At 42.5% G+C, this 72,089-nt stretch overlaps 1 protein-coding gene across 1 annotated transcript; it reads right to left on the bottom strand.

Annotated features, from left to right (window-relative positions):
- Nucleotides 1-28,765: 28,765 nt before the first annotated feature.
- Nucleotides 28,766-53,610, bottom strand: LOC106602991 (prostaglandin E2 receptor EP2 subtype). The gene is made up of 2 exons (XM_014196099.2): nucleotides 52,285-53,610; nucleotides 28,766-30,773 (listed from the first exon to the last, which is right to left on the bottom strand). The coding sequence occupies exons 1-2, from the start codon at nucleotides 53,095-53,097 to the stop codon at nucleotides 30,516-30,518; spliced, it is 1,071 nt and encodes a 356-aa protein (XP_014051574.1). The 5' UTR covers nucleotides 53,098-53,610; the 3' UTR covers nucleotides 28,766-30,515.
- Nucleotides 53,611-72,089: the final 18,479 nt, after the last annotated feature.

The following is a 72,089-nucleotide window of genomic DNA, read 5'->3' as shown; positions in this document are numbered from 1 at the left end:
GAGAAATGTTTTGTCTTGGGATGTATAAGATTCTAAATTGGTACCGTCTCTTGAGGGGAGGTTGAACTGTCCTACCGGATACAGTTGAGAGGTCTATCCGGACAGACAAACAAACTGTCTCACATCCCAAGAAAACACTGGAGCACTGGGTAAAGAATTATAACCTTCTGAGAAAGAGGAAGCGGTACTGTCACTCTTATTACTGTCCGTAATAAGGAATCAATTGTGTAAATGAACATGAGTAGGAATTAATTAATTAATCGTCATGCATTTACTCATTCATCATGACTATATCCTTATGTATCATAATGCATGAACAACATGTTAAACATATCTGTTTACTTTAGCCATTAATAAAGGCAACTGGACCACTGGGTGAAGAGGTGACATCCTCTCAGGAGGAAAGGAGGAGAGGGAAAGGGGACAAGAGGGGAGGAGAGGTTACAATTCAGACTATTCCCACATTAATACATAGCATCTCCTCCCCTCTAACCCACATTAGTTCCCTTGCCACTTCCTCTGTTGTCTATTGAGATGCTTTAAAGCCACCAGTCGGCCATATTGGCACTCCCCAGTAGGAGCAGTCCTCCATTGGAATGAATGGAATTCTACAGTATTTCAATGAAATGTTTCAAGGACAAAATAACATGTATTTAAGTATGTTTTTGTTGAACTGGGGACAGTAACATTAGTAATCGGTTTAATATATTTTAAATGTGTATGTTTAGCTCACATAATATAATTTAAAAGTAGACATTAAGGTGTCTATAATAGAATACATATGGCAAACACTAATGTAGACATTAATAAATGCATTTCTATAGTTCCAAAATATTTTTTACTCTGGGGAGTACCAAGATGGAGGCGTGTTAGCTTCAGCACAGCACCCCCTAATAGTCATCTAGTGTATATATAAATTATTGCATAGGTCTGACGCTATCAAAAGGAGAGAGAAGTATGGGAGCTAGGGGAGTTCTGTCCTGACATGAGCCTGATCTTATCTCAGACTCAAGAGTCCTCCCTAAAGCTTGTACCCTGTTTAATTAGGAGTCAAAAGCATTCCATTGAGGAGGTACTGGGGTGTAAGCAATGAAATTCACCTCCATGTTAGATGCATCTATATTCAACATGTAAATTCCATTGCACATGTTAAATTCCGTCATCATGACTGGACATGTGACATGCCCTCTAAGCATGTACTTGCTTAGTTGTTGGAATTGTGAACTCCATGTGAACTCCATGAGTGGACAAGCAATTCATTTCTCTCTTGTCTTACTGGTGTTCAAAAATGGATTTCAGATTTAAACATGATGGTCATTGACTTCAACTACCACACTGTCTAGAGAGTCAGTGACTGTGAAGCTCGTGGACTTGTTAAATGTCCCTCTAAATGTATTCACTTGTTGGCTGATAGCTTAGTAGAACTAATACAGCAAACATATGGAATTGTTTTAAGATGATCATACCATGGATCATTTAGCTATTTAATTTAGAATTTTAGGACCCCTAAAATGTAGTTATTAGCCCATAGAAACACATTCATACATAGCAAAATGGAGAGTCAAAAAAAGTATAAAAAGGTATGTTTTGAAGTGTCTGTTCTATATGCAATATAAAAAAATATTTAAAAAAAATCAGTGGAAGGACCCATATACCTTTGGAAATGCACAATTCAGTTCCATAAAATGTTTCCTCCCAGTTCCGGGTTAACTTGAGATGAGTCGTGTAAAGCTTGTGGGCATTGTAGAGCAACGCTGAATGTCTGACAAGCCTGTCTACTGCGTAGGCGAATGGCTATACCAGTGGAATCAGGGGAGTGCACCTCAGCCAATGCAAAAAACAGGAAGTCTCTAGTGTAAACGCACAGTTTTAGTCAATAAAACGTGATTACGTCATCACTCCCCACGGGTGGAACAACGCTCACAAACAACAATCACAAGGTCAACTCTCAATACTTCTTTAGCAAGTAAGCATCCATTAAACTGATCAATTTACCCCTTATGGGCCCTGGTTAAAAGTAGTGCACTACATAGGGAATAGGGTGCCATTTGAGACACAGTCCCAATCTTTGGGACATAGACATGTTTGAATTCCAGACTTTGAAACCTAGTCATAACCATGTGCTAGCAGTTTCCTAACCCTTGGTCCAGTTTCACCCCACTGTAGAAATGTCAAGGTCTGTTAGAAATAACACCAGGGGACTGATATCAAAAGCAGACATGTGGCTGTTTCATGCTTGCTTGTTGTTCCCGTCAAAGTCTAGCCTTCATTCGTTGAAATCTCACCAAAGGTTCTGCTAAAGTCCTTCAAAAACAGTGAATCATTTGTTTTCACCTTCTGACTTAGCGTGTCGCTGATCACAGCCTCATTAGCAGGTTGGAGTTAATGTTCCCCATTACATCTGTGGCAGGAATGCTGTTTTCCATGTCAGGAAATGTGTGTATGTGTGTGCTTGTGCTGAATGTTTGGGGGGCTGCTCTACAGATGGCTAAATAGGTCCTGTAATACAGGACTAGTAAAGGTCCAGTGCACTACTTTTGTGAGAGAAAAAAATGAATATATATTTCTATTTATACATTTGTATAATTTTTTATTCCGATTTTTCAGCCCCCCTACTTCTATGCCACCGTTACCCATGATGAAACTATGATTAAGGTCTAGCGAACCTACCGGTTCTAAGTGGAAAAAGCATCTACTTAATTTTTTTCCCATAGAAAAAACAGCATTCTCCATGCACTGTAATTTATAAATTGATAAGAGCTAGGTAAATGAGTAATCAGTTTGGAGAAGGGGATTGTAAATACACATAGCAATTGTTTTAGATGATTTTTCCTTATGATCCCTGGAGACAAATGTAAAAAGCAGCCATATGGAAGCAGACTGAAAATCATATCAACATGACATATATTGCATCCTCTTTTCCACAGTGAAATAGGTACGATATAAATAGCTGTGCAGTTATTCCGAATTTGCAATGTGTGCCCTCAATTAGCTTGGATGAAATTTGGAGACCCAAGCTATAGGCTTCTGTAAACTGAACCTGCCGAGTTGATGTGTGCGCTTTAGAATTTTTTTAATTATATGCCTGGGCTTTTCATGTTAAATATTAGCCTCTATCGGGAGCCACCGCCAGTAATACCCACTTTTTTTCAATCATTACATTCACCTTTCCTCTGTCATGTCCTTGTAATTTGTTCCTGAGGGTCGTTAGCATTGGTGGATCATAAAAGGCTAACGTTGTGCAATAATTTGGGACATGTAGCCTATTTGAATCATTATGGAACTCAGACCACACGAAGCAGTTTAAACCTGGAGCCTGGCGCACGGTTCACGACGACTGGACCGTTGTCATACAGTTCCATGATTAGTTACAATTAGGGTATATTTATAGGATTATTGTTCATTCCCTATTTACACTTTTTCCCACCTTCCAATCTTTTATGTGTTGAACTTCAACATGGCAACTTTCAGGAGGAATCAAACCACTGTATTTTTTATTAGTCAATATATTTTGTACATAAAGGCTCTCCTAACCATTTTTCTTATATTCTTTCCTAACCCTAAAATGTGTCTAAATAATGTACAAGTTTGTGCTAAAACTGAGACGAATGTGCATAAATGGCTTTCTTTCATTGATCCTATATTCTGACCCCGTTCACTCGGATGTATTCTATTGAATCTGTCAACAAAATTCAAATTAAAGGTACATGCTGCTCACTGCATCAAGCTACCTTTGAACTGCACATAGTTACTGCCCTATACTGGAACCACACTCGATTCATCTGTACAAAACACTGCATACACAGTACATAGGCACCTATCATTATACGTTACGGAGCATCCCTACCTCTGCATATAGATGTATTCATACTGTAAATTTGTATATCCCATCTATGTTCACTTTATCTATTTTGTATATAATGTACTGTATGTAAACTTTGTGTAAATTCCTCTGTCTGTATGTGTCTAAATGTTATCTATCACTAGCAGTACCATATCCCCATATACAATTCTGAGTATGTTTAAATGCACTTGGCGAATAAAGGTGATTCTGAATCTTATAGAATATTGGTTTAAAAATATGATGAGTACAGACACCTAAAGATGAAGAGTACCGGTGTTGTGCCGAAAATCTCTCCTCTGCCAGAATACTCCCCCCTCTTTAGCGTTCTTCATTGCTGGGACTTGCTTGCTAGTTGAGATTTCTGCTCTTCACTCCGTTGCCAGTTAAGCCTACATTTCACTGCTCTTAGTAGCAGAAAGCACTTTTGTCTGCAGTTTTAGGTTTGGATATTTGTTTCAAGTGTATGTGGCAGTTCCAGCTAGTATGGCACCCTTGGCGAACCCCCCTTCATCGCCCGCGCCCGCTCCCGCCACACCCTGGGCCACCCGGAGCCGCCCCCGGCAAGATGCCGCCCTGGGCGGCTGCCCATGTCGCCCGTACCTAAATCCGCTACTGATTTTGTATTAGTCTATAAATAAATCTCTTTGCCAATATTCGTCATCTCTCCCATGTCTTATTCGACTAGTATTTTTGAATGTGTAAGGATAATAATTGAGCCATAGTTGTTCTGAAATGTTTATTGCTTGCCAACATTTTACTCCCTCCTCTATGTTTAATGTAACACATACACATTAATTATTAATTTATGTTGCCTATCCTGACGTGAAGTTTGTTCTATAGAAAGTATTTGACTCTGATGTGTGTTACAGAAAGTATTTGACTCTAGCCACAAAACTAAGGAAATTAGAAGGGGGGATCCGTCGCCGAGAGGCAGGGGGAAGGCAGGGGGAAGATTTTCGGCACAACAGCGGAACCCAAAATGTGTACGGCACCGATTTCAGTCCACTTCAAACACTGGGTACAACACGTCAATTCAGGCAACAGTAAAACTTTATAATAAAGTTCAGTAATAAACCATTTATAATGTATTTACAAACAGTTTGCTCACCATTTAATAATTATTATTCACACATTTATAAACAACTTTTTAATTATGTATTAATTATTCATAATTTCATTCATAAGATGTTTAGGTCCTTATAACCCATTTACTAATCATTAATATAGTATTTTTGCAGTCCCTAATCTAATGTGAGGGCTATTTATACTTTATAAATGTCTTGAGTGACCAGTGTTATTTCTCACAAAAAGATAGACATGCCATTGGTAGACATTCTAGACATACCCGATGCTCCTTAAGGTTTCAAAATGGCCCCTAGAACATATCAATGGTTAAACATGCACACGATATAGAGGCTGTTCAAGAAAATATTTTGAACAATATATTCCAAAACAGTAATAGTGCGATGTGTAACTTCAGACAGACTCTAGCTGAGTAAAAATGCTAACATACATTTGCGGACAAATATATAGGCACCCTTGCCCATTCCTCCTGACAGAGCTGGTGTAACTGAGTCAGGTTTGTAGGCCTCCTTGCTCACACACGCTTTTTCAGTTCTGCCCACAAATCATCTATGGGATTGAGGTCAGGGCTTTGTGATGACCAATCCAATACCTTGACTTTGTTGTCCTTAAGCCATTTTGTCACAACTTTGCTTTTTTATGGCGGTTTTGGAGCAGTGGCTTCTTCCTTGTTGAGCAACCTTTCAGTTTATGTCAATATAGGACTCGTTTTACTGTGGATATAGATACTTTTGTACCTGTTTCCTCCAGCATCTTCACAAGGTCCTTTGCTGTTGTTCTGGGATTGACTTGCACTTTTCGCAACAAAGTACGTTCATCTCTAGGAGACAGAATGCGTCTCCTTCCTGAGCGGTATGACGGCGGCGTGGTCCCATGGTGTTTATACTTGCGTACTATTGTTTGTACAGATGAACGTGGTACCTTCAGGCATTTGGAAATTGCTCCCAAGGATAAACCCGACTTGTGGAGGTCTACAATTTTTTTCTGTGGTCTTTTTATTTTCCCATGATGTCAAGCAAAGAGGCACTGAGTTTGAAAGTAGGCCTTGAAATACATCCACAGGTACACCTCCAATTAACTCAAATGATGCCAATTAGCCTATCAGATGCTTCTAAAGCCATGACATCGTTTTCTGGAATTTTCCAAGCTGTTTAAAGGTACAGTCAACTTAGTGTATGTAAACTTCTGACCCACTGGATTTGTGATACGGTGAATTATAAGTGAAATTATCTCTCTGTAAACAATTGTTGGAAAAATTACTTGTGTCATGCCCAAAGTAGATGTCCTAAACGACTTGCCAAAACTATAGTTTGTTAACAAGACATTTATGGAGTGGTTGAAAAACGAGTTTTAATGACTCCAGCCTAAGTGTATGTAAACTTCCCACTTCAACTGTAGGTAGAGGTAAAGTGACTATGCATGGATAATAAACAGAGAGTAGCAGCAGTGAAAAAAATGGGTCTGGGTAGCCTTTTGATTAGCAGGGAAACTGAAATCCGTTCTACCAAATCTCTACCAGCATGTTAAATGTGCAACCAGAGGGAACAACACGTCCGCCACGCTGATCCTCAGCATGGTTGCCCCTCAGGGGTGCGTGCTCAGTCCTCTCCTGTACTCCCTGTTCACTCATGACTGCACTGCCAGGCACGACTCCAACACCAGAGTAGTGCTTACGGCCCAGTACATCACCGGGGCCAAACTTCCTGCCATCCAGGTCCTTTATACCAGGCAGTGTCAGAGGAAGGCCCTAAAAATTGTCAAAGACTTCAGCCACCCTAGTCATAGACACAGCAAGCGGTACCGGAATGCCAAGTCTAGGTCCAAGAGTTACTTTCTTTAGGTATTTTCTTAAAACTGTATTGTAGGTTAAGGGCTTGTAAGTAAGCATTTCAATGTAAGGTACTTGTTGTATTCGGCGCATGTGACAAATATGATTTGATTTGAACTTGACAGTGCTTGACAGTGCTTGAATCTCTTAGAGACTAACCCAGAAAGACTCACATCTGTGATTCAAACATGTATTGACTCAGGGATGTGACGACTTATGTAAATGAGATATTTCTATATTTCATTTTCAATAAAAAAAATTCTACAAACATGTTTTCACTATGTCATTATGGGGTATTGTGTGTAGATGGGTGAGAAAACATACAAAATAATAAATTTTGAATTCAGGCTGTAACTCAACAAAATGTGGAATAAGTCAAGGAGTATGAATACTTTCTGAAGGTACTGTATCCATTTTTAAGCTGGAATGGAATGTTTGTATCTTTTATATTTTACTGTGATATGTGGTTGTCTTACCTAGCTATCTTAATTAAGATTATGCACTTACTGTAAGTCGCTCTGGATAAGAGCATCTGCTAAATTACTAAAATGTCAAATGTAAATGTTTTACATACAGATCTCATATAACTGAATACTTCTTCATATTAATGTCACAAATGTATAATTTGTATAGTTTTCTATTAAAATGTAGTTCTCAGAGTGAGGCGGATATAATAATGGCGCCGAAGGAGATGGCTGCCATTTTACGATCCCGTAACCAAATGTGCTATGCTTTTTCACGTTATTTGTAACTTCTTCTGTACATAATGTTTCTGCCACCGTGTCTTATGACCGAAAATAGCTTTTTGATATCAGGGCAGCGATTACTCACCCCGTACTGGAGGAATTCTTCTTCTTCAACAAGGTAGGATTTACTTTGGACACCAGACAAGGCCCTCATCCCCATCATTCGCAGGAGGAAAATATGGAGATATTGTGGACGACGGTCCGGGTGCCTTGTAAGGATCCGTCGCCGAGAGGGTAATCTACCTTTACCATCGGTCCTATTAGCCAACGTACAAACATTGGCTAATAAAATAGACAAGCTATGAGCACGTATATCCTACCAACGGGACATTAAAAACTGTAATATCTTATGTTTCACTGAGTCATGGCTGAACAACGACATGATTAACATACTGCTGGCGGGCTTGAAGCTTTTTCGGCAGGATAGAACAGTGGCCTCTGGTAAGACAAGGGGTGGCGGCCTACGTATATTTGTAAACAACAGCTGGTGCACGAAATCTAAGGAAGTCTCTAGGTTTTGCTCACCTGAGGTAGAGTATCTCATGATAAGGTGTAGACCACACTATTTACCAAGAGAGTTTACACCCCTGAGGGGCCCCCGTGTTGAGGATCAGCATGGCGGATGTGTTGTTACCTATCCTTACCACCTGGAGGTGGCCTGTCAGGAAGTCCAGGAACCAGTTGCAGAGGGAGGTGTTTAGTCCCAGGGTCCTTAGCTTAGTGATGAGCTTTGAGGGCACTATGGTGTTGAACGCTGAGCTGTAGTCAATGAATAGCATTCTCACATAGGTGTTCCTTTTGTCCAGGTGGGAAAGGGTAGTGTGGAGTGCAATAGTGTGGAGTGCAATAGTGTGGAGTGCATCATCTGTGGATCTGTTGGGGTGGTATGCAAATTGGAGTGGGTCTAGGGTTTCTGGGATAATGGTGTTGATGTGAGCCATCACCAGCCTTTCAAAGCACTTCATGGCTACAGACATGAGTGCTACGGGTCGGTAGTCATTTAGGCAGGTTACCTTAGTGTTCTTGGGCACAGGAACTATGGTGGTCTGCTTGAAACATGTTGGTATTACGGACTCAGACAGGGAGAGGTTGAAAATGTCATTGAAGACACTTGCCAGTTGGTCAGCGCATGCTCGGTGTACACGTCCTGGTAATCCGTCTGGCCCTGCGGCCTTGTGAATGTTGACCTGTTTAACTTCTTGGGGCTATGTGGGACGCTAGCGTGCCACCCGTGGTGCACCCTATCAACAGCAGGTGCATTTCAAGAGCGGCAAATTTGAAACCAAATAAATGTCAAAATTCAAATTTTTCAAACATACAACTATCTTACACCCTTTGAAAGATAAACATCTCCTTAATCTAACCACGTTGTCCGATTTCAAAAAGGTTTTACGGCGAAAGCATAAAGTTAGATTATGTTAGGAGAGTACATTGACAATAGCTGTGTGTAATGTTTTGTCAATTCAAAGACAGGCGTCACCAAAACCATAAAACCAGCTAAAATGATGCACTAACCTTTTACAATCTCCATCAGATGACACTCCTAGGACATTATGTTAGACAATGCATGCATTTTTAGTTCTATCAAGTTCATATTTATATCCAAAAACAGCGTTTTACTATGGCATTGATGTTGAGGAAATCGTTTCCCTCCAATAACCGGCAGTCAAGTCAGCACCACAAATTAAATAATTAAAATTAGAAAACATTGGTAAAATATTATATTGTCATTTAAAGAATTATAGATTTACATCTCTTGAACGCAATCAACTTGCCAGATTTAAAAATAACCTTACTGGGAAATCACACTTTGCAATAATCTGAGCACTGCGCCCAGAAAAATATGCTTTGCTATACAGACAAACGGCCATGTTGGAGAGATCTAAAATCGAAAATACTATGTAAATAATCCATTACCTTTGATTCTCTTCATCAGATGTCACTTCCAGGAATCCCAGGTCCATAACGAATGTAGTTTTGTTCAAAAAAGCTCATCATTTATATCCAAAAAGCTCCGTGTTGTTAGCACATGATCTAAGCCAGCCGGACTTCTCGTCATGAACGAGGGGAAAAAATATATTTACGTTCGTTCAAACATGTCAAACGTTGTATAGCATAAATCATTAGTGCCTTTTTTAACCAGAACATGAATAATATTCAAGGTGGATGAATGCATTCTCTTTTATAACGTATTGGAACGAGGGTACCCAACATGAACTCGCGCGCCAGAGTCTAATCGGTCATCACCGTTCCATGGCTCTTGTTCGGTCAGATCTCACAGTAAAAGACTCAAAACACTTTGTAAAGGCTGGTGACATCTAGTGGAAGCAATAGGAAGTGCCAAAACATTAATCAACCCCTGTGTGTTTCAATGGCATAGGCTTAAAGGTAATTCAACACATCAGGTATCCACTTCCTGTCAGAAAATGTCTCAGGGTTTTGCCTGCCAAATGAGTTCTGTTATACTCACAGACACCATTCAAACAGTTTTAGAAACTTTAGGGTGTTTTCTATCCATATATAATAAGTATATGCATATTCTAGTTACTGGGTAGGATTAGTAACCACATTAAATCGGGTACGTTTTTTTATCCAGCCGTGAAAATACTGCCCCCTAGCCCCAACAGGTTAAAGGTCTTACATCAGCTGCGGAGAGCATGATCACACAGTCGTCTGGAACAGGTGATGCTTTCATGCATGTTTCAGTGTTACTTGCTTTGAAACGAGCATAGAAGTTATTTAGCTCGTCTGGTAGGCTCGTGACACTGGGCACCTCTCAGCTGTGCTTCCCTTTGTTGTCTGTAATAGTTTGCAAGCCCTGCTACATCTGACGAGCATCGGAGCCGGTGTAGTACGATTCGATCTTAGTCCTGTATTGATACTTTGCCTGTTTGATGGTTCATTGGAGGGCATAGCTGGATTTCTTATAAGCTTCCGTGTTAGAGTCCCGCTCCTTGAAAGCGGCAGCTCTACCCTTTAGCTCAGTGCGAATGTTGCCTGTAATCCATGGCTTCTGGTTGGGGTATGTACGTACAGTCACTGTGGGGACAATGTCATAGATGCACTTATTGATGAAGTCGGTGACTGACGTGTGTGTGGTGTCCTCAATGCCATGCGGAAGAGTCCCGGAACATATTCCAGTCTGTGCTAGCAAAACAGTCCTGTAGATTAGCATCTGCTTCAGTTTACCACTTTTTTTATAGACCGAGTCACTGGTGCATCCTGCTTTAATTTTTGCCGGTAAGCAGGAATCAGGAGGATAGAATTATGGTCAGATTTGCCAAATGGAGGGCGAGGGAGAGCTTTGTTTGCTTCTCTGTGTGTGGAGTAATGGAGGTCCAGAGTTTTTTCCCCCTCTGGTTGCACATTTAACATGCTGATAGAAATGAGGAAAAACTGATTTAAGTTTCCTAGCATTAAAGTCCCCGAACCCCTAGGAGCGCTGCCTCTGGATGAGCATTTTCCTGTTTGCTTATGGCGGTCTTAGTGCCAGCATCGGTCTGTGGTGGTATGTAGACAGCTACGAAAAATACAGATGAAAACTCTCTAGATAGATAGTGTGGTCTACAGCTTATCACGAGATACTCTACCTCAGGCGAGCAAACCCTCGAGCCTTCCTTAGATATCGTTCACCAGCTGTTGTTTACAAATTTACATAGGCTGCCACCCCGTGTCTTACCAGAGGCTGCTGTTCTATCCTGCCGATAGAGTGTATAACCCGCCAGCTGTATGTTCTTAATGTCGTCGTTTAACCACGACTCGGTGAAACATAAGATATTACCGTTTTTAATGTCCCGTTGGTAGGATATACGTGCTTTTAGTTTGTCACATTTATTTTCTAGCGATTGAACTTTGGCTAACAGTACGAATGGCAAAGGCAGATTTGCCACTCGTCGCCTGATCCTCACAAAGCACCCCGATCTCCTTCCGCAAAATCTCTGTTCTTTCTCCTGCGAATGACGGGATGAGGGCCTGTTTGGGTGTTTGGAGTATATCCTTCCCATCTGACTCATTAAATAAATATTCTTCGTCCAATTCGAGGTGAGTAATCGCTGTCCAGAAGCTCTTTTTGGTCATAAGAGACTAGCAGCAATATTATGTACAGAATAAGTTAAAAACAATGCAGCCATCCTCTCCGGCGCCATCATTCAAGTTGGTTGTTGATCATTGCAAGACAGCCATTTTCAAGTCTTGCCATAGATTTTCAAGCGATTAAAGTCAAATCTGTAGCTAGGTCACTCAGGAACATTCAATGTCATCTTGGTAAGCAACTCCAGTGTATATTTAGCCTTGTGTTTTAGGTTATTGTCCTGCTGAATGGTGAATTTGTCTTCCATTGTCTGTTGGAAAGCTTTTCCTCTAGGATTTTGTCTGTGCTTAACTATTTTGTTTATTTTTATCCTAAAAAAACTCCCTAGTCCTTGCCGATGACAAGCATACCCATTGCATGAGCCACCACCATGATTGAAAATATGAATACTGGTACTCAGTGACGTGTTGTGTTGAATTTGCCCCAAACATAAAGTTCATTTCTTTGCCACATTTTTAGCAGTTTTACTTTAGTGACTTACTGCAAACAGGATGCATGTTTTGGAATACTTGTATTCTGTACAGGCTTCCTTCTTTTCACTCTGTCATTTAGATTAGTATTGTGGAGTAACTACAACGTATTTGCTTCATCCTCAGTTTTCTCCTATCAAAGCCATTAAACTCTGTAAATGTTTTAAAGTCACTATTGGCCTCATGGTGAAATCCCTGAGGGGTTTCCTTCCTCTCTGGCAACTGAGTTAGGAAGGACGTCATATCTTTATAAGGACTGGGTGTATTGATTCACCTTCCAAAGTGTAATTAATAACTTCACAATGCTCAAAGGGATATTCAATGTCTGCTTTTAAAAATGTTAACCATCTACAGGGCACCTACAGCAATAGGTGCACTTCTTTGCGAGGCATTGGAAAACCTCCCTGGTCTTTCTGGTTGAATCTGTGTTTGAAATTCAATGCTCGACTGAGGGACCTAACTGTCACGCCCTGACCTGAGAGAGCCTTTTTATGTCTCTATTTAGGTTTGGTCAGGGTGTGATTTGGGTGGGCATTCTATGTCCTTTTTTCTATGTTTTTGTATTTCTTTGTTTTGGCCTGGTATGGCTCTCAATCAGGGACAGCTGTACATCGTTGTCGCTGATTGGGAGTCATACTTAGGTAGCCTGTTTTCCTTTGGGTTTTGTGGGTGGTTAATTTCTGTTTAGTGTTGTTACCTGACAGAACTGTTTTGGCTGTCGTTCGTTTCTTGTCTTGTTTAAAGTGTTACATTAAAACATTATGATGAGCACTAACCACGCTGCGCCTTGGTCCTCTTCTTCCAAAGACAGCCGTTACACTAACAGATAATTGGATGTGTGGGGTACAGAGATGAGGTAGTTATTCAAAAATCATGGTAAACACTATTATTGCCCACAGAGTCCATTCAACTTATTATGTGACTTGTTTATCAAATCTTTACTCCTGAACTTTAGGCTTGCCATAACAAAGGGGTTGAATATTTAAAGACTCAAGACATTCAAGCATTTCATTTTTAATTAATTTGCAAACTTCTAAAAACATAATTCCACTTTGACATTATGGGGTATTGTGTGTAGGCCAGGGACACAACATCTCAAATTAATACATTTTAAATTCAGGCTGTAACACAACAAAATGTGGAAAAAGTTTGATACCCGGCCAGCTTCTCTCTGAACTGCACCCGTGGGTGTCACATCAATATCGGTCCCCTGATACCTAGGGTGTCGAAAGACAAACGCCTGATTCACTGTCCATAACTGTGGATACGCACTTGCACTTCCTGTTTGATGAGACAACCAAAAATGCTCATGACAAGTTCTGACACGTTCCCTTCCATGACACACTCCTCCACTAAAGATTGAGTGGTTGCGGTTGATTAACACCCACCTAACGTACCTTTACTCCACTGTCAGAACCATTTATGTCGGAGAAGGGAGGGAGAGGTATGCCTAGGCAAGGATCTAAGAAGGTGAGAGATACCAACTATGAATAGTGTGAAGCTCAGAACGTGTTGAGACAAGGCTCTAGTGATACTCTAATAAAAGGGCTTGGTGAGTAAGGAGTCACATCTGTTCAAATAATAAATTTTTTAACTGCTCTGCTACTGAGCTGACCTCACGTTCCATTACTCAATATCTAAGCTATTCTGTAAAAGGATTTAACATTTTAAGTATTTCTTATAAATAATTTCCCGAAAACGCTGAAAAAGATCATAAGACTGTAGACTGGTACTGTCAACATCTATGAATTTAACATTACGCATGGCATTCATATGTCTTTCTAATCATTTGCTGCCCAACATTTCTAGAAATGTTTCATTAACCGAATCAGTCTTAGCCATTCCTCGTGAGACACAGAAACAGAAAAATATGATATAGAAACGATACCAAATCTCATATTTCTGTAACATACCTTCCATTTCTGTTCCCATAGTTTCGTCATCAGGAATGCCCAGCCTTCTGTGTATAACACTGCAAACTATCAGCTGACTCAATGGCCTGTATTGATTTGTAATGGTCCCAGTGGTCTTTGGAGAGGGGTTGTTCCCAGACCCATTTTGTGGTTCAGTAGAGGGAGCTTGGAACATTTTTTGAAAGTTACGACACTGGGCACTGACTCAACGAAATATAGTTTCAGTCACGTAATAATACATAACTAGGAGTAATACAGAGAGTGACTTTCTTTCTTTTTTGTAGTTTAGGGTCTAGTCTGCCCCACGTGAATTTTATTTGTGTGTCTCCAGCTCCTAGTTCAGTAAAAGAAGCAGCCATATTGTCTGTCTGAATAAATTAACAAATTTGCTACACTGGTGTCAGAATTGGGACGGGATCTCCCTGCTCGTATGGTTCCCATGGAGATCAACACAAAGCTAGTCTCAGCCTCATGGGGTCACAGTGCTGTAATGTTGGGTATTTGTGAAATGGACAACTGTATGTTCTTTTTTTTGTTTTACCTGAGGGGAACTTCGTTTCTCTGTGAACGAAATAAGGAGGAGTGGGTTGGTTTTGAGCGGTTTGTTAAACAGGGGTGGTTTGGTCAAAGGAATTGGTTTGGTGAATAATAAATGGTGAAAGGAGTGGGTTGGTTTAAGTATCTTTCGAAGGTTTTGGTGGTTGTAGCATGGTGTTGGCAACACCATGGTTGTGGGTTCAACTCCCCCATTTGTCACTTACAGTATGTACAGTAACTTTAACTAACCTGCTATAGACACGGTCTAATACATTACCATGTTACTGTTTTAGATGAGTGCCAAGCACTCCTTTCTCTGCCTCATCTGAATCCAATTGCAGCCTGAGGTTTTCACTTTCTGTAAATCGCCTTCAGCTCCTTTTGGCGGTGGAATGTTGTTTTAGCTTCGATTAGTAGTACTCAGATCCAGCTAATTGAAAACAGATGCCACACACATCTGGTATTTAATTCACCCCTCTGTTCACATGAGCTGGGCCCGTATTCATAGTGTCTCAGAGTAGGAATGCAGATCTCCCCTGCCCATGTAATCTTATTCATTAAGATCTAAAAGTCAAAACTGATCCTGGATCAGCACTCCTACTCTGAGACGCTTTATGAATACGAGCCCCAAAGTGGTTGACCTTTCATCAGCCTTGATTGACAAAAGGCAGTCAAACCATCTCTCTCCCATGTTTTCTCTGGTATGATACGATGTTAAAGTGTTGGAGCAAAAGGGAGAATGTTTGTACGTGAGGGGTTGTGCGTGGGAGGAGTGAAGATATGGGAGGACCTCTCAGATCTTTTAATTTTTACATTTTAATTTAACCTTTATTTAACAACTTCTTAGGGATCCAGGGCAGTGTTCGGAAGTTCGGACGGCGCTAGGCTGACTTGCGCTATGGGACTCCCAATCACGTCCGGATGTGATTTAGCCTGGATTCGAACCAGGGGCTGTAGTGACGCCTCTTGCACTGAGATCTTGTGGTCATCTCGTGAGATAAAATAACATTGAGCCTCGCCCAAATAATTTGGATTTCATATTTTGGGGGATTTCATTTTTTTTTTATGACATAGCCCATAAGCTTACACGCTGACTAGACTGGGCAAGCACGTGCGTCCGCATGCTCCATCGTGCGCATGTTGATTTTGTCCATTCACACCAGACGCGATCAGGACATACAGGTTGAAATATCAAAGCGAACTCTGAACCAACTATATTAATTTGAGTACACGTCGAAACGCATGAAACATTCATGGCCATTTTGCTAGCTTTCTGTTACTCACTAATTTGTTCTGGGATATAAACATTGAGTTGTTATTTTACCTGATATGCACAAGGTCCTCTACTCCGACAATTAATCCACAGATAAAATGGTAAACTGAGTTTGTTTCTAGTAATCTCTCCTCCTTCAGTCTTCTTCTTCTTCTTCTTCTTCTTATTTGGACTTCATATGGCGGTTGGCAACCAACTTTAAGGTGCATTATCACCACCGACTGTAGTGTGGACCTCAGTTCAGCTTTCAGTCACCCACATGGGTATATGCTTCTAAAAACCAATGACGAGATCGGAGAGGAGGGACTTGCAGTGTGTTAAGCGTCAAAATATTACAAAGTTTAACACTTGGCTAGGAGATGCACGTTGACATGAGCACAGTTTGGATGAAATTATTGAATAACATGAATGTGTACATTTATTTTGCAATGCTCTTGCACCTAACTCGACCACTCGTGTGGTCAGCATGTTATTCTCATACATATGACCTCACTACCATGCTCTGAGAAACCTAATTGTTTGTAATGTTGGAAAATAAAAACATTTTAACTTCAAAAAGCAAAAAACAGTTTTTATAAATTTGTGCAAATTTATAAAAAACCCCCCGGAAATATCACATTTACATAAGTATTTAGACCCTTTACTTAGTACTTTTTTGAAGCACCTTTGGCAGCGATTACAGCCTCGAGTCTTCCTGGGTATGACGCTCCAAGCTTGGCACACCTGTATTTGGGAAGTTTCTCCCATTCCTCTCTGCAGATCCTCTGAAGCTCTGTCAGGTTGGATGGGGAGCGTCACTGGATAGCTATTTTCAGGTATTTCCAGAGATGATAGATCGGGATCTGGCTGGGCCACTCAAGGACATTCAGAGACTTGTCGCGAAGCCACACGTGCTTTGTCTCGGCTGTGTGCTTAGGGTTGTTGTCCTGTTGGAAGGTAATTCTTTGACCCTGTCTGTGGTCCTGAGTGCTCTGGAGCAGGTTTTCATCAAGGATCTCTCTGTACTTTGCTTCGTTCATCTTTCTCTCAATCCTGACTAGTCTCCCAGTCCCTGCCGCTGAAAAATATCCCCACAGCATGATGCTGCCACCACCATGCTTCACAGTAGGGATTGTGTCAGGTTTCCTCCAGACATTTCCTGGCATTCAGGCCAGAGAGTTCAAACTTGGTTTCATCAGACCAGAGAATCTGGTTTCTCATGGTCTAATAGTCCTTTAGGTGCCTTTAGAAAACTCCAACCGGGCTTTTATGTGCCTTTTACTGAGGAGTGGCTTCCGTCTGGCCACTCTACCATAAAGGCCTGATTGGTGGAGTGCTGCAGTGATGTTTGTCCTTCTGGAAGGTTCTCCCATCTCCACAGAGGAACTCTGGAGCTCTGTCAGTAACAATCGGGTTTTTGCTCACGTCCCTGACCAAGGCCCTTCTCCCCCAATTGCTCAGTTTGGCCAGGTGGCCAGAGTCTTTGTGGTTCCAAACTTCTTCCATTTTAAGAATTATGGAGGCCAATGTGTTCTTCAATGCTGCAGACATTTTTTGGTACCCTTCCCCAGATCTGTGCCTTGACACAATCCTGTCTCGGAGCTCCACGGACAATTCCTTCGACCTCATGGCTTGGTTTTTACTCTGACATGCACTGTCAACCGTGGGACCTTACACTACATGGCCAAAGGTATGTGAACACCCCTTCAAATTAGTGGATTTGGCTATTTCAGCCACACCTGTTGCTGACAGGTGTATACAATCAAGCACACAGCCATGCAATCTCCATAGAGAAACATTGGCAGCAGGATGGCCTTACTGAAGAACCTTACTAATAATCGTCTGTCCTCAATTGCAACACTCACTACCGAGTTCCATTCTGTCTCTAGAAGCAATGTCAGCACAAGAACTGTTCATCGGGAGCTTCACGTAATGGGTTTCCGTGGCCGAGCAGCCTCATCCTATGCAATGCCAAGCGTCGGATAGAGTGGTGTAAAGCTCGCCACCATAGGACTCTGGTGCAGTGGAAACGTGTCATCTGGCGTGATGAATCACGCTTCACCATCTGGCAGTCTGACGGATGAATCTGGGTTTGGCAGATGTCAGGAGAACGCTACCTGCCCAAATGCATAGAGCCAACTGTAAAGTTTGTCGGAGAAGGAATGATAGTCTGGGGCTGTTTTTCATGGTTCGGGCTAGGCCCCTTAGTTCCAGTGAAAGGAAATCTTAATGCTACAGCATACAATGACATTCTAGACGATTCTGTGCTTCCAACATTGTGGCTACAGTTTGGAGAAGGTCCTTTCCTGTTTCAGCATGACAATGCCCCCGTGCACAAAGAGAGGTCGCTACAGAAATGGTTTGTCTAGACAGAGTCCTGACCTCACCCCCATCGAACACCTTTGGGATGAATTGGAACACAGACTGCGAGCCAGGCCTAATTTCCCAACATCAGTGCCCGACCTCAATAATGCTCTTGTGGCTGAATGGAAGCAAGTCCCCGCAGCAATGTTCCAACATCTAGTGGAAAGCCTTCCCAGAAGAGTGGAGGCTGTTATAGCAGCGAAAGGGGGGCCAACTCTGTATTAATGCCTAAGATTTTGGAATGAGATGTTAGACGAGCAGGTGTCCACATACTTTTGTGTATTTGGGCTTGAAGTGCCAAATCTGAATGTGTGACTTCGGATGTTTTCGTGAGTCTTATGTGTCTATTCTTATGAGATAATGTGCAAATTATTTTCAGCCTACGTTTCATTTAGGGCTGGGTTTTATTTAAAAGTTGCCACCTACCAGCATGGCAATGTTTATTAGTCAGAAACACCGGATGTAAAGTTCTTCCTATTCGCGAGTTGGCTGAGAGCCAAACACATGTTCTCTGTAGCCTACACTTGGGTTTCCACTACATAAAACAGCCACAAAGTGAAAATTGGCTATATCTTACAAATGCATGAAAACAACTTGAGCTTTTTGGTCTTAATTTAAGCTAAGCGTTAAACTAAGGTTAGCAGTGTGGTTAAGGTTAGGATTAAGGTGAGAGTTAGATTTAAAATCCAATTATAAGAGAAAAAGTAGAAATAGACAAGATTCATGACTTTGTGGCGGTGTTACCTAGTGACGACCTTATACCTGGGCACCTTGTCATGGAGCAAATTAAAATAGGGAGTGCAAACTAATGTTTTTGCACCTCCCCTTTTTTACGAGCCAATGATCATAATCCAGTTTCACTTATTGCGTGATATCAAATCAAATCTGATTGTATTTTAGAACCCTGCTCCCCCAGTCGCCTCAAGATGAATGGTTTTGATCACTAACGTTTAAGGCAAATTTGTTTTGCATGGCCCGGTGCCCCGGGTTTGCTTATTTTCAACCATTCCATTGATCCTAAAGAGAAATCTTCACCCACCCGGGGCACCAGGCCATGCAAAATGAATATAGCAGCTGTTTTCCTGGCTATGCCTGTCTCGATAAACGCAATAAACACATACATCAACATTGCGAATTTCCTCCCTCCTCGCCTATTAAACCCAGGGCTGCCAAGAGATAATTCTATTAACAAGGACATCGTAAATAAAGTGAGATTGAATTGGATTATCGATGAAGGACGGAACAGTGCTGACATTTTGGTCGTGACTCGTGATGAGGTCCTTGGGTTTAGGTGATAACCATCACACAGGAAATGGTAGAGCTGCTGATGATAGCGGGAAAAAAGGAACATGGCACAGAAATAATCTTTAGTGGTACCAGCTTTATTATGACACGTTACTAAAACATTGTTAATTTTGACAAAAAATCCACAAGAATCAGCAATTGAGACACAATAGGTAGCATATAGTACCTGCTGCAAGCAACAAGACAAAAAAAGCACATACAATGACTATTTTCAAGTTGCCTTGCTTGAAATAATCATAGACCCCAATGGTACGTAGGTACAAGCGCCTGGAATGTGTCATGTTGGGTTTACGTCAAGCCAACTACATGTACATTTGAAATGTTCAAAATGTACTAGTCAGCTAAACCCAAATGGAACCAGACAGGTTAAGTGAGTGGAATGGAACAATCACGTCTGGGAGGATGTCAGCTCTTGGCGACTCGGATCAGTTTGGCAGACAAGGCATTGCCGTTGGTGATAAACACGTTTCTCTCCAATTGGTGTCTGGCGTTCTCTGTCTCTTGTCAGAGCCCATGACTTAATCACATTCCCTCAAATTAACCCGCTGTGTGCGTGTGTTTTTGTTTGTATGTTCAGGTGAGGGACAAGGAGGAGGCCCTTTGAAATGTGTCCAAGAAGTCTAAGGTGAGGGGAGAATGAACAAGGTAGTGAGAGAAAAAAAAGGAGGGAGAGGGACTAAGAGAGAGTGGGTGACTGAAAGATATAAAATAGAATGTAGATAACTGGCTTGTGATTGAACTCCACAAACTTCAGTTATTTATCTAAACGGAAACACATTGGCATTTGTACTAATATCATAGGCATGGCTGTGTATTAACCTTGAGAGAGGAAGCTTGTGTCCCAAATGGCACCCTATTCGCTATATATTGCACTACTTTTGACCAGAGAGGAGGTTTGTGCCTCTGTACTCCCATGCTTCTTTGCAGGAACTTGACTATATTAAACCAAACATCCTCCCACTACAAAGCAGGGGGCCTTAGGCCGTCTTACCAGACCAGACTTTAGCTACGGCATCTCCAACCTTAAAGCCTAGACAACGTCTTTGGGTGATGTTCATTAGGGCATGCAATGGAAAACATTTTGCAACAAAAAAACGAAATTGAGAAAAGTTCATGTTCATGTTGTCCCTCCCTGTTTCAGTTGGTTTTCTTATATTTGGTGCCTAATCAACACGACCCAGGACTGACACGAGACACGATATGTTTCAACAAAGTCATTTCCCTCTGACTAACCACCTTCATTAAATCAATCGCAAGAGTAAACAGAATTAATCACGTTTGTAATCAAAATCGCATGCCTGTTCCTGTGGAGCCATCTCCAATGTAATTAATGCCATATAATTATGTTTATTTCATTAGTATTTGTGACTAGTTATCAATTTAAAGGGTCTGCATGTTGTTAATTCAATGTGCTCTCCCAAAGGCAACTTGAGTGTCTGATTTGCTTGTGTAAGTTATATTGGTGGAGCTAGTCAAATCCCTGTATGTTTTGATTATGAGAGAGTAATAACTTTTTTTAAAGGGCTGGTTGGGAGTCTAACTTTGTTAACATACACATCTGGATGTCATCCACGATGTGGGTCTATGACAGGAAGTGGGGCTCCAGAACAGGTTTGACGGATAAGGGCTAGATGGATGCGCCAGGTGCATATCCTGACCCGTTTTACTGCCGATGCGGAGCCCATCGGGCCTTCACGACTGGACCACTGACGTTATCTGCCCGAGGGAGTTATCCAACTGGCCCCTCCGTCGCGACGTAACCTGATCGCCCATCGGCGGCCCACTAATCGTTAGCTGTCTTATCGGCTGCGATCTGAATAGGTCTATCGGACACTTTTCTTGGGCCACTATAACTAACTATTTTGCCAACTTGGACTGGTCCCCCCTTCCACACGGAACCCCACTAACCCACAGACGGAAATGCACGAAGTGGCTAAAAACAGACCTCCCTCCATCTTCCACCAGCTTGCTACCTATGGCCCGGCTAGCTGTCTGAATCTCACTGGACCCTTTGATCACTCGGCTAGGCATGCCTCTCCTCAATGTCAATATGCAATGTCTATTGCTGTTCTGGTTAGTGTTTATTAGCTTATTTCACTGTAGAGCCTCTAGCCCTGCTCATTATACCTTATCCAACCTCTCAGTTCCTCCACCCACACATGCTATGACATCTTCTGGTTTCAATGATGTTTCTAGAGACAATATCTCTCTCATCATCACTAAATGCCTAGGTTTACCTCCTCTGTATTCACATCCCACCATACCTTTGTCTGTACATTATACCTTGAAGCTATTTTATCGCCCCCAGAAACCTGCTCCTTTTTCTCTCTATTCTGGACGTTACAGACGACCAATTCTTATAGCTTTTAGCCGTACCCTCATACTCATTCTTCTCTGCTCCTCTGGGGATGTAGAGGTGAATCCAGGCCCTGCAGTGCCTGGCTCCACTCCTACTCCCCAGGCGCTCTCTTTTGATGACTTCTGTAACCGTAATAGCCTTTGTTTCATGCATGTTAACATTAGAAGCCTCCTCCCTAAGTTTGTTTTATTCACTGCTTTAGCACACTCTGCCAACCCGGATGTCCTAGCTGTGTCTGAATCTTGGCTTAGGAAGTCCACCAAAAACTCTGAAATCTTCATCCCTAACTACAACGTTTTCAGACAAGATAGAACGACCAAAGGGGGCGGTGTTGCAATCTACTGCAGAGATAGCCTGCAGAGCTCTGTCCTGCTATCCAGGTCTGTACCCAAACAATTTGAACTTCTACTTTTAAAAATCCACCTCTCCAAAAACAAGTCTCTCACCGCCGCCGCCTGCTATAGACCCCCCTCGGCCCCTAGCTGTGCTCTGGACACCATATGTGAACTGATTGCCCCCATCTATCTTCAGAGCTCGTGCTACTAGGTGACCTAAACTGGGACATGCTTAACACCCCAGCCATCCTACAATCCAAGCTTGATGCCCTCAATCTCACACAAATGATTAATGAACCCACCAGGTACATCCCCAAAGCCGCAAACACTGGCACCCTCATAGATATCATCCTAACCAATTTGCCCTCTAAATACACCTCTGCTGTTTTCAACCAAGATTTCAGCGATCACTGCCTCATTGCCTGCATCCGTAATGGGTCAGCGGTCAAACGACCTCCACTCATCACTGTCAAACGCTCCCTGAAACATTTCAACGAGCAAGCCTTTCTAATCGACCTGGCCCTGGTATCCTGGAAGGATATTGACCTCATCCCGTCAGTAGAGGATGGCTGGTTATTTTTTTTTAAATGCCTTCCTCACCATCTTAAATAAGCATGCCCCTTTCAAGAAATTTAGAACCAGGAACAGATATAGCCCTTGGTTCTCCCCAGACCTGACTGCCCTTAATCAACACAAAAATATCCTGTGGCGTTCTGCATTAGCATCGAACTGCCCCCGCGATATGCAACTTTTCAGGGAAGTTAGAAACCAATACACACAGGCAGTTAGAAATGCCAAGGCTAGCTTTTTCAAACAGACATTTGCAACTCAAACTCTAAAAAGTTCTGGGACACTGTAAAGTCCATGGAGAATAAGAACACCTCCTCCCAACTGCCCACTGCACTGAGGATAGGAAACTCTGTCACCACCGATAAGCCCACTATAATTGAGAATTTCAATAAGCATTTTTCTACGGCTGGCCATGCTTTCCACCTAACTACCCCTACTGCATTCAACAGCACTGCACCCCCCACAGCTACTCGCCCAAGCCTCCCCCATTTCTCCTTCTCCCAAATCCATTCAGCTGATGTTCTGAAAGAGCTGCAAAATCTGGACCCCTACAAATCAGCTGGGCTTGACAATCTGGACCCTTTCTTTCTAAAATGATCTGCCGAAATTATTGCAACCCCTATTACTAGCCTGTTCAACCTCTCTTTCGTGTCATCTGAGATTCCCATAGATTGGAAAGCAGCTGCTGTCATCCCCCTCTTCAAAGGAGGTGACACTCTTGACCCAAATTGCTACAGACCTATATCCATCCTACCCTGCCTTTCTAAGGTCTTCGAAAGCCAAGTCAACAAACAGATTACCGACTATTTCGAATCCCACCGCACCCTCTCCGCTATGCAATCTGGTTTCAGAGCTGGTCATGGGTGCACCTCAGCCACGCTCAAGGTCCTAAACGACATCGTAACCGCCATCGATAAGAAACAATACTGTGCTGCCGTATTCATTGACCTGGCCAAAGCTTTTGACTCTGTTAATCACCACATCCTCATCGGCAGACTCAGTAGCCTTGGTTTCTCAAACGATTGCGTCGCCTGGTTCACCAACTACTTCTCTGATAGAGTTCAGTGTGTCAAATCGGAGGGCCTGCTGTCCGGACCTCTGGCAGTCTCTATGGGGGTACCACAGGGTTCAATTCTTGGGCCAACTCTTTTCTCTGTATACATCAATGATGTCGCTCTTGCTGCTGGTGAATCTCTGATCCACCTCTACGCAGACGACACCATTCTGTATACTTCTGGCCCTTCTTTGGACACTGTGTTAACACCTGTGCGGCCTCCGTCCCATATGCAGGACGGACATCCAGCGAAAAATCCTATCGCCATTAGCATAACAAAATGTAATAATTCTTTTTTTTAAATTTTTTTTCAAATTAGATCATTTTATAGATACACCTCTCCTGAATCGAACCACGTTGTCCGATTTCAAAAAGGCTTTACATCAAAAGCAAAACATTAGATTATGTTAGAGGAGTATATCGTATAAGTAGCCACATAGCCATTTTCCGACCAACCACATGCATCACAAATAACCAAAAAACAGCTAAATGCAGCACTAACCTTTGACAATCTTCATCAGATGACACACCTAGGACATCATGTTACACAATACATGCATTCTTTTGTTCGATAAAGTTCATATTTATATATAAAAACAGCATTTTACATCGGTGCGTAACGTTGACTAACTATTTTCGCTCAAATGCATCCGATGAAACAGCGCTATAATTTACTAAATTACTATTCGAATTTTTTTTTTAATGTAATATTGTCATTCTAAGATTTATAGATGAATATCTCTTGAAAGCACCTGTAATGCCAGATTTAAAAATAACTTTACTGGGTAATCACACTTTGCGATAAAAGGGGATGCGATACTCAGAACAATAGGCTAGCAATACTGGTCAGCGCCATCTTGGAACAATCGCATATCAAATCTAGTCTTGTATACTATTTTCAATAATCCCTTAGCTTTGACTATCTTCATCCTTAGGCACTTCCAGGAATCCCAGGTCCACAACAAATGTATTTTCGTTCGAAAAAGTTCATCCTTTATGTTCCATTAGCTTGTTGTTGTTAGCGCGTTCTGAAGGCTGCACCAAAAGTTCCGACGTGCGCTGGGCTACTCTTTCAACAAAATGCATTTTTTTCTTATTTAGGTTCGTTCAAACATGTCAAACGTTGTATAACATAAATCTTTAGGGCCTTTTTCAACTAGAGCTCCAATAAGATTAGAGGGGGACGATTGCATTGTGTTTCAAAACGTTTCGAAAGGGGAGGGTAGCTAGGGGCGCCGGCGTCATAATGGTGATGGCCCTCTCCGTGTGACCACGTTCCACAGCGTGTCATTCTGTCCGTTTTCACAGTAGGAGACTCAAATCACTTTGTAAAGACTGGGGACATCTAGTGGAAGCAATAGGAAGTGCTCAATGAACCATAGCTCACGGTGTGATTAATAGGCAACGTGATGAAGTTGAGTCCGCAATTCAGAATTCCACTTCCTGTTTCGATCTGTCTCGGGGTTTTGACTGCCATATGAGTTCTGTTATACTCACAGACACCATTCAAACAGTTTTAGAAACTTTAGGGTGTTTTCTATCCACAAGTATTAATTATATGCATATCCTAGCTTCTGAGTTTGAGTAGTAGGCCGTTTAAAATGGGCACTAATTTTTTTCAAAATGCGCTGTGGCGCCCCCTATCCTAGGCGACCGTCAAGAGGTTAACAACCCTCCAGACGAGCTTCAATGCCATACAACTCTCCTTCCGTGGTCTCCAACTGCTCCTAAATACAAGTAAAACTAAATGCATGCTCTTCAACCGATCGCTGTCTGCACCTGCCCGCCTGTCCAGCATCACTTCTCTGGACGGTTCTGACTTAGAATTTGTGGACAACTACAAATACCTAGGTGTCTGGTTAGACTGTAAACTCTCCTTCCAGACTCACATCAATCATCTCCAATCCAAAGTTAAATCTAGAATTGGCTTCCTATTTCGCAACAAAGCATCCTTCACTCATGCTGCCAAACATACCCTCGTAAAACTGACCATCCTACCAATCCTCGACTTCGGCGATGTCATTTACAAAATAGCCTCCAATACCCTACTCAACAAGCTGGATGCAGTCTATCACAGTGCCATCCGTTTTGTCACCAAAGCCCCATATACTACCCACCACTGCGACCTGTACGCTCTCGTTGGCTGGCCTTCGCTTCATAATCATCGCCAAACACATTGGCTCCAGGTCATCTACAAGACCCTGCTAGGTAAAGTCCCCCCTTATCTCCGCTCACTGGTCACCATAGCAGCACCCACCTGTAGCATGCGCTCCAGCAGGTATATCTCTCTGGTCACCCCTAAAGCCAACTCCTCCTTTGGTCGTCTCTCCTTCCAGTTCTCTGCTGCCAATGACTGGAACGAACTACAAAAATCTCTGAAACTGGAAACACTTATCTCCCTCACTAGCTTTAAGCACCAGCTATCAGAGCAGCTCCCAGATCACTGCACCTGTACATAGCCCATCTATAATTTAGCCCAAACTGCTACCTCTTCCCCTACTGTATTTATTTATTTTATTTATTATTTTGCTCCTTTGCACCATATTATTTATATTTTAACTTTGAACTTTCTTCAAATTACAAATCTACCATTCCAGTGTTTTACTTGCTATACTTTATTTACTTTGCCACCATGGCCTTTTTTTGCCTTTACCTCCCTTATCTCACATCATTTGCTCACATTGTATATAGTCTTATTTTTTTCTACTGTATCATTGATTGTACGTTGTTTTACTCCATGTGTAACTCTGTGTTTTTGTATGTTGTCGAACTGCTTTGCTTTATCTTGGTGAAATAAGGTGAAATAAAAAATAAAAAAATAAAATATTAACAGAAGCATTAACACACGCATACACACACACACGCACACAGTCATACACATACGCAGGCACATGTAGATAATTGCACATGCCTGACAAAGTTTAAAAGCTCAGTGCGATCAGGATCTTCCACAGGGTCTGACTATCTACATGTAAATGAGAATTTGTTCTGTCAACTTACCACGGCATCCCAACTTACCTGCTAAAATAAGGGTTATATAAATAAACATTAACAACCGGTATAGGTACAGTTGAAGTTGGAAGTTTACATACACTTAGGTTGGAGTTATAAACTCATTTTTCAACCACTCCACAAATTTCTTGTTATCAAACTATAGTTTTGGCAAGTCGGTTAGGACATCTACTTTGTGCATGACGGAAGTAATTTCCCCAACAATTACAGACAGATTATTTCACTTATAATTCACTGTATCACAATTCCAGTGGGTCAGAAGTTTACATACACTAAGTTGACTGTCATGGCTTTAGAAGCTTCTGATGGGCTAATTGACATCATTTGAGTTAATTGGAGGTGTACCTGTGGATGTATTTCAAGGCCTACCTTCAAACTCAGTGCCTCTTTGCTTGACATCATGGGAAAATCAAAAGAAATCAAATTGTTGACCTCCACAAGTCTGGTTCATCTTTGGGAGCAATATCCAAACGCCTGAAGGTACCACATTCATCTGTACAAACAATAGTACGCAAGTATAAACACCATGGGACCACGCAGCCGTCATACCGCTCAGGAAGGAGACAAGTTCTGTCTCCTAGAGATAAACGTACTTTGGTGCGAAAAGTGCAAATCAATCCCAGAACAGCAACAAAGGACCTTGTGAAGATGCTGGAGGAAACAGGTACAAAAGTATATCTATATCCACAGTAAAACGAGTCCTATATCAACATAACCTGAAAGGCCGCTCAGCAAGGAAGAAACCACTGCTCCAAAACCGCCATAAAAAAGCCAGACTACGGTTTGCAACTCACATGGGGACAAAGACCGTACTTTTTGCGGAAATGTCCTCTGGTCTGATGGAACAGAAATAGAACTGTTTGGCCATAATGACCATCGTTATGTCTGGAGGAAAAAGGGGGAGGCTTGCAAGCCGAAGAACACCATCCTAACCGTGAAGCACGGGGGTGGCAGCATCATGCTTTGCTGCAGGAGGGACTGGTGCACTTCACAAAATAGATGGCATCATGAGGAATTAAAATGATGTGGCTATATTGAAGCAACATCTCAAGACATCAGTCAGGAAGTTAAAGCTTGGTCGCAAATGGGTCTTCCAAATGGACAATGACACCAAGCATACTTCCAAAGTTGTGGCAAAATGGCTTAAGGACAACAAAGTCAAGGTATTGGAGTGGCCATCAAAAAGCCCTGACCTCAATCCTATCGAACATTTGTGGGCAGAACTGAAAAAGTGTGTGCGAGCAAGGAGGCCTACACACCTGACTCAGTTACACCATCTCTGTCAAGAGGAATGGGCCAAAAATGTACCCAAGTTATTGTGGGAAGCTTGTGGAAGCCTACCCGGAATGTTTAACCCAAGTTAAACAATTTAAAGACAATGGTACCAAATACTAATTGAGTGTATGTAAACTTCTGACCCACTTAGAATGTGATGAAGGAAATGAAAGCTGAAATAAATCATTCTCTACTATTCTGACATTTCACATTCTTAAAATAAATAGGTGATCTTAACTGACCTAAAACAGGGAATTTTTACTAGGATTAAATGTCAGGTATTGTGAAAAACTGAGTTTATATGTATTTGGCTAAGGTGTATGTAAACTTCTGACTTCAACTGTAGAGGTAGGATTTCTTGCTGATATCATGTTTTTTCAGTGCCATCTCTTTGACATTAGCTAGGTTTCCATCCAATTGGAGACAGATTTTCATGCAAATATTCTAAAATCCATATAAAAACAACATGCACATTTTCCCACCAGAGATGTGTTTCCATCAAATTGACTTGTTACGGATAAAACAATGTGTATATTCCCATGTACCGAATAAAAAGTTAAATGGGTTTCCATCGCATTTTCAACTCTACTGATGGTCTTGTCACAAAATAATTGCGTTATATAGCGAATGTGTCCACTCTGGTCTTGGCATGTGCACACTCGCTAATAGCTCGCACTCGCAGATACAGTGTGGGTATAGCCTAAATGATGACATTATTATTGACAAAATAGCAAGATTATTTTTATTTGTCAAACTGCAGCCAAGCATGAATCATCATGTCACCAGAATAAGACCCTCGATATGTATTGGAAATGAAAAAAGCGTTTCCACCGTCATTTCTTGCATAATAAATGTTAACTACACAAAAAGATCCCACATTGTCTGGCGTATTGTCTTGTCGACATTTGGAATGTTTACCAACAAATTGTATTTTTCCATCAGGCCTGTCGTGACATTTTTTTATACGACATGTACTTTACTCACATAAAAAGGTTTACTGACACACACACAAACAACACATTTACAACTGCGCACTGAACATTCATGAGTACCTTGTCACCAGGTACACTAACACATCAATGAGATCTGAGGGCTGGGACACATAATAAATACTCAAGCTGCCCTTTCAACTGGCCTACCTGGTTAAATAAAGGTGAAATAAAATAAAACACTAAGGTACCTCATAAGAGTACAGACGAAACCTCCTCTCATAGCACGATTCTCATAACATAACCACATTAATTTGTTTGATAAAAAAATGTAAATGTTACAAAAAGAAATGTCACTCTCAAGCTATTACCCTTTGACTGTTTGAGGTGAGTACCCAGTGGGGCGAAAGGGGAAAGGTCAACGGGTCATAGCTGCAGGGAGAGGGGATAGTGTATGTGTGTGTCAGACCTGGGTTCAAATACATGTATTTGATTCTTTGTTATTTTCTGTGTACCGTATTTGAGTATTTTTTTTCTAAAATACAGTACAAATACAGTACTAATATTTTAATGTGTCCCGAATCAACCACTTCTATTGGATAGCCTACTATAAATAGACTACTATTTGAAAGTATTTCCAAATACCTATTTCCAAATACATTATTTCAAATACCAAACAGACCTGGTTGAAATGCATGGTAGTATTTAAATATTTATTTACGAAATACATGCAAATGCTTTCCAAGGTTATTTCCAAATACATTCCAATATTAAACTACTTGTGTTTTTGGAAAAAAATTACCAAATGCTTACATCCAAATGTCTTTGAAAGTATTTGAAATACCCTAAATAGTACTTGAACATAGGTCTGGAGTGTGTGAATCTTGCTTAGATTACATGGATGACTCTGACTTTTCTGATAACAATTCCCAAAACCACAAGGATTCCACTTGATAGCTGAAGGAACATCTCAATAGAAAGAATACATGTAAACTTCCCTGGGAGTCCGAGGGTGTGGTAACAGGGCACGGTGCCAACAAAGCATGCATCTGGAGCATGATCAACTCACATAGAATAAACAGTCCTTATCTGATTTAGTCCCTTCAGTGATGTGAATCCTGGTTTGCTGTCCTTGCAGTAGCCTCTGATTTGAGAGTCCAGGCTGTAAAAACAAATAATGGGTAGTACTTTTAAGAACGTGACCCGTACTGCAACCATTCTTCTCAGAGTTGGAGTCTAACTGACAGTCAAATGTCTGTTGCTGGCCTCTGGAGGCTTCCAATATGAGCCTCAGAGCTTGTTCCAAACCAAGCAAGCACCAGCCTACTTTGCAGGAATGTGTAGGTTGCCGCTCCGCTTGTCCAGAAGTTTCCCCTAAGTAGCCACACGCACACCACACAATAGTACCAAACCAATAGGCAGGCAGCACATATGGGCAGTGGCACTATTCTGAGTGGCTTCTCCCTTCAGAGACAACATACAAGGCCCCAATTAGGTCCAGTACATCAAAGGGTCAAACCATATGCGTGGATATCGGGGGGGGGGAGAACTAGGAGACGGCACTGGGATGGCACAGCTCCAGCTGGGCGTGCGTCTGCTTCCCCAGGGAGGACATGAAGAAAGACTCCCTGGACCGCAGGAGGGGCGTCTTGCACAGGGCTCCCCAGAAGAAGCGCAGCACTGATGGGCTGAGGAAGATGAACACCCAGGGGTCCACGATGGAGTTGGCTGAGAGAAAGAGGAGGGCGATGAGGTCCATCTTGTGGCTCTCCTTCCTCTGCCCCGTGGAGTTGATATAAACACGGATCTAAGAGACAAGAGAGGAAGAGAAGACACTGAATAACGAGTCCTGATCAAATGACTTACCGAGGAATCCCACTGTTGCCACCAACATCCAAAACAAAGGTAATGTGGTTTGGTAAGAAGAATGCCCCTCTCCCTACCGGTGTGATTACTACCTTTGAGGGTTTAGAGCTTGAGGTAATCACCTCATATAAGCACTTGGGAGTACGGCTAGACAGTACACTGTCCTTCTCTCAGCACATATCAAAGTTGCAGGCTAAGGTTAAATCTAGACCTGGTTTCATAATCTCTCCTCTTTCACCCCAGCTGCCAAACTAACCCTGATTCAGATGACCATCCTACCCATGCTAGATTACGGAGATGTAATTTATAGATCAGTAGGTAAGGGTGCTCTCGAGCGGCAAGATGTTTTTTACCATTCAGCCATCAGATTTGCCACCAATGCTCCTTATAGGACACATCACTGCACTCTATACTCCTCTGTAAACTCTGTATACCCGTCACAAGACCCACTGGTTGATGCTTATTTATAAAACCCTCTTAGGCCTCACTCCCCCCTGTCTGAGATACCTACTGCAGCCCTACTCCTCCACATACATTACATTTACATTTACATTACATTTAAGTCATTTAGCAGACGCTCTTATCCAGAGCGACTTACAAATTGGTGCATTCACCTTATGATATCCTGTGGAACAACCACTTTACAATAGTGCATCTAAATCTTTTAAGGGGGGGGGGGTTAGAAGGATTACTTTATCCTATCCTAGGTATTCCTTAAAGTGGTGGGGTTTCAGGTGTCTCCGGAAGGTGGTGATTGACTCCGCTGTCCTGGCGTCGTGAGGGAGCTTGTTCCACCATTGGGGTGCCAGAGCAGTGAACAGTTTTGACTGGGCTGAGCGGGAACTGTGCTTCCTCAGAGGTAGGGGGGCCAGCAGGCCAGAGGTGGATGAACGCAGTGCCCTTGTTTGGGTGTAGGGCCTGATCAGAGCCTGAAGGTATGGAGGTGCCGTTCCCTTCACAGCTCCGTAGGCAATCACCATGGTCTTGTAGCGGATGCGAGCTTCAACTGGAAGCCAGTGGAGAGAGCGGAGGAGCGGGGTGACGTGAGAGAACTTGGGAAGGTTAAACACCAGACGGGCTGCGGCGTTCTGGATGAGTTGTAGGGGTTTAATGGCACAGGCAGGAAGCCCAGCCAACAGCGAGTTGCAGTAATCCAGACGGGAGATGACAAGTGCCTGGATTAGGACCTGCGTCGCTTCCTGTGTGAGGCAGGGTCGTACTCTGCGAATGTTGTAGAGCATGAACCTACAGGATCGGATCACCGCCTTGATGTTAGTGGAGAATGACAGGGTGTTGTCCAGGATCACGCCAAGGTTCTTAGCACTCTGGGAGGAGGACACAAGGGAGTTGTCAACCGTGATGGCGAGATCATGGAACATACATACAACACCCGTTCTGCCAGTCACATTCTGGTAAAGGTCCCCAAAGCACACACATCCCTGGGTTGCTCCTCTTTTCAGTTCGCTGCAGCTAGCGACTGGAACGAGCTACAAAAAACACTCAAACTGGACAGTTTTATCTCAATCTCTTCATTCAAAGACTTAATCATGGACACTCTTACTGACAGTTGTGTCTGCTTCGCGTGATGTATTGTTGTCTCTACCTTCTTGCCTTTGTGCTGTTGTCTGTGTCCAATAATGTTTGTACCATGTTTTGTTGCTACCATGTTGTTGTCATGTGGTATTGCGACCATGCTGTGTTATCATGTGTTGCTGCCATGCTGTTGTTGTTGTCTTTGGTCTCTCTTTATGTAGTGTTGTGGTGTCTCTCTTGTTGTCATGTGTGTTTTGTCCTAGATTTTTAATCCCAGCACCTGTCCCCACAGGAGGCCTTTTGCCTTTTGGTAGAACGTCATAGTAAATAAGAATTTGTTCTTATTCAGTTTTTTTAAAACTGTCTAAGTGCGGGATCCTTGCCTGAAGCTGGTGTAGTGGGTACGGCACATATTGCAGCACATATTCCCCACCCCACCACGGGTACTAATCACCACTGCATCTCCCCTATCTGTTTCCCCACTCATTTAATCCTCTGTCTGAATAAAATTAAAATACACAAACATTATCTTTAAAACAAAGTGTGTGATCCCACCGATGCCACCAACCGTCTCAATATGCTGTCACCACCTATCACTAGCAAGGCTTAACATCTGATTCTCCAAGCTCTCGCATCTTTGTTCTTCCATTCTCCCAAAAGTCAAATAGACCAGAATGTAATCCTTGCCTGCTCCTAACCAGCCAAACCACATTCCTTGAATCCTTTTTGAAACCCTTGTTTTGGAGATTAGCGTCAATGTCAGATTATTGAAAACAGATCGTCTTTGGTGGAAACAAAAGCTTCAGAAGCGAATAATTCATTAAATCTGGAGTTACGTGAAAAAAGAACAAGTCTGTAATAAATAAATATTGAAACATATAAAGTCCAAGTCACTTGACCCGAAATACAGTGCCTTCAGAAAGTATTCACACCCCTTGACTTTTTCCACATTTTGTTGTCTTACAGCCTGAATTTCAAATTGATTAAATTGTGTCACTGGTTTACACACAATACCCCATCATGTCAAAGAGCAATTATGTTTTTACAAATGAATAAAAACATGAAAGCTGAAATGTCTCGAGTCAATAAGTATTCAACCCTTTTGTTATGGCAAGCCTAAATAATTTCAGGAGCCAAAATTTGCTTAACAAGTCACATAATAAGTCACTCTGTGCAATAATAGTGTTTAACATAATTTCTGAATGACTACCCACATATACAATATCTGTAAAGATCGCTCAGTTGAGCATTTCAAACACAGATTCAACCAAAAAGACCAAGGAGGTTTTCCAATGCCTTGCAAAGTGCACCTATCAGTAAATGGGTAAAATAAAAAAAGAATACACTGAAAATCCCTTTGATCCACATGGATAACTAAAGGCATAGGTAAATGACTTGGTAACAGGAAATACATTTATTTCCATGAAAGAAATTAAAAAGTAATTTTGGACTGATCAATGTAGATAGTTTCAAATACATGCAATGTAAAAGTTGTATCACAAAACTTATATTTTGTCATAAAAATATGATAATATGATAGGGAAGCTAAATACAATCTTGCAGAGAGCATATCCAACTGACAATCTCTTAGAAAAAAATATGAACTATTGGAACCAAGACTTAAAAAGAACTGATGTTGGCACAAGATGGAGGGAAAGTTTGATCATAACTAACGAAATTACAGTTAACTAAAATGTGCGCTTAATCCAGTATAACTAAATGTATAGAATTTTTTTATACAAGAGACAAAATGCACACATTTTACAGCACAATGGTAAGTGTAAAACGAATAATGACTCAATAATTCATGCTTTCTGGGAACGCTATGAAGTCCGGAAGTTGTGGGCAGAGCTAGAAAGTCGTCTGTCAGAAGTATTACAGTGTAAATGTACTTTTAAGCCGTAATCGGAAATATCTCCATATTTCAAGACATGGCATATGGGGGCGTAGTCAGAAGCCCGATGGGTTGGATGATTCTCTTATCACTCTTGAAAAAACGTATATTAAAAACTTGGAAAATCAATCAATCAATCAATCTGCCATCATTAACACAATGGAAAAAAATTGAATAATTTATTTAAATACTGAAAGTGCCGGGGCTACGGAGAGAAACAAAATGGTGCAGTTTCAGGCCATGTGGGATGTAGTTGATGTTTGTATGATGTTGTCGTGTGTGTGTGTGTGTGTGTGTGTTTGTATTGCTTATAAAAGATCAAGTAAAAAAGTACAACAAAAATGTATTAATAACCCTTTGAGCGTGGTGAAGTTATTATTTACACTTTGGATGGTGTATCAATATACCCAGTCACTACAAAGATACAGGCGTCCTTCCTAACTCAGTTGCCAAAGAGGAAAAAAATAAGGGAATTAGAGCTAAAACAGGCAAAATCCTAGAGGAAAACCTGGTTCAGTCTGCTTTCCAACAGACACTGGAAGACAAATTCGCCTTTCAGCAAGACAATAACCTAAAACACAAGGCCAAATATACACTGGAGTTGCTTACTAAGACAACATTGAATGTTTCTGAGTGGCCTAGTTAGAGTTTTGACTTACAAACCTCTTAAGGATCGGACCCTTTTTTTCAATTTTCGTCTAAAATGTCATACCCAAATAGAAACACTTTGAAGTTTGCAGAAATGTGAAATTAATGTAGGAGAATATAACACATTAGATCTGGTAAAAGATAATACAAACAAAAAAACATGCATTTTCAATTATTTATTTTTTCCCCCATCTTTTGAAATGCAAGAGAAAGGCCATAATATAATATTGCAGTTCAGGCACAATTTAGATTTTGGCCACTAGATGGCATCAGTGTGTGTGCAAAGTTTCAGATTGATCCAGAGAAGCGTTGCAATACTGGACAATATTTTGTATCAAGTCTGCCCAAATGTGCTGAATTGGTCAATTGATAGATTTTTAAGTCCATAAATATAGAGAACATACAAAAATGATATGGTAATACAAAGGTAATTTTACACACTCCCAGGAATGTCATACATGATGGATCATTAGCTTATACACTAACTTTCACACATCTAGATGGCCAGACGGGGTGGCTGTGGAGCCAGAGACAGCAGGGGTTCAAACTGTAGAACCCAGTTCTTATATATGATTTTCAAAATAGATTTTATCAAACAAAACTATGCTACATGTTATCTCTGGGACCCTCGGGATGACAAATCAGAGCAAAATTACTGAAGCACATTATTTACCTTCAGAGGTGAATGTATCAAACCAGTTGCTGTGAGAAATGTTTTTTTGCTGTTGTGCACTCTCCTCAAACAATAGCATGGTATTTCTTCACTGTAATAGCTACTGTAAATTGGACAGTGCAGTTAGATTATATAATTTAAGCTTTCTGCCCATATAAGACATGTCTATGTCCTGAAAAGTTTGCTGTTACTTACAACGTCATACTAATCACATTAGTGCACGTTAGCACAACCGTCCCGGTATAGCGACACCGATCCCGGAGAGGTTAAATCGGCTTGAAAATCTATAGCAAGAAAATGGCTATCTACAGTAGCAATGATCAACAACCAACTTCACAGAGCTTAAAGAATTTAAAAAATAATACTTTTGAATTCAGGCTGTAACAACAAATTGTAGAATAAGTCAAAGAGTATGAATAGTTTCTGAAGGCACAGTAGCTATTCCACACGCTAAATGGCACAGAGCCAAAAAGGTATTTGCGGGAATGAAACAAGATTTGGTCAGGTACAAATTTCCACCGGACTGTCTGTCGCTAGATACCTTATAACAGTTGCTATTTTCTAAATTAAAGTCAAATAAAGTATATTATTTTTGGAGAAAATTACATCAATTTCCCCCTTAAGTAATTCCACAATAATGATCGGAAAATGTAACCAACCATCTCACAGGTTTTTATTACTCTTGGTATTAGTGAAACAGTGGAGATGCACATTCCTCGACCGAGCACACACACACAAACTGTATGCTGCTAAGCTGTGTGTACTGTTGGGGTTTCCCAGTGTGACTCAAGAGCGCTGTGTCCAGTAAAAGTGAAAGTACTCTAGACTCTTTCGGGCAAATTTCCTGAAACATCTATCATTACGACAATATCCTGTGGGTGGAACTAGCATTGTGAACAACACTGAGTAGAGTGGAAAAACACCACAGCCATGCCTTACGAGACCTTAGATTACTCAAATTACAAATGGGGCAACATAATGAGCTGAACTCTTCTGCGTGAATTGTTGACACAGAGTTATTTAGTGTTTTAAATGCATTCTAATATCAGTCTGCCTTATGCAAATGCAGTAACGGCTTTATAAGTACCTCCAGATTAATACTTTGTGTTGAACTTGTTGATTCTCCAAGACTTTCTCAACAGTCTTCCCTTGTGTCCTTTCTCCATGCCCTCTCAGAACACATTGGAGAAGAACACCCATGGTTCCTCCCTTCTGACCTCCTTCAATGCATTTTGAGTAGGAAGCGATGAGATAGGACTTGAGAAATTGAGCAAAGATCATTGAGAAATAGCTTACATGTAAATTTGGTATTTCCCTCCCTCCCCCAACCAAGCTGCCATTTTTGTTTTCCAATAATCAGGCTGTTAGGGAACACCACCTTAATCCCAGGGTTTAATACTAAATAAAAATATTTCAGAGAGCTCCTTTAAATTCTCTACTAATTATGTTTGTCAGAACCCTATGTGCCCTCGATCTAGAACAAACTGACTGGATTGTGTAATTATTGATTAGTTAGAGAACACTTTGGGCAGATATTGAGGAGACATGCAGAAACCTGTATTCTCAGTCAGTGTCTTATTGCAACAGTGAAACGCTGTTTAATTATTAATCATTTTATCGGTGCCTGAGGGCACAGTAACGAGGGAAAGTCGAGCAAGCAGTGTTCACAGGCAGGATCCGGTTTCATCGACAGCAGGCAGACGTAGAGTATAGGCGCCAACCCCACCGGGGGTCTGACTGTTTGCATTACCATAGAGTGCCCTATATTGCCTATAAGACTACCTCTGAGTGATAAGGTAAACATTAACCAAAAAGTGGGAAATAAGTTTTAAAAAAGCCTAAGATTCTCATTTATCCACTTTTACCACCTTCAACGTATTGGTTGTCACAATAGGGTGTCTGAACGAAATGGTATGTTTGAAATGGAACAAATTATGACGTTATTGATGACAACCTATACAAGTTGCGTGGTTAACAAGCATACTTTTATGTGGGATCCTATGTTTTGCCTGATAAGGCCGATGTTCTGCTTGATATATGCACGGTGGGTTGGAGCGTCATTGGGCATCCATGTGTTTGTGTCTAGGGCTGTTTTTGCTGTGTACACTCCCTAGGGGCAGGCACCTTGTCAATTTAGCGGTAGAGCATTTCTTGGTAAGAAGACTATTTAATAAATCGATGCATCTCCTCCATCATATGAAGCGGGGGTGGTTGAGATGGAAACTTGGTCCCACGTTTATGTGACCCTGATGAAGCTCTAATTGAAGATAAGCATTCTAGATAGTATCTTCATTGGTGTTGTGCATTCATAGGTATAATGCATTATGACAGGGTAATAATGCATTCACTTGTAATAATGTATGACCCCATCGGCCATGTTTGAATACCCTCACTTACGTTCTAAATAGTACCCAAAATATAAAGTTTTATATTATGAGAAATGTAGAAAATGTAGCATGCTTTAAATGCCAGGATGTCATACTGTTTTAGGGTTTTAATCTAGTAGAATTGGCTGCATAGAATGTGGGACGATTAGTATACAGTATGTCGTTTTAGTAAGCAAAGTAAGGCAAGACAGATTTAGGAAACACCAATAATAAAAAGCTACAAAAGCTAAAAAGTCAACTTTTTTACAAAAGTGTTTAAGTTTTGTGAGGGACTGTTGGTGACATTTGGTTTCCTGCCTACATGACGCATAAGGTGACCTACTAGAGGATACCACTCCGCCCACCTCATTGCTGTATACTTAATTTCTCTCCTATTAAAGTGTATTTAAATACACTAATAACTTCTTCATGTAAGTGTTGAACTACATACACTTGTGTAATGTGTTTATATCATAGCACAACTGGGTCCCTATAGGAATAGCGTAAGTTGGTGAAAAAAAATGGGAAACTGACATGAAGAACACACGTTCAACTTAATAATAAAAAACATGTTTTCCCCATCTCAAGGAGGTAAAAAAAAAAATATACAATAGTAAGTCGAAAATCAAATCAAATTTAGTCACATGTGCCGAATACAACAGGTGTAGATCTTACAGTGAAATGCTTACTTACAAGCCCTTAACCAACAATGCTTTAACTTAGGGATAGGCCCCTTTTTTCTCCATTTCCTGTCTGAACGACGTGCCCAAAATAAACTGCCTGTAGCACAGGCCCTGAAGTCATGATATGTATATAATGGGTACCATTGGAAAGAAAACACTTTTTGTAGTGTTTGTAGAAATGGTAAAATAATGTAGGAGAATATAACACAACAGATATGGTAGGAAAAGAGACCATCCTCTTAGAAATGCAAGAGAAAGGTCATATTGTAAATTAGCTCCATGGATGCAATTCCTGTGGCTTCAAGGTTCAAGGTTTCAGGCTTGTAACTTCAAAAACGAATAAGAAATAACAGTTTTAGTAGAAGGACACAATCTTGGAAATCTTGATTACATTTTAGGATATCTGAGGAGTAAATAGAAACTTATTTTGACTGGTTGAAACAAAGTTTAGGGGTAGATTTTTGGATTCCTTTAACGGCAAGTTGAACGAGTGGATTACTCAAATCAATGGCGCCAACTAAATAGACTTTTTGGGATATAAAGAAGGATTTTATCTAACAAAACGACACTACATGTTATAGCTGGGACCCTTTGGATGACAAATCAGAGGAAGATTTTCAAAAAGTAAGTGAATATTTAATCGTTATATGTGAATGTATGAAACCTGTGCCCGTGGAAAAATATTTTGTTAAGTAATTAAAAAAAATAAAAGTAAAATAATTAAACAGCAGCAGTAAAATACAATAGCGAGGCTATATACAGGGGGTACCGGTACAGAGTCAATGTGCGGGGGCACCGGTTAGTCGAGGTAATTGAGGTAATATGTACATGTAGGTAGAGTTAAAGTGACTATGCATAGATAATAAACAGAGAGTAGTAGCAGCGTAAAAGAGGGGTCTGGGTAGACCTTTGGTTAGCTGTTCAGGAGTCTTATGGCTTGGGAGTAGAAGCTATTAAGAAGCCTTTTGGACCTAGACTTGGCACTCCGGTACCGCTTGCTGTGCGGTAGCAGATAGAACAGTTCATGACTAGGGTGGCTGGAGTCTTTCATAATTTTTAGGGCCTTCCTCTGACACCGCCTGGTATAGAGGTCCTGGATGACAGGAAGCTTGGTCCCTGTGATGAAATGGGCCGTATGCACTACCCTCTGTAGTGCCTTGCGGTCGGAGGCCGAGCAGTTGCCATACCAGGCAGTGATGCAACCAGTCAGGATGCTCTCGATGGTGAAGGTGTAGAACCATTTGAGGATCTGAGGATCCATGACAAATCTTTTTAGTCTCATGAGGGGGAATAGGCTTTGTAGTGCCCTCTTCACGACTGTCTTAGTGTATTTGGACCATGTTAGTTTGTTGGTGATGTGGACACCAAGGAACTTGAAGCTCTCAACCTGCTCCACTACAGCCCCGTCGATGAGAATGTGGTTGTGCTCGGTCCTCCTTTTTCTGTAGTCACAATCATCTCCTTTGTCTTGATCACGTTGAGGGAGAGGTTGTTGTCCTTGCACCACACAGCCACATCTCTGACCTGCTCCCTATAGGCTGTCTCATCGTTGTTGGTGATCAGGCTGTTGTGTCACTGTTGTGTCAGGAGGGGACTGAGCATGCATCCCTGAGGGTCCCCCGTGTTGAGGATCAGGGTGGCGGATGTGTTGTTACCTACCTTTACCACCTTGGGGCGGCCCGTCAGGAAGTCCAGGATCCAGATGCAAAGGGAGGTGTTTAGTCCCAGGGTCCTTAGCTTGGTGATGAGCTTTGAGGGCACTATGGTGTTGAACCCTGAGCTGTAGTCAATGAATAGCATTCTCACATAGTTGCTCCTTTTGTCCAGGTGGAAAAGGGCAGTGTGGAGTTCAATAGACTGCATCATCTGTGGATCTGTTGGAGCGGTATGCAAATTGGAGTGGGTCTAGGGTTTCTGGGATAATGGTGTCATGGCCAGCCTTTCAAAGCACTTCAAGGCTACAGACGTGAGTGCTACGAGTCGGTAGTCATTTAGGCAGGTTACCTTAGTGTTCTTGGGCACACGGATTATGGTGGTCTGCTTGAAACATGTTGGTAATACAGACTCAGTCAGGGACAGGTTGAAAATGTCAGTGAAGACACTGGCCAGTTGGTCAGCGCATGCTCAGAGTACACGTCCTGGTAATCTGTCTGGCCTTGCGGCCTTGTGAATATTGACCTGTATAAAGGTCTTACTCACATTGGCTACGGATGACATTAATGCTGAAACTAAGGAATTCGATAGATAGAGGAGGCAATCAATAAAGTGATGGAGTCCAGGTGAGTCCAATGAAGCGCTAATGTGCGTAATGATGGGCAGCCTGGCGCCCTTGAGCGCCAGAGAGGGAGAGCGGGAGCAGGTGGGACAGTACCCTCCCCCTTCTAGGGGTGCCACCCGGCATCCCACCTTGGCGAGCCTGACAGAGGCCAGCAGAGGCGTGGGAGCCTGACGAGCCGGCTGAGGCATGACGTGGGATGGGAGCCTGCCGAGCCAACCGAGGCAAGAAAAGCTCTCGAACCAGCTAAGGCATGGAAGCCTGACGAGCAAGCTGAGTTCCGGTTCCTTTGGCAGCGGCACCCGGACCCGACATCACCAACCAAAACAAAAAACTCCCTGATTCCAATATTGGTGTCAGCATTCTGTGAGGACAGACGCTGGACAAGGGAAACATAACGACATTAATGCTTACACGGGATCAAACTGAGGAATAGACAGATATAGAGGAGGCAATCAATAAAGTGATGAGTCCAGGTGAATCCAATGAAGAGCTGATGCGCGTAATGATGGTGACAGGTGTGCGTAAAGATGGGCAGCCTTGTGCCCTCGAGCCCCAGAGAGCAGGAGCAGGCGTGACACATTAACTCTTTAGAACCCATAGCGGCAGTCAACAGCCTTTCTTTAAATTACTATAGCGGCCGGGATTGGCCTTGTTTTCCAAACAATAATATTTGTGTCAATATCGCTTAATGAACTTGCTAACAAACTTTGTTGTATTCGCGTGGCTGTTGTCATCAACCAGAAACAGGGTATGCTGTTATTTTAATTTTCAATGTTTTTTCCACTTCATTACTCAAAATGACCGCGCTGAAGCGGACACGACTTTTCACTGTGAGAGAGGTTGTATCTCTATGTTGGTTGGTGATACGGATTCAGACACATCCTTGAACTTTGAAAAGCGATGTCGAGGTGAGTGAAATAAGTAAACAGCAGATATACTGTATGTTTGATGCCGTGAAACTTGGGGAATAGCTCTAAGATTAGCAAGTCCTGTCATGTCATGATAATTTTGTTGGTATAGGCGAGCACATCATTGGTGGAGCTCGAATGATTGCGCTCTGTCTCATGGAAATAGTTGCAGTGTTTAGCTGTATATAGTCAGCTAACTAGTTGGTTGTTTTGTCTTGTTCACAACGATGTAATTCATATGGAAATGGCCTGCTGCTCGCTATAGCTAGCTAGCTAGCTAGCTAGCAAGCTAGTTAGTCTGTCAGACAAGAAAAGCTCTATGTAGCGGTAAATTTGAGTTGCGCTCACGAAACGTCACCTCAGCTGTCACACAGACAAACAGCTAACTAGCCACCGAAATGAAGGCTGGAGTAATTTGTGTTTTCTGTTGTGTTTAGGTTATGGTTTGTCATGTTTGCTAGGTGCAGATATTTTTTCATATTATTTGACAGCTTAGCTTTCGTGTTAGGGTAGATGCCCGTGAAGTGGAGCTCATATGATGAGTTGGATATATGTTTACATAGCCAGCTAACAAGTTGCTTGTTTTGTCCTGTTTCTACCAATGCAATTCATTTGGAAACTGTCTCAGCTTCGTAACTAATCAGCTAAAATTGACAAACTTTATAGTTAATCTGTCAGGCAAGAAAGCAAGTGTTGATTGCGGGGGAGAGTGTGTGGGGGGAATTGGAAGGTGTGTAACTGTATCACACAATTTATTATGGAAACCCCTTATTAGGAAGAGTGTCTATGGTTGATTAAAAGACAGGAAGGAATACAGACAGTGTGAGAGAGAGATTATGTTTCTGACCACAATTGTACCGTATTGGTTGATCCTCTCCTCTCCCTCTGTTACTCTGTTCCTCTAAGTCAGTGAAAGCAAATGAAGGGATATGGAGAGTAAGGGCTCAGGAGCAAAAGGCAGGAAGTATGAGGAGTTAGGGATAATTGGAGGGATAGAGATGTGGAGTGAGGAGGGGAGCGAGAGGAGAGTGGAGGGAAAGGAACATGAAGAGGAAGAGGGAGGGCACACCCAAGAGGGGAGTCTACGTTTCCATGGACTGTGTGTGCCCGAAGTCCCACCATTCACCCTTGTACCATACTGCCTGGGCCTGAAGTGACAATGGCTTTGGAGTTGTTTTTAAAAACGGTAGGAACTTACACTATATATGACTAAAAGTATGTGGACACCTGCTCGTCGAACATTTCATTCTAAAATCATGGGCATTTAAAAAAATATATATATACACACACACACACACACACACACACACACACACACACACACACACACACACACACACACACACACACACACACACACACACACACACACACACACACACACACGTTTCGGGTAGCCTTCCACAAGCTTCCCATAATAAGTTGGGTGAATTTTGGCCCATTCCTCCTGACAGAGATGGTGTAACTGAGTCAGGTTTGTAGGCCTCCTTGCTCGCACATGCTTTTTCAGTTCTGCCCACACATTTTCTATAGGATTGAGGTCAGGGCTTTGTGATGGCCACTCCAATACCTTGACTTTGTTGTCCTTAAGCCATTTTGCCACAACTTTGGAAGTGTGCTTGGGCTCATTGTCCATTTGGAAGACCCATTTGCGACCAAGCTTTAACTTCCTGACTGATGTCCTGAGATGTTGCTTCAATATACAGTATCCTCAGAATTTTCATGATGCCATCTATTTTGTGAAGTGCACCAGTCCCTCCTGCAGCAAAGCACCCCCACAACATGATGCTGCCACCCCGGTGCTTCACGGTTGGGAGGGTGTTGTTCGGTTTGCAAGCCCCCTCCTTTTTCCTCCAAACATAATGATGGTCATTATGGCCAAACAGTTATATTTTTGTTTCATTAGACCAGAGGACATTTCTCCAAAAAGTACGATCTTTGTCCCCATGTGCAGTTGCAAACCATAGTCTGGCTTTTTTTATGGCGGTTTTGGAGCAGTGGCTTCTTCCGTTTATGTCGATATAGGACTCGTTTTACTCTGGATATAGATACTTTTGTACCTGTTTCCTCCAGCATCTTCACAGCATCTTTGCTGTTGTTCTGGATTGATTTGCACTTTTCGCACCAAAGTACGTTCATCTCTAGGAGACAGAATGCATCTCCTTCCTGAGAGGTATGACGGCTGCGTGGTCCCATGGTGTTTATACTTGCACACTATTGTTTGTACAGATGAACGTAGTACCTTCAGGCGTTTGGAAATTGCTCCCAAGGATGAACCATACTTGTGGAGGTCTACAATTTTTTTCTGAGGTTTTGGCTGATGTCTTTAGATTTTCCCATGATGTCAAGCAAAGAGGCACTGAGTTTGAAGGTAGGCCTTGAAATACATCCACAGGTACACCTCCAATTGACTCAAATGATGTCAATTAGTCAATCAGAAGCTTCTGAAGCCATGACACCATTTCTGGAATTTTCCAAGCTGTTTAAAGGCACAGTCAACTCAGTGTATGTAAACTTCTGACTCACTGGAATTGTGACACAGTGAATTATAAGTGAAATAATCTGTCTGTAAACAGTTTTTGGAAAAATTACTTGTGTCATGCACAAAGTAGATGTCCTAACTGACTTGCCAAAACTATAGTTTGTTAACAAGAAATTTGTAGAGTTGTTGAAAAATGAGTTTTAATGACTCCAACCTAAGTGTATGTAAACTTCCGACTTCAACTGTACATGATCCACAGCATGGTCAAACAAGGTAATGTTTCCAACATTTTCGGACTACTAAACAACTATTGATTTAGAACCACAGCGAGTTACAGCAAGTCGCAAAGAAAACAGGAGCTGCCTTCACTAATCAACATCATCTAATCACCTATGCTTGGTATAAAACAGTGACAACTAAAAGATACCAAAAACGATTTAGTCCAATCAGCATCAGCTAAATATGATGTGGCTGTCCATGGTACTGATTTGTGTGCGCGTGCAAGTAGAAAAAAACATGTTGACTCACCCTACTTGTAGAGAAATGCCAATGCCATCCTCCTCTTTCATGTTGCCTAAATGGTCTATGACTCTGTTATACAGTACACACTTTTAGTTTTTGTTGTCCTAGGCTACTTGGCTAAACTACTTGCTCGCTAGCCTAACTTCCTGTCATGTGCAACGATATGCCACGTCAGCTAGTTAACATTATCCTACTACATCTTGTAGTTATTGAACTTCCATCCTCTCAGGCCAGGGGCAGAAAGGCCACAAGACAACGACATGCAACAATTCCATTTTTTGGGGTCAATAATGACATTTGGTTTGTGATGTGATTGGTCTGAAGCCAAATCCAAACTGGCTTCCCTTGACATTTTTTTTTAAATCAAGGGAAGCCAAATGCTTGCTGGCTTCCCTTGCATTCGATGCTACAGGCGGCACATACTAAGACAGAGGGGCGCTGTTTCGTTCGCTCGGATGGATGCTTTCTCCGCTGAGATACATTTCCTTCAATTTGCAGGCTGAATGTAATGAAAGGCTGAACGTATGAAACAAAAAGATACATTGTGTTTTTTTCTTGGTATATTTTCTTGGTAAATTCTTCCTTTGGCATCCATGAATATACGCCACTGATAGAAACGCATTGGGCTTATTTTTGACAGATATCGTTAAGGATAATACAAGGTTAAAAAAGGAACCTTAAACCTCTTAGATGTAAAGTCCCCTGTTTTGGGGATCTGTGTGGTTCTGGTACCAGTTTCGACTGACATTTTTCTGTTTCGACCGACACCATATATTGAAATGGCTTGCATTGAGCGGTAGCCGTGATTCTCATGGACACAGGAGTATGTCTGACACCAGGATGTGAAATCTGACACCACATGAAGCTGGGATGTCCCTTCAACCATTTAATTCGTTCTTCCGACTGTCCATCAACTCCTGGCTGAACCCTATGTCACAGCCACTAACAACAATATGCCTGGAATCCTTACCTGGTAACCCAGCAGGAGATTGTGGTTTTGTCGCTGTAAGACATTCAGAGATCGATTCATATAAAATAATTCATAGACTTTAAATGAACACCACTTTCTGTTTGTCATAGACGGAAATTATTAATATGAAAGGCGGGTTCCTAACAAGTTCAGGAAGCCAAGCTAGAGCTCTGTGAGATGTTCACAGCGATGGGGGCAGACGGTTTGATCAAGAGAGACCTTTTGAAAATATGCATATTTTCTTTAACACTCAATACACAAATATGTATTTTAAAGTTATAAGGATGGTGATTGTTTTTTGTCATTTTATATATTGATTATACTCTATTTAGGAAGAGAAAAAAAGCCTTATTCATAGTTTTGTTGAATAGGAAATACATCAGATATTTATATCATATTTGTACTGTGTACTTGAGCTTTTGTCCTCAAAAGTAACTACACTTCAGCAATTTATAACTATTTTTACCAGAAAGGTGAGATTTTATCCTTTCTTGGAGTATTTAGCATTACTAGTTATTTTTTATGGCTCTCATGATAAATAATTAAGTTTGGGGAGTACGTAGATTATATTTCTGATTACATTTAAGAGGTTTTAAGGTTAATTTAAGAACCCATACTCTGCCATCAGTTTGTTTTTAAACGTTTGTAGACTTAAGGCGTGCTTTTGAGAACCCTTTTCAAACGAGTAGTTCGCTTTGAAACCAGCAGTGCGCTCGTGAGTAAAGGGTGCTTGTATGTATAATCCGTTGGTCCAAAGACGCACTGGAGGTGGGACGTGCACGGATGGTTGGAGACACAACAAGTGAGAGACGACTTGCAACGGATCGACGTGAACGGTGAGTAAATGTTAGCTATTCACTAGCTAACAATAATAATTCAAACTATTATCAAAAAACAGTACAATCAACTCAAATGTTATTTGTCACAGGTGCCGAATACAACAGGTGTAGACCTTACAGTGAAATACTTACTTACAAGCCCTTAACCAACAATGCAGTTAAGAAAAATAAGTGTTCAGTAAAAGATTCTATAGAAAAACAACAAATAATTAAAGAGCAACAATAAAATAATAGTAATGAGCCTATATACAGGGGGTACCGGTACTGAGTCAATGTGCGGGGGCACAGGTTAGTCGAGGTAATACGTACATGTAGGTAAAGTGACTGCATAGATAATAAACAGAGTAGCAGCAGAGTAAAAATTGGGGTGAGGGGGGTCAATGCAAATAGTCCAGATAGCCTTTGATTAACTGTTCAGGAGTCTTATGGCTTGGGGGTAGAAGCTGTTAAGAAGCCTTTTGGACCTAGACTTGGCGCTCCAGGTACCGCTTGCCCTGTGGTAGCAAAGAGAACAGTTTGACTAGCGTGGCTGGAGTCTTTGGCAATTTTTAGGGCCTTCCTCTGACACCGCCTGGTATAGAAGTCCTGGATGGAAGGAAGATTGGCCCCAGTGATGTACTGGGCCATATGCACTACCCTCTGTAGTGCCTTGTGGTCAGAGGCTGAGCAGTTGTCATACCAGGAGGTGATGCAACCAGTCAGGATGCTCTCAATGGTGCAGCTGTAGAACCTTCTGAGGATCCATGCCAAATCTAGTAATGTACTCTGTTTTCATCAGCTAGCCAAGCTACATAGCCTGTAATGTTAGCTGATAATTGTTGGTACGTTTTAGCTAATGTTTTGGGGTCCCGAGGGGCTCAGCTGTCTAAGGCACTGCATGCTAGAGGCGTCATTACAGACCCTGGTTCGATTCCAGGCTGTATCACAACCGACCGTGATTGGAGTCTAGAAGGGAGGCACACAACTGGCCCAGCGTCGTCCGGGTTAGGGTTTGGCCGGACGACGCTGGGCCAGCTGGGCCAGAAGGTAGGCCGTCATTGTAAATAAGAATTTCTTCTTAACTGACTTGGCTAGTTAAATAAAAAAATGTTAGCTAGCCAGTGACTGTTACTGTAATGTTAGCTAACTTTAGCTAGCTCAATTCAATATTTAGAAATGTTAGTCTTCATTTTAACCCCGATACACTCTCACCACCTCCTTCCATCCTCCTCCCTTCAAGACTTTAGTCTCTGTCTTATTCTGCTTCTGTCCAGTTAAAGCATTAAAGCAGCAATATGTAACTTTTTGGGCGACTTGACCAAATTCACATAGAAATGTGTGTTATAGATCTTTGATTATCATTGAAAGCAAGTATAAGAAGTGGTAGATCTGTTCTATGTGTGCTATTTCTATGCTTCAAAAGTACTCCTCGTTGAAAGACCAGACGGGGAAGGGATATGTATGAATTCTTCATAAATTCACACACTAAAACTTTTAATACCATTGTTCCTACCCAGACCATAATGTGCTGGCTTGGATATTTTCTTCTCACATTGTTTATTCCATCACATTTCCAGCAGCATAACAAGACCAGTAAATCAGCTCCAATTGATTTTAATTTTGGAAATATGTTCCGAAGTATTCCCATGCATTATAGAGAGACACGTGATCTTATAAAAACGCAAGCAAGGTTTGAAATGATTAGGTTAAATATTCTATCTGTTTGGCCTTCTTGTGGTCAATTTGCAATCTACACATTTATTTGTAATTATGTTCCCGCCCCCCAACCATCCACTTAAGAGAAGAAGAAAAATAAAGAAAAAATGATAAAATACATTTAAAAATCGTCCTGCGTTTGAATCTAGTTGATTATCCCTGCTTTATAATATTCTAATCCTGCCTTTTTATTACACACCCTCCAATTTAAGGTATCAAGGTCAATGCAGCCATTTCGCTCCTCTCCTACCTCCTCAAAGAAGATAAAAGTGGGCTGTATATCACAGACAGGGTATGTATTTGCCAGCAGACGAATAAATAAATGCAAGGTTAGTAGTAATACTGTGTAAGGTGTGATCAGTTGTTAACTTACTGTTTGAAATATGACCTGAGTAAGCATAATCCTTTTTCTTTGTATCTTTTCTTTGTTTTCTTCTTAGAGCGTGTAAAATTCCCCATACATAAGAATAGAATCCCTTTGCGGATGAGAGCCATGTACAGCTCTTCCTGGATGGAGAGCAGGTACTAACTGAAGAGCCTAACCCTGGGAATATATGAGGGGGGGGGTAAATTACAAACAAATGTTGAATGGCAAACTTTTTGCTGTAGAGAGGGATAGGGAAAACAGATTGCAAAGTAACGCGAGGTCAGTTGTAACAGCTAAGTTACTCAAATTAGAAACCACTTAGAAAGCTCTTATTCGATGTGCTAATGCTTTGTTAGTGGCTCTACATGCCTATGAGTTTTATTATTGACCTGTGAAATATTCTCCATGTACAGTGGGGGAAAAAAGTATTTGATCCCCTGCTGATTTTGTACATTTGCCCACTTACAAAGAAATGATCAGTCTATAATTTTAATAGTAGGTTCATTTGAACAGTGAGAGACAGAATAACAACAAACAAATCCAGAAAAACGCATGTCAAAAATGTTATAAAATGATTTGCATTTTAATGAGGGAAATAAGTATTTGACCCCTCTGCAAAACATGACTTAGTACTTGGTGGCAAAACCCTTGTTGGCAATCACAGAGGTAAGACGTTTCTTGTAGTTGGCCACCAGGTTTGCACACATCTCAGGAGGGATTTTGTCCCACTCCTCTTTGCAGATCTTCTCCAAGTCATTAAGGTTTCGAGGCTGATGTTTGGCAACTCGAACCTTCAGCTCCCTCCACAGATTTTCTATGGGATTAAGGTCTGGAGACTGGCTAGGCCACTCCAGGACCTTAATGTGCTTCTTCTTGAGCCACTCCTTTGTTGCCTTGGCCGTATGTTTTGGGTCATTGTCATACTGGAATACCCATCCACGACCCATTTTCAATGCCCTGGCTGAGGGAAGGAGGTTCTCACCCAAGATTTGACAGTACATGGCCCCGTCAAATGATGAGGTGAAGTTGTCCTGTCCCCTTAGCAGAAAAACACCCCCAAAGCATAATGTTTCCACCTCGATGTTTGACGGTGGAGATGGTGTTCTTGGGGTCATAGGCAGCATTCCTCCTCCTCCAAACACGGCGAGTTGAGTTGATGTCAAAGAGCTCATTTTGGTCTCATCTGACCACAACACTTTCACCAGTTGTCCTCTGAGTCATTCAGATGCTCATTGGGAAACTTCAGACGGGCATGTATATGTATTTTTGAGCAGGGGGACCTTGCGGGCGCTGCAGGATTTCAGTCCTTCACGGCGTAGTGTGTTACCAATTGTTTTCTTGGTGACTATGGTCCCAACTGCCTTGAGATCATTGACAAGATCCTCCCGTGTAGTTCTGGGCTGATTCCTCACCGTTCTCATGATCATTGCAACTCCACGAGGTGAGATCTTGCATGGAGCCCCAGGCCGAGGGATATTGACAGTTCTTTTGTGTTTCTTCCATTTGCGAATAATCGCACCAAATGTTGTCACCTTCTCACCAAGCTGCTTGGCGATGGTCTTGTAGCCCATTCCAGCCTTGTGTAGGTCTACAATCTTGTCCCTGACATCCTTGGAGAGCTCTTTGGTCTTGGCCATGGTGGAGAGTTTGGAATCTGATTGATTGATTGCTTCTGTGGACAGGTGTCTTTTATACAGGTAACAAACTGAGATTAGGAGCACTCCCTTTAAGAGTGTGCTCCTAATCTCAGCTCGTTACCTGTATAAAAGACACCTGGGAGCCATAAATCTTTCTGATTGAGAGGGGGTCAAATACTTATTTCCCTCATTAAAATGCAAATCAATTCATAACATTTTTGACATGCGTTTTTCAGGATTTTTTTGTTGTTATTCTGTCTCTCACTGTTCAAATAAACCTACCATTAAAATTATAGACTGATCCTTTCTTTGTCAGTGGGCAAACGTACAAAATCAGCAGGGGATCAAATACTTTTTTCTCCCACTGTACCTACACATATTATTTTTATCAGTAAGATAGTCTTTTGATTGGTATGGTTGATAACAATAATTATTATTGTATTTTTAGTATAGGTTCCTATCTTGATGTTGATACATTATCAAATATGAATGTTCATCAACGGTTGACATTGTATCAGGGATGCAAACTGGTGTAACGCCCTGGCCATAGAGAGGGGTTTTTTGTTCTTTATTTTGGTTTGGCCAGGGCGTTACATTGGGTGGGCGTTCTATGTTCATTTTTCTATGTTGGCTGGTTTCTTTGGTTTGGCCGTGTGTGGCTCCCAATCAGGCACAGCTGTAGTTCGTTGTTGCTGATTCGGAGTCACACATAAGTAGCCTGTTTTTCCTTTGGGTTTTGTGGGTGATTGTATTCTGTTAGTGTGTTTTCCTGACAGGACTGTTTTGCTGTCGTCTTTGGTTTATTTTTGTCAAGTGTTCTCTTTTTCAATTAAAATTCTAATGATGAACACATCCTCCGCTGCACCTTGGTCTAATTCTGACGACGGCCGTTACAACTGGTGAGGGTCCAAAAAGGGAACAAAAAATGTGCATATAATTTGCATATTTGCAGAGAATAACAAGTACATAATACATATTTTAACAATCTTAATACTCTGGAAACATGTTTATGGTAGGGTGGCATTGCATAATTTATTACATAGGTCAAATTTAATCCACAGAAGTGTATTGTGCCATATCACAACGTGTTGCTGAGCTCATGAGCGGGACTATAGGCCTATTTGTTTGGCAAAACAGCTGTGCATGGCTGCTGTGCATATGTTTTGGTTATTTGGATCTCCATTCGCCTTTTGTTTACTGCTTTTGTTTACTGTTAATTGATGAGAAAGCCAGAGTTCCCTCCCCTCTGACCTTCTCCAATGGGTTTTGAGAAAAGGGCGAGAAGAGGACATGAGGAGCATGCAACTGAGATTCTTCCAGGGAGAATATCTGTCTGCGCCTCTCTTTTATAGCTAAATGGGTGATACACTCTGCGTCTGGATACTTTTCGTCAGACCCCCCCCAAAACTATTTTTTTGCAAATCTACACAATTCACATGGATGACCTATTTTGAGATCAAACTGGTGAATATCACTGAACAATGGTAGGTTTGTATCCCTGAGTACTTAATTTATTGATTGCATATTTGTATTTGTATTACCTTCAAAGTCAATAAAATGAATGTGTGACTTTACAAGATTGCCACTCCATGTTATTTTATTATTCTTGTTATGATTATTACTACTATTATTCATAATAGAATACATGCAACATAAAAGGTTCCTACAGGAACTTTAACACCCTAAAAGGTTCTTTGAGTAACCTTTTTAAAAGGTTCCTCAGGGAAAAGGTTCCTGGAGGCCCTTTAGCTGTTCTGCTGGTGTTGCAATCTGAAGAACCCCTAAAGGTGCCTCCAGCCTTTTTTTTTAAAGAGTGTAACTACCGCCTATCAATTGAGAAATAAAATGTTGCTTGATTCAATTGTGCAAAAAATATCAGTGTTAGTCAATTAAGGGAACACCCGGGAGGAAAACAGACAAATCGTATAACTTTTAGAAAAACAATTGTTTAACTTACCACCAGAGGAAGGGAGCAAATCACGAATATCACCGTCATGAACACCAGTACTATAAGATGTTCGACCTCTTCGGACATGGAGAGGACTCTCCGGTCCTTCTTACTCCGAGTTGTCACGGATCCCCCGTTTAGTTTGCGCCTCCGGTACATCAAAACCAGGTGGTATACGACAAAGGCGTTACAAGCCGCTATAGCGAGGACTAGGATGAGCATAACAGTTGCGTAAAGGACTGGATAAACTCGGTCTTCCGGCCTTAACGGATTCATATCAATGAAGCACCACGTCCCCGGGCAATACTGCACGTAGTCCCCAAAACCCAAAAAGGGCATGAGGCAAAACACCCCGCAAACTAAATAGATTAATGGAATGGTGATGTATCCACAACGTTTGGTGATGTGCCGCCCGTAGAAGTATGGACACCCAATGGAGAGGCATCGCTCAAGCGCCATTGCGAAGAGGACAGATAACGTGGCCATGCTGAAGAAAGTCATACAGAATCCAAAATACTCACACATTGCGGGAGGGTTACTGTCAATCATAGAAATAATGGTGGTGTTAAAGGAGTAGGCTGCCAGGACGAAAGGGCTGACCAGACAGGTGCCCATCAAGTCAGTGACGACTAGCGTGGTGACCAGGACGTGGAAGAGCGACAGTCGCTGCCGGCTCTTGTCCTTCCTGCGACGGATCTCCAGAAGGATCAAAGCGGCCAAGTTCCCTATCACTCCGGCAGAGAACATTATCGCGCTGGTGCGCGGGTTCCCATTGTCGATGTGCAGGTTGCTGTGGCATGGGTCCTTCTCGGTGTTTGCCATAGGAAGAGTTTTGCTTCTGTCCAAGACTTCAGTGCTGATTGGGTGAGATTCCAAAACGATTCACTGTTCCTGAGAATAAGACAGTGCTTTTGTTTCAGCACTTCAAAAATAAAAAGCGCAAAGTGAAGTATACCAACTTCTATTCCTCTTATGAAATAAAGTTTGCCTTTGTTTTGCTTTGCTGTGATCCGGAGCTTATGATGCGAGATCATGCTACAAGTTGATAGAGTATGGAGCCACGCGCTTTCTCTCTCCACCTTTTCTTCACACAAATTACAACTCTTGCGAAGTCTTGATTCACAAAATATAGGCACACGTTGCCCTACTTCTATATTGTTTCCTGTCCAGAGAAAAAAACGACAATAGTCTGAACCAGCCGATGTGTAGTCATTCCGTCCATTATTTAAGGGTCTATGTTTTGCCGGCGTTTGTTTTTCTTTGGTAAGTATAATGCGGATGTTCTGCGTGAGTGAGCCATGGGTTCCTCTCCCTGAATGAGCTGTTTGAGCGTAGTAATGCAGGGACGTCACCGACATGTCGATACACCCTCTCCTCCAATACAGAGGTGGAACGATTTTATTGAGAAGAGTGGCACACTCAAGCACAGTTGGAGCTGATTGTGCTGAATATCATGGTAATGTGGATTACTCTTATTCAATGCATTTTAACATGGTCTGTATGTTTTGGAAGTTCTTATTTCTAGACAAGATCATTGATGACTAGTCTAGTTCGATTTTATAGCCAATAGAGGGGATTAAATTAGATTAAGTAAAAGGCTTCAAGGGTAATTTAATTCAGAAAAGTATGACTATAACCTAATCTATATAGCCTCATAATTAAGCTAAAAGTCCTGAACTGCTTGGTCTACAAAACTGCAAATCAGAAGTCATGTGCAAAGGGAAACATAATAAACTGTTTTGACATGAGCCATCATTTGACTTCTGAGAGAACAGAGAATAGTATTCTTTACTTTTAATGATGCCCGAACAACCATATTTCCTCCAGTGTGCCCCTTTCCTGCCCATCTCGCCTTTTCCTCTCCCTTTCTTTGTCCTTTCCCCTACCCAGCTCCCTCTTAAACTGATAGACCACACTCGCTCCACTCCATGACTTGACCCAGAGGATAAGGGGATTCCTCCCTCACTGAACCTCTCCTATGCTTTTAAGTCTACATCTTCTATTTGCCTATTTCAGAGACACACTACATATCCCTGTCCTTAGCCAATGGAATAGCCAGTTTATCCAGGCACAGATAGAATGTATGTCTTAGATTAAAATGTATGTATCTGTGATGTGACGTCTATACTGGAGGGGACAGACACATGGTCTCCTTGACGAGGTGTCAGGGTTGTGACAGTTATTGGATCCCCCTATGATTAGTAACATGGATAATGTTTTCTTCTCCATCCTCCCCACTTGCTTCCCCATCCGCCTGTCTGTATCTCTGTCTGTCACTCTGTCTGCCGGTCTCTCGACTCGGCACAAACAAGCTGTCAATGTGTGGGTGTTTTTTGTCATGAGAATTTTTAGTGTTTCATTGCTAGTGCTGATACAATTCACACAGGGTCATTGCATTGCCCTGGCTTTCAACACGGAGGCTAATACCTTAACAGAAAGCATTCCGGACATTTACCCTCATCCCTTTCACTGTAATTCGATTTCAAGGCACTTACCATGGTGAATAATGCAGATTATTGTCAGAGCCAAATAAAACTGTCACACTAATGAGAAACAAAATGGATCATATAAATCATAAGTCGTTATTTTATTTGGATTTGCAGAAAATCCATAGGAAGCATTTTAATGGAAATATAAAACCCATTTTAATACAAATGGCCTTATTCAATTAAAATGGTCTGGGTAAGACAAGAACATTTTTATTTTTGGATTCTTATCAACAAACAGGATGTTTATTGTAACAGACAACAAGGCACCTAGAGGAACCGCGTGTTCATTCAACATGTTTTGTGGCAACACTGGAAGATGTTCATTTTTGTACATCGGAAACGTCGTTATGCCCCAAACCAAAGAAAACTGACAGAAACATGGAGGGACTACCGGGACTTGTCCAATAAGAAACCCTCATTTTTGTTTTCAGATTCAAAAGGTTTCACTATGGTTTTCCTACTGAACACGACCCTGGTTACGCTCCTTTTTGTTTTTCATTTCAAAACGCTTTGCCCTTATGAACATAACAGGTTACTGGTTTTAACTGAAAAGGCCTGGTGTTATAGAAAACTGCACTTGTGAAAAACTTGTGATCTTTTTCAAAAGGTCCCATAGAATGTGATCAGGGGAACCGAGCTCTACACAAGGGCCAAAATAGAAAATAGGGGTTGTATGGGCTGCCTGTGTAAAACGTAACGTTATGACTATAACTACTGTTCCCTGAAGGAGGGAAAGAGGGTACAACATACTATGGGGAGTCACACTCTCATGATTTCGGTTGAAGGATCTACAATCACACCTGACAAGGCCAATGAAATCTGTGCCTTGCTGGAAGCCCCGTCTCCCACAGGTGATAAGCGTGAGGCTCAGATTCATTCCAGATTCACCGCTCTTCGCTGAGCACAGGAACAATCGGTGTGGGGCCAAACAGGTGTTGTACCTCATTTCCTTCCTTCAGGGAACAGTAGTTATAGTCACTTTCCCTTTGAGTCAGTCAACTTCAGTACAACATACTATAGGGAAATATAATCACTCCCCAAGACGACCCCAACAGATACTAAATGAAACGGCCCATGGCAGACCACCCAGACCTGACCCTGCCAGATGTGACAGTCTGGGTATTGCAAACTGAAACTGACTACCCAACCATAAGCATGCTGTGGGCTAGACTGGGAGCAGTGACATCCAAACAATAAAACCTCACAAAAGTGTGAGGTGATGCCCAACTCACCAAAGCACAAGTACACTATCAAAAAAGTATGTAGACACCACTTCAAATTCGTGGATTCGGCTATTTCAGCCACACCCGTTGCTGACGGGTGTATAAAATAGAGCACACAGCCATGCAATCTCCAAATACTGGCAGTAGAAGGGCCTTACTGAAGAGCTCAGTGACTTTCAACGTGGCACCGTCATAGAATGCCACCTTTCCAACAAGTCAGTTAATCAAATTTCTGCCCTGCTAGAGCTGCTCTGGTCAACTGTAAGTGCTGTTATTGTGAAGTGGAAACGTCTCGGCTCAGCCGCAAAGTGGTATGCCACACAAGCTCACAGAATGGGACCGTTGAGTGCTGAAGCGCGTAGTGCTTAAAAATGGTCTTTCCTTGGTTGCAACACTCACTACCGAGTTCCAAACTGCCCCGGTCTGGAAACAACGTCAGCACAATAACTGTTCGTCTGGAGCGTCATGAAATGGGTTTCCATGGCCGAGCAGCCGAACACAAGCCTAAGATCACCATGCGCAATGCCAAGCGTCGGGTGGAGTGGTGTAAAGCTCACCGCCATTGGACTCTGGAGCAGTGGAAACACATTCTCTGGAGTGATGAATCACGATTCACCCTCTGGCACTCAAACGGATGAATCTGGGTTTGGCGGATGCCTGGAAAACGCTAGCTGCTCGAATGTGTAGAGCCAACTGTCAAGTTTGGTGGAGGAGGAATAACGGTCTGTGGCTGTTTATCATGGTTCGTGCTAGGCCCCTTAGTTCCAGTGAAGGGAAATCTTAACGCTACAGCATAAAATAACATACACGTGTTTAGCACATGTTATTGCGGGTGTAACGAAATGCTTGTGCATCTAGTTCTGACAGTGCAGCAATATCTAAAAAGTAATATCTAACAATTTCACAACAAATACCTAATATACACAAATCTAAGTAAAGGAATGGAATTAAGAATATATACACTACCGTTCAAATGTTTTGGGTCAATTAGAAATTGTATTGTTTTTGAAAGAAAAGCACATTTGTTTTGTCCATTTAAATAACATCAAATTGATCATAAATACAGTGTAGACATTGTTAATGTAGTAAATTACTATTATAGCTGGAAACAGCAGAATATTTTATGGAATATCTACATAGGCGTACAGAGGCCCATTATCAGCAACCATCTCTCCTGTGTTCCAATGGCACCTTGTGTTAGCTCTTCCAAGTTTATCTTTTTAAAAGACAAATGAATCATTAGAAAACCCTTTTGCAATTATGTTAGCACAGCTGGAAACTGTTGTCCTGATTAATAACTCTACCTACATGTACATATTACCTCAATACCGGGGCCCCCGCACATTGACTCTGTACAAGTACCCCCTGTATATAGCACCGCTATTGTTATATACTGCTGCTCTTTGTTATTTGTTATTTTAACTCTTCATTTTGGGGGGGGTATTTTCTTAAAACTGCATTGTTGGTTAATGGCTTGTAAGTAAGCATTTCACTCTAAGGTCTACACCTGTTGTATTCGGCGCAAGTGACAAATAACAATTTGATTTGAGAGAGACAGGCAGATACTCTATCTTTTGACGCACACCACCACTGACATATTGTCAGTCCCGTGCCTTTTCGTAACCAGGAATACTGTCTGTACCAGCAGTCCCAGAGCTTTGACATAGGAACCACTCGGATTGCCTGTTTCTGGAGACGGAGGATATTTCCTCCCTCAAAACGGGCACAGAGGCCTCAGGAACAGTCGACGTGATGATACTGGAGAAGCGTGGGTGACGAACAACAAATGATAGCCTGTACCCTGACGTCACTGTTCGCATGATCCAGGGTGACACTAAGCATTGCGCGCCATTGGTCGGAGCAGACAGCGAGACTCCCTGGGAGTGGACTGGAAGAGATAGGTTCTTCTTCCATTTCAACCACTCTTGACAACCGTGTGTCTGAACATGGAGAAGGAACACTTTTCATCAAACTCACATACGGAAGACACACTTTTAACACCCGTGAGCACTGTGGAACTTGGTTGAGTGTGCTAAGGTTTGCTTACAGACTGGTCTACTCTGGGTACACGGGTTCCGGCGATTGGCCATGCCACTTGGAGGTACTGTTGTCATAACGAGCTTCAATCTGTTTAGGCGGTAAGATGCGTTCCAGCACCCAGCGCTGGACCGCACCAATAAAAAAATAGACCCAGGGAGTTATGGAGATTACCTTACCAACCGGTCATATGTACTGGCGCAAAGAGCATTGTAACCTAGCTGGGAAAAACGGACCCCTTCTGTTGTAACAGATAGAGGTGATTCGTAATTTAATCAAATTCCCAGGAATGAAAAGCATTGTGCTGGAGACAGACAGCTCATTTCGGGGGGCTCATATGAACCATGTGTGGGATAATAGCGTGGTCGTGTCCTACCCTGCTCATTCCCTCGACTCCGCTAGCAACAACTAATCACGAAAGAGCCCATAACCATGGCCGCAAGAAGATGTTTTGGGGTGGGGATGCAGCAGAGATTTTTCTCCGCTCTGCTGACGAGTATTTGTCTCAGTTAATAAAGGAGCATACAGTTTTTTTTATTATGGGGTGCTGCAGCACCCTCAGCACCCCTACTTCCTGTGGCTATGCCCATAACCTGTATCACTAGACACCTCATAGGGACTAGTGAGCTGCAGACAGTAATCAGCAATGAATCCCAGTAATAAGACACCTATGCGGGAGGGGCGCCCCCTTGAAGACAGTGACCAAACTGGTCACTCTCACTCTGGAAGATTGATATACCCCTTGAACACTGTGGAATGTGGGGTAACAGAGGGGGCAGCATTAAACATGGACAAGCTTCCAACGTAAGCTGTGCTTCCGTGAGACTGTATAGCATGCATGAAGGGGTCTCCGGCAATGGCTGATGTAGTACCCTGTTTTCAAACAATGGGAGCACTGTTGTTTGTCACAGTAATGTTTTTGCGGAGAGGCGTACTGGTCACTCAGACCCGTGCCAAGGACCACCGCTCCGGGGGTTGCCCCAACCAAGTGCTCGGGGGGCTGCTTCTTCATTGGAGGTGCAGGCAAACTCCCTCCAACTCCATGAACTGGAAATAGGAATGGGGTTACATAACGCAGAGGGAAAACTAGTAAGTATCACTCGCCGGAAGTTAAGCATGCTAGCCGACATTAGCCAGAAGGCTTTTTAGCATAAGCTTGGTTAGCTAGCCTCTTTGACCACAGCATGGCCCATTTAGAATAGCCAAGTGACCTAACACTATGCATATCGAAAAAGAAAGCTACCCCAGCAACTACACCGTGGAGAGGCAGGAATAGCTAGTAATAGCTATCTCGCCTCTGCGAGTTACCCAACCTGGCTAGCATGTTATGCAGCACTCATTTAGCTAGCCCAGTCTTGAAAGTCCACGTAGGACCGGATCACCATGGTGGGACCACCCAATCCGTCTCCGTCTCCGCTTCCTGCACCTCCACCATCCAGGAAAGGAAAATCGCCATTGGTAATTCCAATCTTATGTGGCAATGCTCACGGCCCTCGCGTGTTCCATGCCGAGACTACACATAGATCTGAGTATCTTTCGGAGAAATACTAAAACTGCATGACTGGGGGCATGATCTCCACCCTCTGTCGTTTTCTTAGCCATCTTACTTATTGCACCAGCAAATTGAAGAATAAGTCATTGTTTGTGATTAGAAAATGTATGAGACCAAGTACAACCTTCAGTACAGAATGTCCAGGGGGTGAGCATGCTCTACCACAATGGGACGGTTCAGTTGGTGCAATGTAAGACAGTCTCATTATCCAATTGTTTGTTGTAGTAGCGTGAATGGTTCTTTTTCACACAGAGATGAAGAGAGGAATAATTGAAGGAATTAATCTGAGCCTCACGCTTATCACCTGCGGAAGGCGCAGATTTCATTGGCATTGTCAGGCCAAACATCATAGTATGTTGTACCGAAATTGACTAACTGAAAGGGAACTCTGACTCAGTAGTTATGGATATGTTGAACAATTCTTCTCTCAACTAAAATGTGAAATGAATGTTGCTGTTGAGGGGTTATATGTTGTCATGGTCTATAGCAGTATGTTTACCTCAGGGCCCCTACAATGTCAGAACTTTCACATTGAGTATCTTATTGAAGGGGCAATCTGGGATTCGAAAAACAACAAAGCAGGCAACCCGTCCTTGTTTTGCTAAACAGCAGAGGGATGGGGCTGGACAAATGTAAGCACTCTTAATTTCAGACAGAATATTGGATAGGGCTGTGATGGTCATGACATTTTGTCAGCCGGTTATTGTCATGCAAAAGTATGCCTGTCTCACGGTAATTTACTGTTAATTAACATAAACATGTTTAGCATCTCCAGGCCTCCATGCATACAAGCTGCATACAAGCCGCTGATGCGGGTCTTTGGAACATCTACATACACAAAAAAATCCATAATTTATTTTAGTCAGGTCTAAAGAAACATTATGATATGAAGAAAATGTTTTCAGAAGAACAGAATATGAGTTGTCCAATTGCAAGTTATCTGGCTATGCTCCATGCCATCGACTGTAGGTTTGTTCATTTAGCTGATAAGATATGCTTATAAGTCCCGTGCCATTATGTTACATTATATGATTTTATAGTAAGAAGAATATAATTGACCGTAGCTGACTAAAATATGATATTTTTCCCATTCCGGAGCAAGTGCCCATATGAAGTGGTTGTGTTGAGCATAAAAGTCATCATTTGAAACAGGTCTTATATGCTAGATTTAGATTTATTTGGCAACTTTAGTTGTGAATGATACAAACAGAATGCTTTAGAAATTAAAACATATATGGGCTGCATGATGCGACTATAGGCTATTGATGATTTTGAGAAAGTCACAAAATATCATGGTTACACCTGCTTCCCCTCTACGTCGCCAGTGTATTCTTTATTACGCACACCTGCCACCATCGTTACTCGCACCTGCGCTTCATGAGACTCACCTGGACTCCGTCACCTTCCTGATTACCTCCCCTATATCTGTCACTCCCTTTGGTTCTTTCCCCAGGAATGATTGTTTCTGTTTCTGTGTTTCTTGACTGTACGCTACTTGTGTTTCTTATGTTTCATTCATTCATGTATTTATCAAATTCACTCCCTGTACTTGCTTCCCGATTCTTAATATACACGTCACACAAAAAAAGCTTGCGCTCTGTTCCTTGCCTCAAGCTGCACAGCTTTCATCAAATGATCATATTTTCACCCATCAGACTATTCTCAATTGAATCTTGTCTTTTTAATATGTGAAATTAGTTTAGATTTCGACTGGCTCATTATCAAATGGGCAGGAACAGTAGCAGGGGAAAAAGACATGTAATCTGTATACACTTGAATAGTGAATGGAGGCCGCCTGCTTTCCCACCGGTCCCGTTTTTTAATGATGCCTGGTAGGCTACTTCGGTTTTATAGCGGAGCTGTGCTTAATATGAACGGCTGAGAAATAAATATAAGAACACTTATTTCACTCCACTCAAACAAACACTGTTTGAGGAGCTTGCTTTCGCGGCGCGACAGCTGATGCCCTATTTCGCCAAAACTGTATGCCATGGGCTCTCCAACCCTGTTCCTGCAGCTACCCAGTGCTAAAATTGTGAAACCATGTGAAATCTGTTTGGTAACATCAATAGTAACATGTTCTCGCAATTAAACATTTAACTAAACTGTTGACAGCCCCTCTGCATGCTCGAGAAAGCAATAAAGAAGGAGCGTGAGGAGGAGATAAAACACATGGTTGTGAGATATTCTGTGTAGCTAAAGGTAATGTGCCACCCAATTATCATGAAAATATAAAAAATTCAAAATCAAATACAAATTCACTGTAGTTGTTGGCTAACTGTAAGCCGCCCTGCACAACCAATGAACCAACAGCATCGCCTAGGGCTATACGTTCTCTCCCAGACTCATCGATAGAAATGTGGGAGCATAGCATAAGGTAACCAGTCCGTCCAGTATGCATAATAATACAGTCAACAATCAAAGGCGATTACTCAAATTTGATACATTTTGGAGTATAGGCTAGAGACCAATTATGTACCAAAGACATCTTAATTCGGTTTTGTTTTATGTTTTTCTGCCTGTATAATATGTGGTGGGCTATGTATTGTATAAGGCACAATCATCATTTTTATATTTTTGTTTCGGGGGGCTTGGGCTCAAAAATCTATGCATATGCAAGAGCTCTAACATGTGTATAGGTGTTTTGAATTAATCATCACCTTACAAAGCTGTCCATTTCTTTGTAGAAAAATGTATCCATGATTTTCACTTCTAGGTTAGACTACTGCAATGCTCTACTTTCTGGCTACCTGGATAAAGCACTAAATAAACTTCAATTGGTGCTAAATACAGCTGCTAGAATCTTGACTAGAACCAAAAAATAATAATTTGATTATATTACTCCAGTGCTAACCTCTCTACACTGGCTTCCTGTTAAGGCTAGGGCTGATTTCAAGGTTTTACTGCTAACCTACAAAGCATTACATGGGCTTGCTCCTACCTATCTTTCCGATTTGGTCCTGCCGTACATACCTACACGTACGCTACGGACACAAGACGCAGGCCTCCTTACTGTCCCTACAATTTCTAAGCAAACAGCTGGAGGCAGGGCTTTCTCCTATAGAGTTACATTTTTATGGAATGGTCTGCCTATCCATGTGAGAGACGCAGACACGGTCTCGACCTTTAAGTCTTTATTGAAGACTCATCTCTTCAGTAGATCCTATGATTGAGTGTAGTCTGGCCCAGGAGTGGGAAGGTGAACGGAAAGGCACTGGACCAACGAACCGCCCTTCCTGTCTCTGCCTGTCCGGTTCCCCTCTCTCCACTGGGATTCTCTGCCTCAACCCCTATTATAGGGCCTGAGTCACTGGCTTACTGGTGCTCTTCCATGTCGTCCCTAGGAGGGGTCCCACTTGAGTAGGTTGAGTCACTGACGTGATTTTCTTGTCCGGGTTGGCGCCCCCCCTTGGTTTCGTGCCGTGGGGGAGATCTTCGTGGGCTATACTCGGCCTTGTCTCAGGATAGTAAGTTGGCGTTTGATGATATCCCTCTAGTGGTGTGGGGGCTGTGCTTTGGCAAAGTGGGTGGGGTTATATCCTGCCTGTTTGGCCCTGTCCGGGGGTATCATCGGACGGGGCCACAGTGTCTCCCAACCCCTCCTGTCTCAGCCTCCAGTATTTATGTTGCAATAGTTTGTGTCGGGGGGCTAGGGTCAGCCTGTTATATCTGGAGTATTTCTCCTGTCTTATCCGGTGACCTGTGTGAATTTAAGTATGCTCTCTCTAATTCACTCTCTCTAATTCTCTCTCTCTCTTTGTCTTTCTCTCGGAGGACCTGAGCCTTAGGACCATGCTTCAGGACTACCTGGCCTGGTGACTCCTTGCTGTCCCCAGTCCACCTGGTCATGCTGCTGCTCCAGTTTCAACTGTTCTGCCTGTGGCTATGGAGGTGCACAGCAGGTGCGGTAGAGATACTCTGAATGATCGGCTATGAAAAGCCAACTGACCTGAGGTGCTAACCTGTTGCACCCTCTACAATCACTGTGATTATTATTATCTGACCCTGCTGGTCATCTATGAACATTTGAACGTCTTGGCCATGTTCTGTTATAATCTCCACCCAGCACAGCCAGAAGAGGACTGGCCACCCCTCATAGCCTGGTTCCTCTCTAGGTTTCTTCCTAGGTTCCGGCCTTTTTAGGGAGTTTTTCCTAGCCACCGTGCTTCTACACCTGCATTGCTTGCTGTTTGGGGTTTTAGGCTGGGTTTCTGTACAGCACTTTGTGACATCAGCTGATGTAAGAAGGGCTTTATAAAATACATTTGATTGTGTTAGGCTTTGAAACAACATCCACAATGACCATGTTTTACACTCAGTTTCAACCTGGTGTTGAACTTTTGTCCAATTGAGCATCATAGTGAGGTGAGTTTTAAAAGCAGCATACTGTTTTCATGGTAAGTGTTTGATGTGATTTTTGATTGCATTTGCATTGGTGTCAGAGTGGTTAGAGGGACAATAGAGCCCCGGGTACCAGGCCATTAGGACCTGATGGTCATTAGCAAGTTGGGGCGGCAGGTAGCCTAGTGGTTAGAGCGTTGGGCCTGTAGCTGAAAAGTTGCTGGATTGAACCCCTGAGCTGACAAGGTAAAAATCTGTTGATCTGCCCCTGAACAAGACTATTCCCCGGTAGGCCGTCATTCTAAATAAGATTTTTTTCTTAACTGACTTGCCTAGTTAAATAAATAAAAAATCATAATAATAATACTACCAAAGCATGTCCAGAGTGCATAACAGGAGATTACCATGACTCAAAGGTCACGTGGAATTTTACTGCAGCCATGACTCATGACAGCTGGTGTGGTGGTAACACCCCAACAGCCCTAGCTGTGGATCCCTTACAAAAAAAGATTGCAGTATAACTGCAGTACACTGTTGTATAACTGAAAATACTGCGTCCAAAATACCTTTTTTTACTGCAGTAATTTTGCAATGTATGCAGTTACAGTGCAGTACAACTGCAGTTCAACTACAGTACACTGCAGTTTTTCTGAAATCACTGCATCCAAAATGCCACATCAACTGCAGTTACTGCACTTTCAAAACTGCAATCTTTTTTGTAAGGAATGCAAGGACTGACCATCCATGAGCTTAAAATGATAGTTTTAACTATGTTTTGAAGCTATACAGTGTTTGTTTACAATTACATTGTTTACAAACAATGGTGTGCAATAAGCTCATAGTTTGGGTCTGCTGGGGCATGACAATTACACTAAGGCATAGAGTCATTCATTTCAAGCGTTAATTGGTGATAACAGGCACCCACATTGGCGGTTTTTACTGCCTTGGAGACTTCAAATAGGTAAGCAGCTGCTCTTGTGACTGCCTGGAAACCATCCCACCCCACTCATGTTAGAAGTTCAGAATGAGAAAGTGTAGGCTACATAGAAATAATTACTCAAGTTGAATAATAATTAAACAAAATAATGAGGATTAATAGAGGTGTCATGACGTTGGCCTGTGGGTAAGGTTTATGACCCCCCCCCATAAATACCTTTCTCCCTTCCCCTCTCTGACCCTACTGAAGGACTTGAATAGCCTGTGTTAAATATAGAGAGTCTGGGAACATCAAACAAATGGGGAAAGGAACCATATATTGTTTACCAGTTGCTAAGCAGTTGCTAGGGACTCTTTTGGAAGAAGCTAGCTAGCTAACGAAGAACAACAAAGAATATCTAGTTAACAGAAGAAAAGAAAGAGAAAATCAGGACAGAAGAAAAAGGATATCAAAGTGAAACAGTTCTCTAAAGACACAAGAGACAATAATACAAGAAACAACACTTCTGTAGCTTGTCAACTATGTGTCTGTCTATCCCTGTTCTCTCCCCTCTGCACAGGCCATACAAACGCTTCACACCGCGTGGCCGCTGCCACTCTAACCTGGTGGTCCCAGCGCGCACGACCCACGTGGAGTTCCAGGTCTCCGGCAGCCTCTGGAACTGCCGGTCTGCAGCCAACAAGGCTGAGTTCATCTCAGCCTATGCTACCCTCCAGTCCCTAGACTTCCTGGCGCTGACGGAAACATGGATTACCACAGATAACACTGCTACTCCTACTGCTCTCTCTTCGTCTGCCCACGTGTTCTCGCATACCCCTAGAGCATCGAGCCAGCGGGGTGGTGGCACTGGAATCCTCATCTCTCCCAAGTGGACATTCTCTCTTTCTCCCCTGACCCATCTGTCTATCTCCTCATTTGAATTCCATGCTGTCACAGTTACCAGCCCTTTCAAGCTTAACATCCTTATCATTTATCGCCCTCCAGGTTCCCTTGGAGAGTTCATCAATGAGCTTGACGCCTTGATAAGTTCCTTTCCTGAGGATGGCTCACCTCTCACAGTTCTGGGTGACTTTAACCTCCCCACGTCTACCTTTGACTCATTCCTCTCTGCCTCCTTCTTTCCACTCCTCTCCTCTTTTGACCTCACCCTCTCACCTTCCCCCCCTACTCACAAGGCAGGCAATACGCTTGACCTCATCTTTACTAGATGCTGTTCTTCCACTAATCTCATTGCAACTCCCCTCCAAATCTCCGACCACTACCTTGTATCCTTTTCCCTCTTGCTCTCATCCAACACTTCTCACTCTGCCCCTACTCGGATGGTATTGCGCCGTCCCAACCTTCGCTCTCTCTCTCCCGCTAATCTCTCCTCTTCCATCCTATCATCTCTTCCCTCTGCTCAAACCTTCTCCAACCTATCTCCTGATTCTGCCTCCTCAACCCTCCTCTCCTCCCTTTCTGCATCCTTTGATTTTCTCTGTCCCCTATCCTCCAGGCCGGCTCGGTCCTCCCCTCCTGCTCCGTGGCTCGACGACTCACTACGAGCTCACAGAACAGGGCTCCGGGCAGCCGAGCGGAAATGGAGGAAAACTCGCCTCCCTGCGGACCTGGCTTCCTTTCACTCCCTCCTCTCTACATTCTCCTCTTCTGTCTCTGCTGCTAAAGCCACTTTCTACCACTCTAAATTCCAAGCATCTGCCTCTAACCCTAGGAAGCTCTTTGCTACCTTCTCCTCCCTCCTGAATCCTCCTCCCCCTCCCCCCTCCTCCCTCTCTGCGGATGACTTCGTCAACCATTTTGAAAAGAAGGTTGACGATATCCGATCCTCGTTTGCTAAGTCAAACGACACCGCTGGTCCTGCTCACACTGCCCTACCCTGTGCTTTGACCTCTTTCTCCCCTCTCTCTCCAGATGAAATCTCGCGTCTTGTGACGGCCGGCCGCCCAACAACCTGCCCACTTGACCCTATCCCCTCCTTTCTTCTCCAGACCATTTCCGGAGACCTTCTCCCCTTCCTCACCTCGCTCATCAACTCATCCTTGACCGCTGGCTACGTCCCTTCCGTCTTCAAGAGAGCGAGAGTTGCACCCCTTCTGAAAAAAACCTACACTCGATCCCTCCGATGTCAACAACTACAGACCAGTATCCCTTCTTTCTTTTCTCTCCAAAACTCTTGAACGTGCCGTCCTTGGCCAGCTCTCCTGCTATCTCTCTCAGAATGACCTTCTTGATCCTAATCAGTCAGGTTTCAAGACTGGGCATTCAACTGAGACTGCTCTTCTCTGTGTCACGGAGGCTCTCCGCACTGCTAAAGCTAACTCTCTCTCCTCTGCTCTCATCCTTCCAGACCTATCTGCTGCCTTTGATACTGTGAACCATCAGATCCTCCTCTCCACCCTCTCCGAGTTGGGCATCTCCGGCGCGGCCCACGCTTGGATTGCGTCCTACCTGACAGGTCGCTCCTACCAGATGGCGTGGCGAGAATCTGTCTCCGCACCATGCGCTCTCACCACTGGTGTCCCCCAGGGCTCTGTTCTAGGCCCTCTCCTATTCTCGCTATACACCAAGTCACTTGGCTCTGTCATATCCTCACATGGTCTCTCCTATCATTGCTATGCAGACGACACACAATTAATCTTCTCCTTTCCCCCTTCTGATAACCAGGCGGGGAATCGCATCTCTGCATGTCTGTCAGACATATCAGTGTGGATGACGGATCACCACCTCAAGCTGAACCTCGGCAAGACGGAGCTGCTCTTCCTCCCGGGGAAGGACTGCCCGTTCCATGATCTCGCCATCACGGTTGACAACTCCCTTGTGTCCTCCTCCCAGAGTGCTAAGAACCTTGGCGTGATCCTGGACAACACCCTGTCGTTCTCCACTAACATCAAGGCGGTGACCCGATCCTGTAGGTTCATGCTCTACAACATTCGCAGAGTACGACCCTGCCTCACACAGGAAGCGGCGCAGGTCCTAATCCAGGCACTTGTCATCTCCCGTCTGGATTACTGCAACTCGCTGTTGGCTGGGCTCCCTGCCTGTGCCATTAAACCCCTACAACTCATCCAGAACGCCGCAGCCCGTCTGGTGTTTAACCTTCCCAAGTTCTCTCACGTCACCCCGCTCCTCCGCTCTCTCCACTGGCTTCCAGTTGAAGCTCGCATCCGCTACAAGACCATGGTGATTGCCTACGGAGCTGTGAAGGGAACGGCACCTCCATACCTTCAGGCTCTGATCAGGCCCTACACCCAAACAAGGGCACTGCGTTCATCCACCTCTGGCCTGCTGGCCCCCCTACCTCTGAGGAAGCACAGTTCCCGCTCAGCCCAGTCAAAACTGTTCGCTGCTCTGACACCCCAATGGTGGAACAGGCTCCCTCACGACGCCAGGACAGCGGAGTCAATCACCACCTTCCGGAGACACCTGAAACCCCACCTCTTTAAGGAATACCTAGGATAGGATAAAGTAATCCTTCTAACCCCCCCTTAAAAGATTTAGATGCACTATTGTAAAGTGGTTGATCCACTGGATATCATAAGGTGAATGCACCAATTTGTAAGTCGCTCTGGATAAGAGCGTCTGCTAAATGACTTAAATGTAATGTAAATGTAATATTTTGGTAATAAAACCAGTTGGAAATATGCTTTGGAATGTAATGAGTAGGGATGTCAGTTCGTTGTTATCTGAGACATTATGACTGATGACAGGACGACATAAACTGTACCTGAGAAAGTATACACCCTCTAGTTATCAGAGTAACATGAATTGTTATGCAATTGAAATGTTTGATATTGAAATTGTTTGTTAGGAGATTAAATGTAATTTTAGCTTCCAAATGAGAGATTTGGGTTTTCATAAGGAAAGTGCCCTGCTTGATCAGTGGCCCACCCCTGTGAAGAGGAGGGGTTATAAACGATGAAACACATCCTTCCCCCCTCTCCACTATATAAGCCTTTGACGAAAAGATAACCAGGTTGTTCCAGTACGGGAGGTCTGCAGCCTCTACGTTAGAAGGACACACATGTCAAGTACAGAACTAAGCCAACCTCGGCGTGAGCTTTGGTGGCGAATGGTATGAACTTTGAGCTTATTCACTACAGAAGTGATACTTCCTAGCCGTTGAGTTAGCAGCGGCCGCTGTAGACGTGGGCTAGGAAAGGACGGACGACGGATCCAGTCTAACAACCAGACGAAGATACCACCACGTATCCAATTGACCACCATTGACATTCTTCCGAAAACAGGAAGATCTGTTGGCCAACCTGGCCAGCATCTACGACCAATCTACCGAAGCGCAGCTCAGAGTAAATATTTATTGCATTTTCCTTTTCCAAATGGGCGGTAATTTAGAATGCATAAGATAATGTATTTACGATAGCATAGCTGCTGTTTCTTCGTTCCTAAGTCTTCCCGCTCTTTCATTCAAGCCCAACCCCCTTTCCTTTGTGTAACCAGGTTCCGTCCACCGGGACGTTTTCTGTATGACATAATTTGTATTCTGTGTATTTGTAATTCTGTGTGATTAGTTTAGGTATTTAGTAAATAAATAAATAAACCCAATTTTGTATTGCTGATTCAACTTGTTAGCCAGGGTTCGTGAAGATAACCAAGAATTTACAACTTTCATTATGAGACTGAAAATAAGACATGGGTTAATATTGACTGCTATCGATGTAAAATATTACAAAGTATTTTAAGAGTTTATTCGGAAGATAACGGCTCTATAGACGTTCTTCCGTGGTGCCCCGACTTTCTAGTTAATTACATTTACATGATTAGCTTAATCAGGTAATATTAATTACAGAGAAATCATTTTATAGGTTAGCATGTCATATCACTTAATCCGGCATAGCCAAAGACACGACAGAGGTGTAGATTACATCTCACATTCCAGTGTTCGAATTTGTAAACAAGGCTGCATGGGATTTCTCTTAATGTGACTCCATGCAGCCAATGGCAATGTCTGCTTGTATAATGCTGGGAACCACTTCAATCTGATTGCCCCTTTTCGGCTATGGACCTTTTTAAAGCAATGTTCCTGCGTTCGCGGAGACCGCATTCACAGAATTTAAATTATCTTTAAATGTCAAGTGCGCTATTAAGCAGATCTAGCGTAGATCGAAATGAACCCCAGCCTAAACTCAAGTTATATTCTTCAAGAATCAATGGCTAAAATATATAATTAATTCTAAAAATGTTTGCACCAATCAGACTGACCCTTTAATCATGGGATCAAGGGATGAGGTCTTCCGAAAATTTTACAGAGAACTTTTATGATCTGTACTTCCCAGCTGTCCATATCTCCTTAGTTTTGCATACATGCACACACCCATACACATAATAGACTAGAGATAGAACATGACGAGAAAAAACATCCAGACATTTAGGATTTGCAGTAAGGACAGCATTCCAAATACCATGAGGTGTGCTGTTATTATTGAATTCAATATCTTTCTTTTCCGCCCCCTGTGGATGTTTAGGGTAACTACACTGGTGTTCAGCTTTGTTGGACAGTTAACAATACAGCACCATCCACCTCAACCGCTGTAGTATCCAAGTAGTTTCCCAGATTAATTTCTTCCAGTGGTTAGCTGATTCAGAATAAAGATAGAAAAGCTATAATTCATTCATGAGGTGGATGGATCTTATGTAAACATACCTGCTATGTCAACTGCAGTTATTCAATTCCCAGTTTCTCTCTGTTTGATTTCTACTCTCTGAGAGCCTGTTCAGGTAAGGCTGATGCCTGCTCAAAAACAAAACAGGCTCTTTTAAGAGTTACCCATACTTAAAAAATGTAGAACAGTTAGACACCCTACAATCCAAACACTTGTGTATCAATCTGATGGATGGATTGTGTTGAGCAGTAAGCAGGCTCAGATGTATAACTGTGCCTCCTTCCATCTTCAAAGAATAGACAAAAGGCCCTACCATGGAGAATAGTTTATATTCATGTTACTACGCTATATTGTTTGTCTATGCATGTTTTTCAGAATAAAGTAATGAGCAGCCACTCAGTGTGGACACCAGGTGAGGCTACACACACACAGATTCCTGTTGAACTCTGTCTCTTTAACTACCTACTTTTTTCAATAACAGTCTCCCTAACTCACTTCATCCCTCTCCCCCTTCTCCCTAAATCCTCTTGGTCAGGTATTCAACTCTTAACCTACAAGGTCCAGAGCCTGCTGGTTTTCTGTTCTACCTGACAATAAATCGCACCCACATGATGTCCCAGGTCTAAATCAGTCCCTGATTAGAGGGGAACAATGAAAAAATGACGCAGTGGAACTGGCTTCATGGTCCAGAGTTGTGTTTGAGGGCTGTAGGTTATATCAGCTGTGTCGGTGAACCCCTCCCACTTCTGAACTGCCTGACAAATAGAGGGCACAGCATGATCAGATGTGAGAGGTCACTTGGTCGAAGGGTTGCCAGATCTAGAAAACATTTCTAGCCCAATGACTATTCAAAACCCACCCACAAGACCTGAAAACTAGCAAAAGGAGTTGCCACATTTAGCTAAAAAACACTTTTTCCATAACGTTATCGAGTGAATTAAGAAGGAATCTCGAATTAACTTCTAACGTCCATTTTTCTATTGTTTTTCTATTATGATAATGATGCGTTTTCAAGGAGATAATACTTCTCCAAGCACTGTAATGCAACTGGAAAGAAAGGTTGGACCAACCATTAAGCATGGGAGTGATAGGAACAAGGCTGTACCCCCACTACTTCAGCTCCTGGTGGCCCTACGCTTCTACGCAACTGGATATTTCCAGATGGTAGAAGGGGACCTTTTTGGACTCCACAAGTCAACCGTCTGCAGGATTGTAGCCAGAGTGTCCAGTGCTATTGCCGGTCTGAAGAATCAGTACATAAGGTTCAATCCTACAGAGGAAACAGCAGCTGGATTTTACAGGAGAGCTATATTCCCAGGTGTACTAGGGGCAATAGACTGTACACATATTCCTATTCCCAACCCTGGTGGTGAGAATGGAGAACTATTCCGTAATCGGAAAGGTTACTGCTCAATCAACGTGCAGGCAGTCTGCGATGACAAAGGTAAGCTCACCAACATCGTAGCTAGATGGCCAGGATCCACCCATGACAGCAGAATCTTTGACAATAGTCATTTTGTGCAAGGGGGGGCCACCTACTAGGTGACAATGGATATACCTGTCGTGGGTACCGCTTTTAAACCCCCAGACACCTGAAGAGGCACAACACAATCTCAC

Source organism: Salmo salar, chromosome ssa01, assembly GCF_905237065.1.
Source record: "Salmo salar chromosome ssa01, Ssal_v3.1, whole genome shotgun sequence".
NCBI classification, from domain to species: domain Eukaryota; kingdom Metazoa; phylum Chordata; class Actinopteri; order Salmoniformes; family Salmonidae; genus Salmo; species Salmo salar.
The sequence above is the reverse complement of the archived record's forward strand: the minus strand, read 5'-3'. Positions and strand labels throughout refer to the sequence as shown.

Bases quoted from the DNA above. Each gene is read 5' to 3' on its own strand.
- LOC106602991 (XM_014196099.2), bottom strand. From the start codon at position 53,097: ATGGCAAACACCGAGAAGGACCCATGCCACAGCAACCTGCACATCGAC. The intron at 30,774-52,284 runs GTAAGTTAAACA...CTTGTCTCTTAG, and splicing joins TTTGCTCCCTTCCTCTGGTG to ATCCGTGTTTATATCAACTC.